General features: G+C 41.7%; 3 protein-coding genes across 3 annotated transcripts; 1 reads left to right on the forward strand and 2 right to left on the reverse strand.

Moving 5' to 3' along the window:
• Window positions 1-27340: 27340 nt before the first annotated feature.
• On the reverse strand, window positions 27341-29102 carry LOC115750806. Its single transcript, XM_030688363.2, has 4 exons — window positions 28765-29102; window positions 28373-28488; window positions 27790-28226; window positions 27341-27601 (listed from the first exon to the last, which is right to left on the reverse strand). Exons 1-4 carry the CDS (start codon window positions 29100-29102, stop codon window positions 27341-27343), a joined length of 1152 nt encoding a protein of 383 aa, XP_030544223.2.
• Window positions 29103-40999: 11897 nt separating this feature from the next.
• LOC115750787 (zinc finger protein 2-like) lies at window positions 41000-41683 on the forward strand. The gene has a single exon (XM_030688342.2). The coding sequence runs from the start codon at window positions 41080-41082 to the stop codon at window positions 41551-41553; it is 474 nt and encodes a 157-aa protein (XP_030544202.1). The 5' UTR covers window positions 41000-41079; the 3' UTR covers window positions 41554-41683.
• Window positions 41684-44873: 3190 nt separating this feature from the next.
• Window positions 44874-48497, reverse strand: LOC115750784 (putative receptor-like protein kinase At3g47110). The gene is made up of 2 exons (XM_048277511.1): window positions 45515-48497; window positions 44874-45345 (listed from the first exon to the last, which is right to left on the reverse strand). The coding sequence occupies exons 1-2, from the start codon at window positions 48495-48497 to the stop codon at window positions 45002-45004; spliced, it is 3327 nt and encodes a 1108-aa protein (XP_048133468.1). The 3' UTR covers window positions 44874-45001.
• Between the last annotated feature and the right edge of the window lie 12451 nt (window positions 48498-60948).

Consider the following 60948-nt stretch of genomic DNA (forward strand, 5'->3'; position numbering starts at 1 on the left):
GTATTTCCCGAGAGCAAAAAGAGGCTTGCTTGGAAAAATTGATTAGCTTGGGTGTCATAGGAAGAATGGAAAATGTCGCTTTCAAGGGAACCTACGTGGCGGTAAACATGCTTTGTCGAGGAGTTCGCAATGAAACCTACGAGGGGAGCTCTTTTGAAAATACCCTCGGGATATTTGATGAGCGTCAAAGATGGTCAAGAAATTGAAGAGATAGACGAATATGAAGTCCGTCTGGATAAGGCCCGCCGAGGCGACAGGAGATTTTTGCGAGAAAGCCCTAGAGAGGGGCGAAATAGTTGATAACCTGGGGGAAGATAGTGGTGGGTACAACTTTAAAGTGCTATATTCGGCGCCCCCGAGTTTCTTTGTTGACTCTGGAGATGTAGTCCCCGATGGGTGGGGTGGAATGGATGACCCCACAAGCGATGAATTTGTGGGAACGATCGATGAAGTTAAGGACCAAGCGGCTCCTCGGAATGAACAGGAGAATCGAGAGGTCGATATGCGACTTTCTAATCTGGAGACGCACATGCGTCATTTAACAACTATGGTAGCGGATTTATCGCAATCGACAACCAAAAGGAATACTATGGCGATAGAAGAAAGCATGCAGATTCTGGAGATACGGCGGACCATGGAGACACAGAATCGAAAGATCGCTCTACTTCAAGAGCAAGGAGATGACGTGTCGAGGAAAATGGATGAGTTGAAGGAGCTGATTACGCCACTTACTCAAGCAAGAAACGTCCCGCCTCAAGGTGTGAACCCGAGAGTGGTCTTCCGCACGAAGTATAATGGCGCTGGGTGTCCTCTGGCGCATGTCTCATACTATCTTCGCCAAATGGTTGGCCACCAAGAAGATGACGAAACAGCGATTCGGAACTTTGGACAAAGTTTAACGGGCCTCGCGCTGGTATGGTTTCAATCAATCGATCTAGGACCGGGTCCCGAGTGGGAGGATTTATCGAACACTTCATACGACACTTTGAAGCTGGAATCGGAGGTTATTTCACTAAGGCTAATCTGTTGAATATCCGGAAAGGTGAAGATGAGAGTTTTGAGCTCTTTGCAAGAAGGTGGAAGAAACACGCCGTGATGGTGCAACCGCCGTTGTCGGAGAGAGAAATGCTGGAGTTTGTACTAAAGTCACTTCCGGCGGAATACTTTGATCGCATGTATGCATACACGTACTCATCGTTCCAACATTTGGTGGAGATTGGCATGAGGATTGAAGGGATCATCCCGAGAGTCGAAAAGAAAGGCGAGGGATTTCGATGAAGGAAATGCCACGCTGGTAAGGCCGAGTCTAGAACATAACCACGATGACGTTCATGAGGATGGGATGATTGGGATGATAGATGCCCCAATTCGTTTCGTGATTGATTTGAACAAAGTTGATAGGCTGGGAGTTAGAAGCTTCTAGTTCGAGAAAAACCATCAACATCCGAATCACTACCGAGAAAAGATCATACCGGTGAGGATTAAATTACCCTTTGTGGAAGAGTACAACTCAAGGGCGGTTCATTGGGATTATGGAACGGGCGAGATTGACGCCATAATGAGATCCGGAAGATGTTATCCCCCCGAGAGAAGTGGATTCTCGAAAAGAGAATCCCAAGCTGCGGAAGAGGTTGAGAAGTTGCAATCGGTCGTGAGGACCAGTGAATATGATGTCGTTGACCAACTGCGGAAGATGCCCCCATGATTTCCTTCTTGGATCTCTTCAAAAATTCTGAAAAGCACAAAGACGCCCTTTTGAAGGTCCTTGGATGAGGTGCATGTTCCGAGACAATTAACGAAGTGCAATTGGGAGACTTTGTGGGTGCTATCCTTCGAAGGACCGGATATCCTTCTCGGACGAAGACTTCCCGAAAGAAGGGCGAGTCCACAACAAAGCCCTTTACATAGCTGTGAGGTGTCACGGAAAGGAGGTTCCTCACGTCTTGATTGATAATGGTTCCGCTTTCGACTCTGTGTCCACTAAGCACTTTGAGAAGCTTGGGGATCAATGAAGATTTTGTGAAGACATCCAAGGCCACCATCCGATCATTTGATGGAGTCTCCAAGAATGTTGTGGGAGAGATTGATTTGGACATTGACATTGGACCGGTAACTTTCTCTATACCGTTCCAAGTGTTGGATATTCAAGCGCCTTCACCCCGCTCCCGGGAAGACCGTGGATTCATGTGTCCGGAGCGGTACCTTCCTCTCTGCATCAAAAGTTAAAATTTGTGGTCAAGGGTCGGTTGATCACCGTCCATGGCGAGACGGGACATCGAGCGACTTTAAAAGGGATGGTCCCTTACATTGAACCCTCAAAAGAGGAGGAGCTGAGTTATCACACCTTTGACATTGTATCTGTCATGCATGTGTCACCAAATGCAAAGGTGGCTATACCGGAGCTTTCGAGACCCGCAACTATGGCGGGAAAAGTGCTACTCTCGAATGGATTTATTCCGGGTCTTTGGATTAGGGAAATATGGTCGGGGAATTCGTAACCCTTTGAATTTGGGCTCAAATGACCACAAGGTTGGTCGCGGGTTATAGCGGAATAGCGGAAAATAACATAGGTCGAGGCCGAGGTCGAAACAATCGTTATGGAGACCGTGGACGCCGTGGACGCCAAGGTGGCCGTTTCATAGGTACCGATGTATGGAAAGCTAGAGGAAAAATGCTCCTAAACCCTTTATTCGAGGTATTCTCTAAGGGAGGCAAATGGCTGGAAGATGAAGACATCTACGAGGATGCAGAGCCGGACTTATTCAACCCGTTCCTGGATAATCGGGTGAACGTGATAATTGAGTGGCTGGACGATGATTTCCCCACCCCCGAGTAAAAGGCTCTTTCGAACTTTATCTTTTAATGCATTTTGATTACTGCATTTGCTTTAAAGCTTTTTGATGTTTTAGCACCTTTGGGTCACATCTTTGTGATCCGGGAAGTGCAATCTTGTATTGTTCTTAGTTGCATTTATTAATGAAAAACATTTCAAATTTGATTACGAGACATGTGGAGCAACGGATTGGTCCGATGATGACAATTGATTCTACCATGAAACTTGAGGCCCGATCCGCCATATGATCTAGGATTTTAAACGGCTTTTGAGAACCGGGATGTCCGGAAGATCGTGGACTAGTTCTCCTTTCCTTATCTAAGAAAATTGAAATTTGAAAAATGTTTTCATGATAGGAATCATGCATCCTTCAACTTTATCATCTTTGAATACTAACCTTTCATGGTGCATTTCGGGCATGTCATCCCACCCATACATAACAGGTTAATATGTGACTCATATCAGCTCGATGACTATGCATGCGAAGTTGATATAGACGAGGTTGATGTGAGCGATATCAAGAAAGAATGGGATTGTTTCGAAGAATCTAAGCCCCCTATTTCTGAAGAACCTATCACTATTAATTTGGGAGATTACGATTGCGTCAAGGAAGTGAAAATAGGAGGACACCGTCCGCAGCAGATATTTTAAGAATGACGGTGTTACTCAAGGAATATCAAGATATCTTCGCCCGGTCGTATCTTGACATGCCGGGTCTAGATCGTGAGATTGTGGAGCATGCTTTGCCCACAGATCCTTCTTGCACACCGAGTAAATCAATCACCCGGAAGAATGAATCCCGAGCGGCGGATAAAATCAAGGAAGAGGTGATGAAGCTCCTTAAAGTTGGATTTATCGAGGCTGTCCCATATCTTTGATTGGGTCGCCAATATCGTACCGGTTAAGAAGAAGGATGGGAGAATTAGAATATGCGTGGATTATCGGGACTTGAACAAAGCTAGTCCCAAGGATGATTTTCCCCTACCGCACATTGATGTGCTCGTTGACTGATCTTGCGGGTTTTGAATTGTTCTCCTTTATGGATGGATTCTCGGGATATAATCGGATCATCTTTGAAGGAAAAAGATAAGATCAAGACCTCATTCACTACACAATGGGGAACTTTTTGTTACAAGGTGATGCCATTTGGGTTGAAAAATGCAGGTGCAACATATCGGAGGGCTATGGTGACCCTTTTTCATGATATGATACATAAGGAGATCGAGGTCTATGTGGATGATATGATTGCCAAGTCCAAGCCTGGAGAAGACCATGTTAAAGTGCTGAAGAAGTTATTTGATCGATTGAGAAAGTATAAGCTCAAGTTGAATCCTGCGAAATGCGTATTTGGCGCAAGATCCGGAAAGCTGCTAGGGTTTGTGGTGAGCAGCCGTGGTATTGAAATTGACCCTTCCAAGATTAAAGCCATATGGGAAATAGGAACTCCCATTCTTGTTAAAGAAGTAAGGGGTTTCTTGGGAAGATTGAATTATATATCAGATTCATATCCCAACTATCGAAACGGCAAAACCCTTCTTCAAGTTGCTAAAGAAAGGTACAAAGGAGAAATGGGATGCGGAATGCCAACAAGCATTTGAGAAGATCAAGGAATATCTGGTACAACCTCCGGTATTGGTACCTCCTATCCCCGACGTTCCTTTAACTCTATATCTTTGTTAATGATGAGTCCTTGGGAGCTTTACTTGCCCAAACTAACCCCAAGGATCGTAAAGAGCGGGCCATATATTATTTGAGCAAAAAGTTTACAACATCTGAAGTCAAATACCCAACAAGTGGAAAGGACTTGCGTAGCATTGGTTTGGGTCCTCCACAGATTGAGGCGATATACTTTGCATTATCATATAGAGCTGGTCACTGAAAATGATCCCATCAAATACCTTTTGGAGAAGCCAACATTGCTTTGGGAAAGATGGCTAAATGGCAAATACGCTTGCTGAGTTCGATATCAAAACCTCTCCCCAAAAATCTGTCAAGGGAAGAGCGATTGCTGATATGCTAGGCGAGAACCCTCCTAAGGAGGTTTCGAGCAAAACAAGGGAGGTCAAATCCTGAATATATCTGAAGACAAATGGACAATGTACTTCGACGGCGCAGTGAACCTCACTTTGGATCGTGCTTGGGGCGTTTTGATATCCCCCGAAGATCAACATTATCCGAGTTTCAGCCAAGTTGGTATTCCCCTGTACCAACAACATTTCCGAATATGAAGCCTGCATACTAGGATTACAATTGGCCATCTCATTAAAGGTGAAGAAGCTACTTGGTATATGGAGATTCCATGCTAATCATTTTACAAACTCAAGGGGAGTGGAAGACAAAGGATCCCAAGCTTATTCCTTATCATAAATACCTCGAAGAGCTGATCCAACACTTTGAGGAGATTACTTTCGAATATCGCCGAGAACTCGGAACCATTTTTGATGCTTTGGCCACATTATCAGCCATGTTACAAGTGCAAAATGGTCTTGAGATAGAACCGTTAAGGATTGACATCCTTGAGCAACCCGCATCTTGCATGGTCATTGAAGAAGAACCGATGAGGAACCGTGGTATCATGACATCAAGAATTACCTCTTCGAAGGGCGAATTCCCGCAGAACAGTCAACCGGGAAGATAAAAAGTACATAAGCAAGATGGCATCTAAATTTTTCCTCGGCGGACAGATCCTATACAAGAGATCCTTTGACTCAGTCCTGCTGAGGTGCGTGAATTCCAAAGAAGCAAATCTCATTATGAAAGAGATTCATGAAGGGGAATGTGGACCGCATATGAATGGCCACCTCCTCGCCAAGAAGATTATGAGACTCGGGTATTCTTGGTTGACTATCGAGTCGGATTGCAACCAGCATGTTAGATCCTGTCATCAATGCCGGGTATACGGCGACAGGATAAATGCGCCGCCAACCGAGCTACATCAAATGTCGAGCCATGGCCATTCTGCATGTGGGGAATTGATATGATTGGCCCTATCAACCCAAAGGCCTCAAACGGACATCGCTTTATTTTGGTGGCTATTGACTACTTCACTAAATGGATTGAAGCCGACTCATATGCCAATGTCACGCTGCGAATAGTGTGGCTAAGTTCATCAAGCGAGATATCATCTCAAGATATGGAGTGCCAAGAGCCATCATTACGGACAATGGCTCAAATTTGAACAACAAGGTTGTCGATCAACTATTGGAACAATTTAAGGTACGACACCTTAATTCTTCACCTTACCGCCCGCAAATGAATGGAGGCGTGGAAGCGGCAAACAAGAACATCAAGAAGATATTGGCCAAAACTGCTGAGAAATATCGAGATTGGCACGAAAGATTGCCATATGCTCTCATGGCCTACCGAACTTCAATTCGTACTTCAACTCGGGGCAACTCCTTACTCTTTGGTATACGGTATGGAAGCGGTCCTACCGGTAGAGGTGGAAATCCCCTCTTTAAGGATTCTGTCTCAAGTAGGGCTCACGGAAGATGAATGGAGTCGACAGAGACACGAACAATTGAATTTGATTGACGAAAGCGATTAAGGGCTATCTGTCATGGTCAAAGTTATCGGGAAGAAAGTGGCCGGGGCTTTTAACAAGAAGGTTAAACCTAGAAGTTTTGAAGCGGGGATGCTAGTTGTGAAGAAAATGCTCCCAAACGCACAACACCCGGGAGGCAAATTCATGCCAAATTATGAAGGCCCCTATGTGATTCGGAAGGTCTTATCCGGGGGAGCTCTTATACTTGTAAACATGGATGGAGAAGAATTGGCAAGTCCAGTGAATTCGGATGCCGTGAAGAGATATTTTCCTTGAAATAAATTGAGCTTCGGAGCGGTTGATGAGCGAGATATGAGTCACATGAAAATTTTGCATTTGCATGACATCTGCATACATGCATTTGCATACGTTTGTATTTTGTAGGTGGACTGGGAATCATGAAGAGCTTTGCGAGCAACCGATCAAAACAGGGGAAGTTATACGTTACTTTGGATCACGGATTTTGAATATCTTGGACTAATTGTTTCCTTTTGTTCTTTACGAGGAAACAGGAGTCGACACCCGAAAGAGGAGACAGGAGTCAACATCCGAAGGAGACAAGAAGAAATCACTTCGGGATTTGAAAATTTGAATATCTTGGACTGATTGTTTCCTTTTGTTTTTACGGGAGACAGGAGTCAACGTCCGAAGGAGACGAGAAGAAATAGCTCGGAACTTAAAATTTTGAATACCTTGAACTCGATTGTTTCCTTTTGTTTTTACGGGGGACGAAGCCAATATTTGAAGAAGACAGGTTTGAGGTTCTCTTTCTTTACAAAGAATTTTCATACGCCGTCGTGCTTAAAATTGAAAAAACTTGGAATTATAGAGCCACAAGGCCCTTTCAAAGAAATATTCCTTACAAATTACGAAACATCTTTTGAATATTATCTTTGATGAGAACATTTGGCAAACGATGAATTTTGATGAAAACGCCTGCGAGTTTCTATAAAAGGGCATGCTTTGAAAGCTTTTCAAAAGAATGATCCTTCAAATGAAAAGAGGCAAACTTTGTCCTTAAACACGTCCACGACACACTTGAGTGATGAGTGAGAGTGATGGAGCGAAAGAGCTTAATTTTGGGACGTAGGGATCATTCGCGGTGATTACATGGATTAAAATGATGAAAGGCATTTCCATTTCAAAATTATCCATACACATTTGTATCCCTTGATAACCACTCGAGCCGAAAGGGAGAATTTTATGAATATAACCCTGTCAAGAACCACCCCACAATGGGGCATATTTGGAGGTTCATTGGATGATTCCTTGGAGAAAAGGTCGGGTAAGACTTTATTGTACTGACTGCATCAATCTTTTTGTGATTAGCTTCGGGTGATTTCGGCAAAGACTTGGAACACCTCAAAGTGAAGAAAAGCATTTCATCTCTATATCCCAAACACTTACCCTTTGAAAAGCCAATTTGAGCCTTTGAATATTCATTTCTAAACCCTTGTTGGTGATCACCCCCCACACTGGGGCAAAGCAAAGAAATTACCAGCAATGAGTCAAAAAGCATGATCGGAAGAATTTTGATACTTGGTCTCAAAAGAACCGGTCGGTGCGAAAATGATGAAGAATGAAAGGGGCTAGAAAAAGCAAAGTGCCTGGTAAAAGCAAGGCCAAAGCCCATGAAAAGAGCATCCCGAAAAGGGGCAAATCCTAAAGAGAAATCATTAAGATGAAAAGAGGAAAATCCTCAAAATCAATTGGAAAAAGAATGATCATGAATCTTCGCAAAAGGCAAATGAAAGTTGGAGAAATGTCAAGGTGATCACCAAAGTTCACCCTCTTTTGAAAATATGGCCGTTCTTAAAGAGCCCACCTTAAACCAAGATACAACCTGTCACCAAAACTTTTCTGATCTAAGAGGTGTTTCAGGTCGATGCAAGAAATCATACCGGAAGCTACCGCTTAAAGGGGTAAGTACAATCCTGTCTTATCATGACTTCGGGGTTCTTGACTTGTAGACCCGAAGAAACTATTGTTGATCAAAATTCATTTCTAAACTTCAAAATGAATATCCTTTGAAAAGCCTTTGACCTGGCCTCGAATTACGGTCCCTTTTAAAATGCCTTCTACGATTAGTCGGATTGTATGAATCTCGAATGATCCCGAAACCTCGAGGTTAGGTTTCCTGTGAGCAGATTTGAATTTTAAGAAAAAGCCTTTCCAAAACGGTGAGAAGCCCTCTTGGATGAAGGAAAATCCTTTTGAAAATTTTTTTTAAAACAACCTTTTTGAAGAACACTCGGGATGTGTCATTCAAAATCCATCCTCGATGGAGATTTGAAATTGTGATTGGACACATTTCCCTCACAAATACACTTTGAAAATTTGTCTAGAATTCTTAAATTTCTCCCAAGAACTTAAAGTTGTCATATTAATCATGTTTGATTGAACTTTCTGCAGGTTCCCTGGTGACCCCAAATCCTCGGAAAAGTTGCATTTTAAGATTTGATTAACTTGGATTTTCTGCGGGTCTTCTGGAGTCCCCGGGTCCTCGGATCCGCTTATTTGAAAATTTGAAATAGGGTTTGAGCTCTGTAGGTACACTAGTCAACCTAGGTCCTCGGATGGCACCCTCTCGGACGGTTAGTAGTTGGAGAGACGAAAACCGATCTGCTTATTTGAAAATTTGAAATAGGGTTTGAGCTCGTAGGTACACTAGTCAACCTAGGTCCTCGGATGGCACCCTCTCGGACGGTTAGTAGTTGGAGAGACGAAAACCGATCTGCTTATTTGAAAATTTGAAATAGGGTTTGAGCTCGTAGGCACACTAGTCAACCTAGGTCCTCAGATGGCACCCTCTCGGACGGTTAGTAGCTGGAGAGACGAAAACCGATCTGCTTATTTGAAAATTTGAAATAGGGTTTGAGCTCCGTAGGTACACTAGTCAACCTAGGTCCTCGGATGGCACCCTCTCGGACGGTTAGTAGTTGGAGAGACGAAAACCGATCTCGCTTATTTGAAAATTTGAAATAGGGTTTGAGCTCGTAGGTACACTAGTCAACCTAGGTCCTCGGATGGCACCCTCTCGGACGGTTAGTAGTTGGAGAGACGAAAACCGATCTGCCTTTTAGATGGTGAGTCCCCGCATGGAGGATAGCCAATCTTTTTAAATAGGTGAAACCCCTTTGTTACAAGGGTGAACCTCCCCCTCGGACGGTTAGTAGCTGGAGAGACGAAAGCCGATCTGCTTTTTAGATGGTGAGTCCCCGCATGGAGGATAGCCAATCTTTTAAATAGGTGAAACCCCTTTGTTACAAGGGTGAACCTCCCCTTTCAGACGGTTAGTAGCTGGAGAGACGAAAGCCGATCTGCTTTTTAGATGGTGAGTCCCCGCATGGAGGATAGCCAATCTTTTAAATAGGTGAAACCCCTTTGTTACAAGGGTGAACCTCCCCTTTCAGACGGTTAGTAGTTGGAGAGACGAAAGCCGATCTGCTTTTTAGATGGTGAATCCCCGCATGGAGGATAGCCAATCTCTTTTAAATAGGTGAAACCCCTTTGTTACAAGGGTGAACCTCCCCCTCAGACGGTTAGTAGTTGGAGAGACGAAAGCCGATCTGCTTTTTAGATGGTGAGTCCCCGCATGGAGGATAGCCAATCTTTTTAAATAGGTGAAACCCCTTTGTTACAAGGGTGAACCTCCCCTTTCGGACGGTGAGTAGCTGGAGAGACGAAAGCCGATCTGCCCCCTTTTTAAATGATGAATCCCTAGTGGATAGTCAAACCCATTTTAAATAGGTGAAACCCCTTTGTTACAAGGGTGAACCTCCCCTTTCGGACGGTGAGTAGCTGGAGAGACGAAAGCCGATCTGCCCCCTTTTTAAATGATGAATCCCTAGTGGATAGTCAAACCCATTTTAAATAGGTGAAACCCCTTTGTTACAAGGGTGAACCTTCCTTCCAAATCTTCAAATCACCACTCGACACCGGACGGACCGACCATTGCAAAATCGCGCCAAACCGTCCACAGGTAATTCCATACACCGAATCTTTCAACCTCGGATCGACAAATCTCAAACCATAGACAGGTGAGCTACGGGTAAGTCTCTCTCTTCTCATTTCTCTTTCACATGAAATGAGCATAAATTGGAAATAATTCCCCACGGAGTTAGAGCTTAAACTGCAAAGGTAAAGCAATTTGATGTCAAGACTTATTTTCTTTAGATTTTTCCCCAGCAGAGTCGACAAAAGATCCAGGTGTCACCTTGTCTTTGAAAGCAACCTCTAACCGAGATTACTTTCAAAGAGGGGCAACTGTTGACACCCGAATTTTTTTAGTCGGTTTTCCTTTAGTTTTATTTTCCAAAATTCATTAAAAATTCACAAAAAAAAATAATAAAAATTATAAAATCAACATTGGAAGCCTTGGCCAAGCTTAAGGAACCAATTTGGAACAAAAAATAATTTTTCATATTTTTCACTTTTTTTTAATATTTTCGGAAAATAAGAAAATACTTGAAAAATCATAAAAAATACTTTTCGAGGTCACAAAAATACAGAAAAATGTCCAATATTTCTCTTTTAATTCCCTTTCTATATTGATCTCAAGAAAAATTGAAAATTGAGTTCAATTTTAGGTGTTTCTTCACAATGCCTAAGGTTGAATTTGCACAAAAAATACCAATTGAGTCTTTTTATTTGTAATTTTTGCACATTTTAAGTCTAGACATTCAATTGTGGTCCCTTTGAACTTCAATTTGATCAATTGCACCCTAAATTGCGCGAATTGCACAAATTAGGCAAAATCCCCAAATTATTTGCAATTAAGTCCCTCAACTTTGCAATTTTTGAAATTACTTTCAATTGAGCAATTTTCTATACACAATTGGATCACCCCTGGGGTTTTAACACATTCTGAATCTATTGGCATAGGTCTCATAGTCCAATTTTATCAATTAGACGTCCAATTGAGTTTTTCCCCAATTTGCCGATTTAGAAAAATTTGGGGTTTTCATATAAATTGATGGGAAATTTTGGGCAAAAACACATTTCTAGATAATATCTAGGCCCCTGAGTCCAATTTTGAGGTTTAATTGCAAAAATTCCCAGCCAAATTTGTTTAATTTTGAAAATTGCGTGAAGTTTACCGTCTGAACCGGTTCGGACCGGTCTGACCGCCGGTCGGACCGGCTGGACCGGTCCGGAATAGTGCATCGTCTTCCTCGGAACACCCGCGCACATGAACAGTACCTGGATGAATTTCAATGAACAAATTGGCCATGCAATCGATGATAATTGTGTCAATTAACCCGGGCGTTTTGTTCCTCAGGTAAATATGCGTCGATTAAGCCAAACTCCGAGGACAATGGCCGCCGGAAGAGCTCCGGCGAGCCGGTCAAAGCTGCGGCAACGTGAAAAAGTCAACAATCTGCAAACCCAGCTCAATTCGCGTGCAATTGGCGTTGCCGGATTGCCAAACGGAGCTGGACGGAATCCTATTCCGTTCCGGTCTCCGTCCAACTCACTTCGCACGCTTGGGCACGTGCGAAGTGAGTCGGTGAATCATCACCGTGCGCGCCCAAAATTCAAAATGCGAGTATAAATAGCAAAGGGAGAATTCTAGAAGGGGGGGGATGATTCGCTCGCACAACCAACGAAAAAGAGAGAGAAAGAGAGAGCGAGTAGTGAGAGAAGTGCTAGAGAGCCTCACCGTAGCTCGCCGGAGCTTGTTCTGCAAATCGGTTGTCCGGCCAATCCAGGCCACTCCAAGCCGTGAAACCACTTCCCGGAGCTCGCCTGAAGATCAAGGAAGCGATCGCTTCACCCGAATCGCCTTGAGACATCCAGAATCGGTAAGTCGACTTCAAAAGCTTCATTACGCACATCTATGGCATCACACTCACACCTGCACGATTATTGAAATTAGCATGTGCGTTTCCATCCTTGAACCTCTCTGACCATGATCGCATCCTTTTTCTGCATTGATTTCGCCCGAGTCACCTGAATCAAACCTCCAACATTCCGCGGTTCGGCCGATCTTCGGCCGGCAAATCTGGCAACTCCGGGCTCGATCGGAGCCTGAGGTGAGTATCCTCAACTCGATTTATGGATGTATGAAGCTTGGATTTGATTGTTATGCTCTGTATTTCGCGATTGATATTCGGAATGCCGTGATTGTGCGTAGCTCGATTCCTATGATTTAGCCGTTGAAATTGTTTGATCTTAGAGTATGTTAATCTGGATGTAAAAACAAGTAGATTGGCGTTGGTTTGAGGTTGATCGGCCGAGGTTTCACCGTTGGATCTCGCCGGGAAACCTCGGCCGTTCGTCGCGTCGTCGAGAGGTTGAAGACGACGATGCTTACGTGTCGGGTCAACAAGTCGGCGTCCTAGGTGTCGTTCGGTGATAGGTCCAGTTCATGCTGAGGTGGCTTGGTCGTTGGCGCGAATGGTCCCGATCGGCTTTGATCCAACGGTGGGGAAAATTAGATAGGTTTAATTTCGGGCCGTTGGATCCATTTTTTTTTTGGTGTTTTTTAGATATTTTGTATATAAGATAGAAATAAAAAATGAAGAAACGTCGTCGTCTAGGTCATTAAGAAGGCGACGTCGTTCGGAGTAAAGGGGCCAAATGCGTCGTCGTTTTGTTCTTCGTATGGAATGGATGGCCGAGATTGAGTCCAGTTTAGATCCCGGCCGTCCGTACTCATAGTTGATTCGGCGTCGTTTTAGCAGAGACAGAACGAACGGCTGAGATTAGATCTAGGTTAGATCGTGGCCGTCCGTGCTTTTAATTGGTACTACGTCGTTTTAGTCTGAGTAGGACGAACGGCTTAGATTAGATTTTAGTTCGGATCGTGGCCGTTTATTTCAATACCCGGCGGCGTCGTTTTTGAGTACGAAGGCTAGAACGTCGCCGTTTTGTCCGGAGAAGGAGTCGACGGCTGAGATTGATCCAGGAGTTGATCTCGACCGTCCGTTCTATTTTAGTATATTCGAATATTAGGAATAGATATTAGAAAATCGAAAATAAATAGAAAATGCATATGCGGTGTCGTTTTGGTGTTGTAGGCGGGTTTGTGAGCGGTCGGACCGGGTTGACCGGTCGTTGACCGGGTTGACCCGGCCCGCTTTATTAATAAAAAATAATAAAAAATAAAAAGAAATTTCCAAAAAAATCCAAAAAAAATTGTAAAAATACTTAGAAAATTCATAAAAATTCCCGGATTTTCATAAAAAATTTTCTAAAATTTGTAGATCGATTCGGGACTCATAAAGTCTGGATCGAAAATTTTTGAGACTTCGAGGGTCGATTAATTTCGATCCGGAAAATTTCCAATATTTTTTAAAAATAAATAAAAATTCCAAAAAATAGAAAAAATTAGAAAAATTCAAGAAAATCACAAAAAATGAGAAATGGCCACATTCAACTGGCCAAATCGAAATTTTGTGATTTTCGGGTCCCGAACCCCAAAAAATGACCATTCTACCCTTCCGGGCCATTCGCCCCAAATTTTTACCAAATCACCCCGATACCCAAAATTGATTTTTGTGTGGGCCGATAGGGCCATTTTAGACATATCAAACCTTGATTGATTGATTTGATTGCTTGTAATGATTTTGATTGTGCATTATTTTTTCTTGATTGTGATTGATTAGGATAGAAAAATCCCATCTGTATGAATACTTAGATTTTTTAGGACCTACCTCATCTTATATCGCATCCGCATGAAATCTTAGGTTAGAAAAACAATCAACATCGGTAACCGAAAGGGCGTCAAATATGAAACTTGGCGTAACCAAATCCCCGGACCCAAAATCTCTGGTTTTCGCGGAACCGAACGGTTTCTCCCGACCGCTCGGTAAGGTTTTCCGATCGTACCTTCCAATAAATCGATCGGTGGCGACTCCAAATTGCATGTACATCTCGCACATGCCACCCGACCACACAAGGTCAATTTCGATATTTGAAAAATTTTACCCAACATCGCGATTCGAGTAATGGGTCTTGGGAGAGACTCGCGATCCCCCATATATATGCCTATAAAAGGAGGGGATCGGCTCGTTAGCCCTATTCCACCCCCGGGGAATGAGGAAATTTCCGGGAGGGTCGCGACACATTTCAAAAATTTTTTTAAAAAGAAAACATTGGGTTAAACTCAATGAATGTAATGCATCCGAACTTATGCTTGTTAGGCTATGAACTAGGCCAAGAAAGAATGAAATATAATTCACGAAATCATTGGTGAAGTTTGAAACTTCTATGAATCAAGAATTTCTTTGTGAATTATAATTTGCACCAATCAAATTACACCCCCGCAATTTTGTTGATCAATGCGATTTTGCGCTAATAGGCCATGCGCATGCCTGGTTTGTTCTTAAGTGCTCTAGAGATTTTAGCTAAAATTTCTCATATGGGCGGCCCCACTACACACTTATATAAGTAATTCCATCAATTATATTCTGCAGTTAAATACACCACCAATAATGGTTATGAAATTCATTAAGAGCTTAGCTCAACCTCTTTTTCATTGCGGTCTTGCACTATTCTCATGTTAGGATGGATGACAGTTTTAATAGCACATTACCAAGTTAACATGTAACTTGTTATTCCCCATATGAACCTAATTCATGGGATGGCTAATCACATAGGTTGGGTTACCATTACTATTGATATTCTTCAACCGGCTTAAGTCACATTCCCTTCGATGCGTAAAAAATTAATTTTCTCTCCACGGGTTTAGTTAGAGGATTGACCAAATTCTCTTCTGACTTTACATAATTGATGGACATAATTCCATCTTTAAGCAGCTACTTTACCACGTCATATCTCAACCGAATGTGTCTATTTTTACCATTGAAATTCTTATTATTTGTAATGGCTAATGCAGCTTGGCAATCACAATGCATAGGACAGATAGTGTTGGTTTCATTACCAATGAAATATCTGTTAAGAGATTTCTTAACCACTCGGCTTCATTGCCTGCCGGTTCTAGAGCTATACACTCTGACTCCATGGTGGATTTAGCAAATATTATTTGCTTGGCTGATTTCCAAATTACAGCTCCTCCACCAAGGGTGAACACATATCCTCTAGTGAATTTTGTCTCATCTGAATACAAAATCCATTTCACATCACTATATCCTTCTAATATGGTGGGAAATCTACTATATAAAATACCATAATTTATAGTTCCTCTAAGATATTTCATTACTTTGCTCAAGGTAGTCCAATGATCACTATTGGAATTTTTGTGTATCTACTTAGTTTACACACATCATAAGCTATATCAAGTCGAGCGTAGTTCATTAAATGCATCATACTCCCAATAATCCGAGCATACTCAGACTGAGCCACACTATCTCCTTTATTTTTTGCTAATTGAATATTGGCATCATAAGCAGTGCCCACAGTGTGACATCAAAGTGTCCATATTTTTTAAGTAACCTCTCTATGTAATGCTCTTGAGTAAGCATTAGGCCACCATCACTTCTTATGACTTTAGCACCCAAAATAACATTAACTTTTGCCAAGTCCTTCATATCAAATTTAGAAGTCAAGAAACACTTTATTTCATTCACAACTTCAATGAGTGTACCAAAAATAAGCATGTCACGTCTCGACTCTCGAACACGCAACATCCCTATCAAATCACTACAGTTCATGAAGGATAACATCCCAGGTACGTTATCGACCCAAACATTTTATCTTTTATCATGCAAACAGAAACTACAACTCCCATAAAAAATATCAAACATGGATAGAAAAGCAGGAAAGCAATACGATCATTCAACCAAAAGATAATTTTCAATTCATTAATACAAATAGATAATTGTTAACCCTACGGAGCTACCAGCCTATACAACCCCATTCTTCGGGGTGGCTCTTTAAGACCAACAAACAGATACTGTGGTCGGGAAGGGTTAATTTCTCATCTACTCCCAAAAGAGGAGCTACGTCACCCTAGGCCCGAGCATCAACGGGGCTCTCAAAAAGGGGATTGCCATATGCCTAGGATAAAGAGTCCCGGCTAGAAGAGGGTGTAGTCATGGAAGACTCGAACTCTATGTTGAACTCGGGGTTCGCTACCTCCCATCAAGTGTATCTAAATCCATCCAATCCTTGGCGGGGATGTGAGGGGCCTGGTTAGGTGGTCCCTCAAATCCACGAAGCGGGCTGAAAAGCTAGTCCTCCTCACGAAAGAACCAGGCTTTGAAGAGGTGCCCCACTAAGTGAGGCAACCCCTCATCCATCCAAACTATCGTGACGTGGTGCTCCCGGACATGCTCCGTGCCCATGATCGGATAGTGGATGATATAAAAGACTAATTGGTAAGGACGTCGAAGCGGAATGTCTCTCCATTACCTGGGACCCGAAAGTGTTAAACAATTGAGTGAGAATAATCTCGGTGAGTTAACGCATAAGCCCGGCTAGGACGTTGATTCACTCACAGCATTCTATCAACCAAACACATAATTACGGGGTATACATCAATCACATGCAAGCTTATTAGCCTTCAGCCATACATAATGTAATGCTCGACTTGACCTAATAGTCATCGGACATCGAACCGGCATGACATCACATCAACTTGCATGCATATGGTACCACACAAAGTCCATTTATTAACGGATGACCCACGCGGCGGGCGTGGTCGGCTCACGCGACTGGTGTGGCCTAACACTACAACCGGCGGTTTCTATTGGCATGACCAAGCATCGTCCCTTACTTCCGGCAACGAAGACCGAAAGCCATGTATCCGGTGCAACTAGCACGGCATGGGAGACAGGCATTCTTGTAAAGAGTGTCGGTCCATCACAAGCCGAGACCGGCATTCGACAATCAGCCAATTCTTATCTTTGCAATTAGGCGAATGCTCATATAGTCGTGCTCAAAGACTCGCCCCAAAGCCAGCTTCATGCTAAAACATGCGGTTTGATTCCATGCGTGATCATATGAATGTACAGGTTATCCACCGGACTTTACATCTTATACGGGGTGACTGACACTCATAAATTCACCCGGAACACTCAGCAACTAACGAATGCATCAAATCAAGCAATTGGTCATAACGATTAATTAAACATATTTAATTAATCCGACTGTAATTATTAATTCGGATTTCATAAAGTCGGGCCATACAAAACCAATCCAACAGACAATCAATTGTTTACTCGACTTTGACCTATCGTTCACGCACGATTAAACAACTACGATCAATCAATCAATTCGGACTAACCTCAACTAGTCACAGTCCATCTAGCTAATTAGTTTGACTTATTTAATCGTGGCCATTTCACCTAAACTGAGTTTCTAACTAAACCGACCACATTCAATCTACCTAAATTCCCTATTAGACTAATTAAAATATCCCTAAATGTAATTAGCATCATCACCAAGGGTTAGGGGCTAACCCACACTAGACAACGACGGCGACGATGATGGAATTCGGTATTGACCGGCGTAGGACGGCGATAGCGATGGAACTTGGGGGCACTCGGGTCCGATGGCACGAACCCGAGCAGCAAGCGGGACACGGGTGTAGCGGTTCACGGGCAGCAGCTCCCGATGGGGTTTCGGCAGCTAGAAGGGAGACCGCGGGGCTTACGGGACAACGGGTGAAACGGAGAAGGTGGGCGAGGGTGGTGCTGTGGCATCGGGGCTAGCTTACGAGTGATTGGCGTCGGGCGAGCAGAGGGGGAAGGGATAGTGTCGGGAGTAGCGATCAGTTGGTGAGGGCGAGGGAGCTCGGACCGAGGTAATGAGCGACTGGGTGATAGCACCGACAGTTAGGGGGTGGTTGGTGGCAGCTTGGACAAGTGGTGTGAGGTGGAGATGGCCTCTAGTAGCTTCAGAAATGCAAGCGGGAGGGTGAGTGAGGTAAGGTCGCGGTTGGTTTGTGGGCTTGGGAGCGGCCGAGCTTCGACGTGGAAACCGAACGACACGGCGATGAGGGGAGAGGTGGTGCCTGACGTGGTTAGTCGGGGCAACAAGAGGAGATGAGGGCATCGGGTGGTGATGATGCAATCGACCAAAACCCGAAGAAGAAGAAGAAGAAAAAGAAGAAGAAGGCAGCAGAGGAGGGGGGAAGGCGTCGACTACGTGAGAGAGATAAGATTTCACAAGTTGACTATTTGGGAAAACGGTGATTGATGGGTAGATAGTGAAGTGATGTTTGTGGGGCCCACGTGTCAACTCAAATTCGAATATTTTTATCACAAGTGCATAAAGGTGGGGGTAAAATGGTAATTTGACATTTCGATCTTGGCTGGACATTTGGATCAATCGACAAAAGGTATTTTGGTCTTTTCACAACTCGAGCTCGGTCGGGGTTAGGTTCGGGTGTGCGGTTCTCGAAGCCACTAAGTGACGACCGAACAACAAAGCCTAATATATTTTGACCGATGTCTTATAAAATGTTCAACCATTGTTACTTAAGTCCTCAAAATTCAATTTTATACAACAAACTGGAATTCACAGTTGGACTTAAACCGAGTTCACTTATCTTACAAACGTCGAAATTCTAGGGCGTCACAACTCTCCCCGCATTAGGAAATTTCGTTCCCGAAATTAAACTACACTTAGAACTCTTCAAAAAGAAAGGATAACTACGCCTCATAAACTCTTCACTTTCCCATGTAGTTCCTTCGGTGCTATGGTGCTGCCAAATCAACTTAACCAACGAAATTATCTTGTTCCGAAGCACTTGCTCCCTTTTGTCCATGATCTTCGGTGGCGCTCCATGTACACTGCTCGCTCATCCAACTCAATCTCCTTATAACTTATCACATGAGTGGGGTCCGGCTTGTACTTCCTTGATATCGACACGTGGAAAATATTATGCACCTGGGCAAGTCTTGGCGACGCAAGACGATACGCAAGATTTCCAATCTACTCCAAAATCTCACACGCTCCTACATATCTCGAACTCAACTTTCCTTTCTTACTAAAATATGATGTCCCTTTTATAGGTGACACATTCAACATGATCGCCCATCTAAACTCCAAAGGCCTATGCCTCCTATCGGCATAGCTTTTCTAGCGATTCTGGGCAGTCCTCGGTCTACCTTTGATAATCTTGATAGCTTCCATAGACTATTGCACCAATTCAAGACCGGTGATCCTCCATTCGTCCACTTCATCCCAACACAATGGCGTTCTACAAGATCTGCCATACAATGCTTTAAACGGTGCCATTTTAATGCTCTCCTAGTAGCTATTATTGTAGGCAAACTTGACCGGATGCAACTGTTCTTCCCAACTTCCCTTGAAATCTAAAACACGGGCTCGCAACATATCCTTTAGCGTCTCAATCGTCCTTTTAGATCGGCCATCTGTTTGCGGATGATAAGCTATCTTGAATTATAGCTTTGTCCCCAAAGCAGCCTATATATTATTCCAAAACGTGGCGGTGAACTTGGGATTACGATCCAAGGTGATCGTCACTAGCACTCCATGCAGCCTCATGATATGCCTCACACACGGTTACGTATATCTGTCCAAAGCGAAGTCCTTTCTTACGGGAATGAAGTGCGCTGACTTCGTTAATCTGTCTACCACAACCCAATTGAATCATGACCTCTCTGACTTCTTGGTAATCCCATCATGAAGTTCATCATGATATGTTCCCACTTCCACTCTAGGATCTCCAACGGCTGAAGTAATCCACTAGGCTTATAATGCTGCGCCTTGATCTGCCGACAAGTCAAATACTTGGCTACATGCTTAGCTATATCCGCCTTCATACTATTCCACTAGTAGTGCATACATCTTCGTGCTACCCGAATGAATACTGTAATCGCTACGGTACGTTTCAAACAAGATTTCCTCCCTTAGACCTTCGTCGGCAAGAACATATGAGTGTCCTCGAAACCTAAGTATTCCATCCTCGGCTACCTAAAAGTCCACCCTTCTCTTAGTTGAGCCCTCTTGAAGGATCTTCCGAATGGTGGGTCCGACAACCGCCTAGCCTTTACCTTAGCATGCACTTCCGGCTTAATCCTTAACGTAGGCATCGGGCTCGATAGGTGGCTAAGCTGGAACTTAAAGCCCGAACCCTAACTTCCTCCAAAAGACGCTACTCTTGAACTATCATCTGAGTTGTTGCCAATTTTTGACTCAAGACATTTGCAACCTTATTTGCATTACTTGGATGGTACGGGATCTCGGAGTTATAATCCTTTAGCAGCTCCATCCAATGACGTTGCCTCATGTTCAACTCCTTTTGAGAGAACAGGTACTTCAAATTCTAGTGATCGATATACACTTGGAATCTTTCTCCAGCTAGATAGTGCCTCTTGATCTTCAACGCAAAAACTATCACAGCGAACTCTAGATCGTGCGTCGGGAAATTTAACTCATGCGGCATCAAGCGACAAGATGCATAAGCTACCACTGTGACAACCTAAAATTTAGGGCCAATTCAAGCTTAGGGTTCGAACCAATTATTGATAGTAGCTAAGGATCAAGATAGGCCACCAAAGAAAGAAATTTCCTTCGATATAGATTATGGCTTAGTATATTGATCGGCTATGCTTTTGATTGATGGTCGATTGTGTGGCGACCTTAAATCAAGCATGAAATGATTGTGATTGATCTCGTTTGGCTGTGGAACGACCATAGGATCACCTTGCGATCGACCAGGGAATCGATCCGTGGAAAGATTTGCAAGTTAGCATTGAATGACATCTAAAGCGGCCATGGATTCAATGAAGGTCGGTTCATACTTGTCACGCTCCGCACCCTTCAGCATGTCAACATCCTACGCGGTTGTTAAGTTGTGACGCCTCGGGACACGTCACCGACCCATTTAAAATTTTATCTTTTAATTAAGTGCATGCAGAACATGCTCCTTTCCTAGACAACATTTAAAAGACAGTATTGATAGAACATCAAGCAGTCAAATCAATCAACATCAGCAAAACAACCCTTTTATTTATTTATCTCGTTAACCCCGTGAAATACGTATATACACGCCCTACCTCGGGGCCACTTCCTACAACCATAAAAAAAAATACTAGGTTTAGATTAGGGTTAATGCTACTCCGTGCTAACTTAAAAAGGGATCTACGTCCACTTCCAGCTTTCCACGCCTAAGGGCCCGAAAAATGGTTAACAACAATGGGTGAGATATAAAATCTTCGTGAGTCAACGCCTAAGTCCGAGTAGGGCGCCGATTTGATTAGGGTGGTCTAAATATACAGGTCAATGTCGATAACAGTTCAATAGCGTACGACTCTTGCAACACTATAGCTATCACATGATCCGGTGTAACTCAACAATTAACCATTAATCACATGTCGCCTTATTCCGCCTTAGCTCAAATATTATACAGTACTCAATATGGCATTCAACCACACGCAAATCAAGGCTCCCAACCGGAACATTGATCACAACTTTCATGCTAAATATGCAATAAATAAATTGCACGTGATCAAACATTCAGTAAATCAATTGCACATGATCATCTACACACAATTCAATCACCATCCTTGAAAGTTGCCAATCGGTTTATTACATAAGCCAATTTATATGGCTATTCCCAATAACGACATTATAATTCAAGCATAGAACAATCATTGACGAGTATTAAAACTACACAATAATAGTAGTAAAATAATAAATCGATAGCTTATCGTTCAAACCTCGACAGTTTACCGTCAAAATCTCGATAGCTTATCGTCAAAACCTCGATAGTTTATCGCCCAAAATCTCGATAGCTTATCGTTAAAACCTCTATAGCTTATCGCCCAAAACTTCGATAGCTTATTGTTAAAACCTAGATAGCTTATTGTCAAAATCTCGATAACTTATCATCTAAAACCTCGATAACTTATCGACCAAGGTTAACTAACCCAACCATGGTTTACAAAAAGAAACTATGGTTAACGAAAAGTAACTACAGTTAACTAAAAGTAATTAAGGTTAACGAAAAGTAACTATAGTTAACTAAAAGTAACTACGGTTACTTTAACTAACCAGGGTTGACAAACCCGACCGCATCCAACTAACCCAACTATAATCAATTAACTTAACTAAACCATCATTAAATAAACTAACCAACCATTAATAAAAACTTGTCTATCCCTAAACATAATTAACGACTTAATCGGAGATTGGGAGTTAACTCACAAATAATGGCCGGCGATGACGAATGAACGACGGCAATAACTCAAGCGTAACAACGGCGATCCTCGACGCTTTTGGCCTTTCAGCTCGGTATCGTAGTCGGTAGCTTGAGCTTGGGGGGTGGCATGTGGCTTGACAATGACAACCCGCGTCGGCATGGCAAAGAACGACGAATGACGGAACTTGAATTGATGCCGAACAAACTGTATCTCCACCGATCAGCCTCTATTATGCTCAGATCCATGAAATTTCATCAACTTTCTGGATAATCAACCCTCATATCCAAATAGCCCTTGATCTTACGATCATGTAGGAGAAAATGGAGCTCAATTCGCCCTTCGAACGAGCTCAAACGAGCGATTTCTTCTCGGGCGTGCACAAAAATCTGAGAAGACGGGTTCTCGGGCATGGGGGAATTTTGGGAGGCACAGCAGCAATTTGGCTCGGCTCGGGAAGCGGTGGTTCCACGAGGCGACGAAGGACGGCAGAGCGACGACCGGTGGTGAGGAACGGCTAGCGAGGAAGGCGGATGGAAGAGGAAAAAATGGTGATAGTGTTTAAGCAAAAATAGAGGAAGAGAGGGGGAGGAGAAAGAGAGAAAGAGAAGAGAGAGAGAGTAATGTGAGATGAATTAATGGGGGTGGGGCCCATGGGTCAAATCTCCATTAATTTTTTTGTCCTATAGGAATAATATCCAGGGGGAAAACAGTAATTTGGACCACCGGGGGTAAATTAATCTATTGGTATTAAAACTGATGGCATTATTGAAAATCTCACAACTAGGGTTCGGTCGGGGCTAGGCTCAAGTGCATAGGGTCTCGGTACTACGATCCGACGGCTTGATTACCCGAGCTTGACTTTCACTAACCAATATCTTAGGACATTCCAATTATTATCTCTTAAATCTCAAAAATCTCATTTTATTCACCAAACCGAAATTCATGGCTAAAATCCATCGAATTTATTTTTCTTACGAACTTCGAAATTTCGAGATGTCATACTATTAGTACCTCGTACTAGCCATGCATTAGCCAAGGATTGATCACCCTGGGCTGTGTGACCTGTTGCTCCAAGCCTACGAATCGAGATGAACCAATTCCGTATCAATTTGAATTGGTCATGAGATGTGAACTCGATAGTGTTCGATTACACTATCGGTGTATGAACGGGTGATTCCGACCCTAAATTGAGATAAATTGGGTGGCTCTTGACCCGACAAGCAACGAGACACAATCTTGAGCGTACTAAGCTACAAGCATGGCTACGTCTTTTGATGTGCTTGGCCATAAGCCGACTTGTTCGGCAAGAAAAGTTAGACCGACCTTTAACTTGTTTAGGCGCTTAAAGTAGAGGATTCACTTAGATTTCCTGACAGATTGTCAAGTAGCGTTTGCAAATGCTAGAGCAGTAAATTAGAAACCAGTTATTAGACGATCCTACCATTTAAATAGAATGCCCAAATTGCCATTAGTGTTAGCTATCATTGGCATCGATAGAATAAGAAAGGAAGTTGAGGGACCCTCTCGGTTGGGACGACACCAAGAGATACCAAGAATTACACATTTAAGTCTCTATTTTCTTTAAGCGCAAAACGAAATAAAAGAAGGTAAACTTCTATGTGTAGTAGGCATGTAAGTTAGGGAAAAAGATGAGATTTTAAAATAGAAATATGTCATCATTAGGGCCTAAATATGATAGGATTATAGGATAGCTAAATGGACTAGTTAAAAATAAGACATGTGGCATCTAGAATATTCTCAAGTAAGCTAAATAAAATAAATTAAATAATTGGCTTGGAGAGCAAGCTAGCGCATAAATACGAAATTGGCTTAAAAAACAAGTCGGAATAGAAGAAAATAAAAATAAGACACGACACATGGAAAGTGAATAAGACGTATCCGACTTGGAGAACAAGTCAAACATATAAGACAAGAAAAAATAAAAATATAATCTAATTTTTGGCTTGAGAAATAAGAAAAGTAATCTAGTATAAATAAAAATAAAAATGTCTAATTCTTGACTTGAAGAACAAGAAAAATAGCCTAGGATTTTAGGTTATCCTAGAATAGCTATGTGGCAATTTCTAATGGTATCTCTAGAATATTCTAAGCCAATTATTAATTTAAAAAAGAAAAAAGAATTTATTAGTAGAACCCACCACGCGCAAGGCGTAGGTGGTGAGTCGAGCTCGTGCGTCGCCGGATCTCTCCACGGATCGTGAGTTCGAATCTCCCATCCGTGTTCCGTGGACTTAAGTGGGGGGCCCTTGCTAGTAGGCTGCGGGGCCAGGGCCCCTCCAGGTATTGACGCTGTGTGTTTCTGAACGGGTGAAACCTTAATACAACCGGTGGATTCTGGATTATAAAAAAAAAGAATTTATTAGTAGACTTAAATAACAAATACAAAAGTAAAAATAATGTAAAATGCCCTGGAATACACGTGTAAGAGGGAAAAGGGCATTAAAAGAATTTATCTTGTTTTAAATAGCACAAGAAAAATGGGAGAATTAATAAAACTTGGGGAGCATGACAAGATTTCTAAAATTAATAAAACTTGATGAGCAAGTCAAGACTTCTAGAAATGGTAAAGCTTGGAGAGCAAGATAAGGCTTCTAGAAAAATGCCTTACAAGCATGTATAAAACCCTAGTCTACCATAGAGTAATCATAAGAAAAATAAATGCTTAAGGCTAAGTGGCAAATTTTAAATAAATGAAGAGCAATGATTGTCTTAGTTGCCTAGAGTGTAGAGGGTACATAATCAAATCTAGGAATATAGCTTCATATAGTAGCTAGGTGGAATATGTAAATGCTTGAAACATAGACTAGATAATTAATGATTCCAATTAAATAGAAAATGTGGCAAGTTAGTTAAATGACAAGTGTAATACTAGGTTCTAAAACCTAAGGACCTAGTACTCAATGGGCAAACTCTTAGTAAAAATTAGAAAAGCTAATGATTAAAGAAGAAAATGACAAAACCAAGACACCCAAGCTTCTCATGATTAAACTTGATCATTAAGTAAGTAAATAAATAAAATAAATGAAAAATAGCACTATAAAAGGAACCACAAGACAACTTTACCTCACTTTGGCCCCTCAAATTTTCGGCACTCTCTCCCCTCTCCCTCTCTCACGCCATCTCTCTCTCACTCTCTCATCCCTCTCGGCCATTTGCATGCCACACTCACCCGCCACAAACCACCATCACCGAACCATCTCCAAAGTCACCACGCCACGCACACCTCAAGCCGACCCCTTCTTTTGTTCTTACGTTTATCTACTTGAAGTAAGTGATATCTAATCCTTATCTAGGACGTAAAGCTTTTGCTTCTCTAATGCTTGCTTGAAAAGTTATATGTGATGCATACTCTCCTTGATCTCGCTATCTTTGGTGGTGAGATTATACAATACGATATGATATGTTATATGCCTCACTAAAATGGTGAGAGGGCCTTTAAACATGTACAATATGAAAAGAAAAGTGGAGACATCATGCAAATATGAAATGGAATCGGAAACGATTCATAAATGATATGATTTTTTGCATTATGAATTGTACAGTCAGCTTATTTCCTTTGTTTGGCTTAGACATTCGCTTATTGAAATTGTCGTATCTCATTCTTTATTTTTCAGATTTATAGGTAATGGCTAATTCGCCACCATCTCGTTTTGATATTATTATGTCCGCAGAAGTTTCTTGTGTCGATGTTGTGGTTATGGAATACGAAGTAACCCTTAGGCGCTACGTGACTACCGCATGGGTGGACGAGCGTTTGCCCGACTATGTACCCCGTAAGTATATTGCATGGTATCTTATTTCTAATGACAACCTCATAGGACCATTTTCCGATGCCGCGAGTCCACCGGGTTTTCCGGATGAAGGATTGCCACATACAGATTGAAAAGGCATAGAAAAAAAATGGAGTCTTTTGATGAGGGAGTAGCAATATGAAGATGGATGGAGAGTACCCCAGGCAACCGGGTAGTTTGGAGGAATTTTTGGAAGCCCGTATGTAACTTTTTGGGGCATCTTGCTATCCCGAAGTAGAATTCCTCGATGGAGCCATGTTATGATGCATATATATATATTGTAAATTGACATAGTTTGATGTAAATGATATGAATAGATGAAGCGTATTTTTATTAATAATTGTTCCTTAGGGTATCATAAATAATCGAAAGCTTAACATGTAATCGCTTCCGCGTGCAATTCGTTAACAAGATTAAAACTAGTTAAGGGTCATTTATGAGGACGGTGTTCCTGGAACACCATATGTCCTCCCCCGCAACATCACGACTTTACGATCCTCATACGGTCTCAATTTTAAACGGTGAAAAGCCGTAGTGCTCTTGAAGGTATTCAAGGGACCGAGAGCCCTAAAGGAGCTTAAGCTTCCTATTATGGGCACAAGGGTCGGGTCGAGGACGTCACAACCACCCTTCCATGCTGCATCAAAACACAGTCCAAACCTCTAAAAGACGCGTCACTATAGATCTCGAATCCTTCGGGACCGGATGGAATCGTCAACACAGGAGTTGTAGTTAGCTTACGCTTAAGCTCTTGAAAACTACGCTCGCACTTATCTGTCCATTCAAACTTCACATCCTTCTTCAATAGCTTCGTTAAAGGAGAGGCTATGGCAGAGAATCTTTCTACAAAACGCCCATAATAGCCTACCAGGCCTAAGAAACTCCAAACCTTAGTTCTTGTCGTAGGCCTCGGCCAATCCATGATCGCTTCAATCTTCGTCGGATCCACCGCAATCCCTTCACCGGAAATCACGTGGCCTAAGAATGACACACAAGTTAGCCAAAACTCGCACTTGCTAAGCTTTGCATATGACTAATGCTCCTTCAAGGTTCCTAAAACTACCCTTAGATGCTACTCGTGATCCTCCATACTCCTCGAGTACACCAAGATGTCGTCTATGAATATGATAACAAACCGATCCAAGAACTCCTTGAATACCCTGTTCGTCAAATCCATAAAAGTAGCAGGAGCATTTGTCAAACCACATGGCATCACTATGAACTCATAATGTTCACAATGCATCCTGAATGCCGTTTTCGGTATATCCTCTTTCTTAATCCTCAACCGATAGCATCCCGTCCGTAGATCGATCTCAAAAAATACCGAAGCTTCCTGCAGTTAATCAAATAAATCATCTATCCTCGGCAGTAGATACTTATTCTTGATCGTCACTTGATTCAATTGCTTAAAATGTATGCACATCCTCAATGACCTATCCTTCTTAATAAACAACACGGGTGCTCCCCATGGCGAATTGCTGTGGTGGTTAAATCTTTATCTAATAACTCATGCATTTGCACCTTTAGCTCTGACAACGCCATCCTATACGACGCCTTAGAGATCAATTCCGTCCTAGGGGCCAACTCTACTACGAACTCTATTTCTCTTTCCGACGGCAATCTAGGCAACTTTTGAGGAAAGACATCGGGGAACTCATACACTACTACTATGTCCTCAATCCTCGATTCCTCAATTGACATATCCACTATAGTTGCCAAATCCCCTTGGCATCCACTTTCCATCAGACGCATTGCTTCCATCGATGAAACCAACAAGATCGAGATTCCACCTCGGTCTCCAACAAACTCAAAACTAACCCCATCCAATGGATTAAACTGAACATCCCTACGATAGCAATCCACTATGGCTTTTTGCTTAGTCAGCCAATCCATCCCTATAATCACGTCAAAATTGTACATTTCCAGCACAATCAAATCGATCCTACCCTTGTGACCATCTATAACCAGTTTACAATCAAGACAACATACTACAACGACTACACTATCCTTTAAGGGCGTAGAAATCTTAAAAACAACATCCAAAGCATCAAACTCAATCCAGCCAACTCAACAAATCTATCAACCACAAACGAATGCGTAGCACCTAGGTCAAACAAGGCATAAGCTACTTGGTCATGCAAGAGGATCGTATCGATAACGGTCGGCGAATCCTTCGTCTCTTCCCGGGTGACGGCAAATAGCCTTCCTTGAGCTGGTAGCCTGTTATGGAGATTTTACAGCGTGGCTCCTCTCAACAGTCCTCCATATCGCGGCGGTGTTGGTCCGCTTTGCGGCCTTTACGGGAAGTCTCTAACTTGGTGGTCGAACCGACCACATCCAAAACATGCTCCGCCCCTAAATGGGCAAGGGTTAGGCCCATGCTTCCAACGACATAGGTGACACGTCCTATCCTGGCTGAATGCAGGCTTGCTAATCCCTCATCTCCTACTAGGTGGGATGTGATGCCTTCCATTGGACATCGGCCTCTTTCCTTACCGAATGGCTCTTCTACTCAAAGGCATGAATTGTGATCTAGATGCGGCAACCCTTTTTGCAAAGTCCCGTTCCACCATTTGGGTCCTCTCATAAAGATCGTTAAAGTCCTTCAGATTAAACGGCACTAGTATGCTCCCGATCTCGGGCTTCGATCCGTCCCTAAATTTCTTTGCCCTATCCATAAGGTCTTCCACCATCCTCAGCACGTATTTCGATAGCTTAGCGAACTTGGTCTCGTCGGTTGGTCTTGGCACATGTGAAGGAACTCGGCCATCTTCTGTTCCCTCGTGGTATTCGAGAAGTGCTTGCCATTGAATGCTTCCACAAATGCACCGCATGTCGAAACGATGCCCTCCGAGAAGATCCTACCCTTGGAGGCTCTCCACCAAGTACTTGCATTCCCCTGCAGTTGAAAGACGACCGGAGTGACCATATCTTTATCCGAACACCTCAGCGGGGAGAACACTTTCTCTAATTCCCCGATCCACTAGGTGGCAGCCTCGGGATCTCCACTTCCAACAAACCTAGGCGGCTTCGGCTTCAAGAACTGTTCCACCAACTTTTGCGCTTGGCGTCCTTCGTTCTCGTTCCCAGCTAACGGGTTTCCCTACGGGGCTTAAGCGGCAGTAGCCTAGTTCCTCATCTAATGCTCTATCAAATCTCCTAGCACTATCAACGCTTGCAAGATCCCATCTATCCTTGGATCCTCCCTAGCAGGCCTACCACGAGGTATCCTTCCACCGCGGTCGCCCATTATACATGCATTGTACGGGAGTCCTACTCATTCCAAGCAACCGGTGATAAGAAGGCAACTTAACAACTTGAAACATAACAACAATCACACACACAAAACTTACGACCCTACAAACTATCCCGAATCCCATTGCTCCTTATCACTCCAGGCCAATGATCAAATGGATTAGGCTAACCTTGCTTTGATACCACCTTGGGCGGGGATGTCACGTCCCGACTCTCGAGCACGCAACATCCCTACCAAATCGCCACAAGTTATGAAAAAAAATGTCCCAGGCACGTTATCGTCCCAAACATTTTATCTTTTATTATGCAAGCGGAAATGTACAACTCTCGGACAAAATATTAAATGGGGATAGAAAAGCAGGAAAGCAACAGAGTCATTTAACCAAAAGACATTTTTCAATTCATTAATACGAATAGATGATTGTTAACCCTACAAATTTACCAGCATATACAACCACATTCTTCAGGGCTGCTCTCTAAGACCAATAAATAGATATCGTGGTAAGGAATGGTTAATCTCTCATCTACTCCCGAAAGAGGGGCTATGTCACCCTCGACCCGAGCATCAACAGTGCTCTCAAAAAGGGGATCGCTACACGTCTAGGATAAAGAGTCTTGGCCAAAAGAGGGTGCGGCCATGGAGGGCTCGCAATCCATGTCGAAATCGGGGTCGACTACTTCTCCGTCGGGTGTATCTAAATCCATCGAATCCCAAGCGGGATGTGAGGGGTCGGGTTAGGTGGCCCCTCAAATCCACGAAGCTAGCCGAAAAACTGGTCCTCATCATGAAAGAACCAGGCTTTGAAGAGATGTGCCACTAAGTAAAGCAACCCTCGTCCACCCGGACTATCGTTACGTGGTGCTTCCGGACATGCTCCATGCCCACGATCGGATAGTGGATGATATAAAAAGAATGATCGGTAGGGACGTCGGATTGGACATGTCTCCCCACTACTTGGGACCCGAAAGTGTTAAACAACAGAGTGAAAATAATCTCGGTGAGTCAATGCCTAAGCCCGGTTAGGGCATTGATTCGTTCGGAGCATTTTATCAACCAAACGCAGAATCACAAAGCATACGTCAATCATATGCAAGCTTACCAGCCTTCAGCCATACATAATACAATGCTCGACTTATTGGAAGCAACTCTATTAGAGCATTGGAAGCAAAGCAACCCGTAAATGTGGCATCCACTTCTTTCCAGCCAACACGCTTACTCTAGAACCGAATTTGGAAGGCCAATATCCCCCCAAAGATTAGAATATTCCTATGGAGCTTCTGGCAGAACGCATTACCTACGAGGGATAATCTATTCAGGCGCCAGATTATCCCCCAACCCCTTTGTCCTATGTGTAATTAGCACAATGAAGACACAGGACACTTATTTCTCCACTACTCATGGACGAAGAACATATGGCTAAACCAGGAAGTCCCCGACTCTTGCAGATCTCAAATAGCTTACGCATAGAGGTGTGGCTTCAATCAATTGCAGAAAACCCAACCATCTTACCCTCCCTCGAACAGATCGGAGTCATCCTCTAGTGCATTTGGAAAGTTAGGAACAATTCAATTTTCAAAGATAAAGTTCCAAGAATCGAAGCCCTAATTGATGAACCAGAACGACTAAATTGTGAAAACCTAAATCTTCATCACAATCCAAAGATTCAAAGCACACAGAACATCCCCGTTGGTGGGTGGTAATGCCCACAACATAAACAAAGAGGAAACCACCGATCACTTCATGAACCTTATCTACTTCTTGCCGATCAACACATAATTCCATGTCCCTTGGGATGTCAAGATACTAGGGAACACACCCCATTAAAGAAATCCAATCGACCCGCCTTGTGCAGCAAAAGGAATAAGTGTTCCATACCCTTGAATTGATTCCAATGTTGACTTAAAAAAACATAAACTGGAGATCGGCAAGTTCACAGCAAGAAGCAGGTTTTTTTGGCGGTACGTGTGTTGTCTGTGATTGAGGAACAGTAAGCGCCGTAATCGCAGCTGACCTCCATTAATCATTAATGCAGATTTTTAATCAAGCTTCTTAATCAAGATGGTTTTGTTAACGAGCCTGTGCAATGATAGGTACAATATTGTAACAACTTACAAAAAATAATAATATTTGTCTGCCAATCTGCTGTTCCAAACTTGACGGCACATGTGCTTTGGTTCAGACATCTTGGATGTTCTAATGCTTAGCCATTAAATAATACCCACCGACAATGAGACGAGAGAATCACTACAAACTGCAGGCTTTTGTGGTTTGTCGGGAGAAGTTAATTTGCAGATAGACCTCAGCGCTCGTTTAAGTGTCACGGATCTTTTCTTCGATCAATTGAGTGCCGCATTGGGGAAAACTCGATCACTTCTGTGTCTCCTATGACATATACCAGCTATTCGCCCTGTTTGATTTTTTTCTTTTTCTTTTTTTAACACTAAGTCCGACCTAGCACTTTTAATTATAAAAGTCGATTCATCGGAGGAAAAAACGGATCTCTCTCGGTCCGTCTTTATCATCCTTAGCCCTACGGCTCTGGTGCGCTCGGCAATTTCGCCTGAACTGTCACAAGACAACCATCGGATCGAAGAAAACTGATGCCGACTTGACGTGCAAGACACAACAAGTGGAACACAAGCTCTTTTACTTCGATCTGACGTAGAATCCTCACGGCCGCTGCCTCAAGAACTCCGAGAAGATGTCAGCCACGTGGTCCACCATTGTCATGCCCTTCTCGGGCATCTCTTAGTTCCTGGATCTCATCAATTACAACGTAAATTTTAACGATAAAGAGATATTTATGGAACCTTCTGCGGCTCTTGCCCTTCATTGCAAATTTCAGCAATCTAACTTTGCCCCTATTCATTGGCTGTTGGGTTAGGGTTTAAACAACGCCACGAATTTAGCCACCAATTTGTTAATTTGGCGCAAACAAAACTTATAAATGACATCTCTAGTATTGATTTTGCTGACTTCACTTTGCTAACGAATCACGTGGGACGATTTATATTAAAATATCATTATATGGGATTTTTTTACTGCACAAATCATCGATGAAACTAAAATTATTGATTTTCTTTTTGCAGAAGTGACATTCAATTGATCAAAAAGAAAATTGCAGCACAAAATAAATGCCAAACGAAAGTTATGATATTTGTAATAACATTATCCCCTTTTTAAATTATATCAAAGGCTAATACTACAAAAAATCTCACTTTGATACACATGTGATCAATTTACCCTAAACTCAATTTTTTATCATCAAAAATCAAAACTGGTACATCTATGACAAATTTACCCCTGTTATAAACATATTAATTATATGTGGATGCTTCACCTTTCACCATTACCTCTTCCAATGTATGTTACAAATACATTGATGTATATTGATGTACATTGATATGGATTGATGTTGCACCTTTCACATCCCATGAGCGGTTTTTCCTCTCCCAATGTAATATACCCTCTAGCCTATAAATAGAGGCTTTTGTAAACTTGTTGAGGGATGAAAAAGAGTTAACATTTGCTCCCTACTTCTCTCTTATCTCTTCTCTCATATTTCAAGTTGGTGTTATGTTTATGAGTTGATTCCAAAGATCGCCGTTTACTTTTACAACACGTTATCAGCACGAACCGGTTAGAATCTTGGATATCACTCGAGGTAACACATCTTTACCTCTTCATTATATAACATCTCTACATTTTCTTTTTAAATATGTCAAACATTACCAAGAGAGAGTTTGCAACGTTAGATATTACCGGAAGTAATTATCTAACATGGGTTTTTGATGTCAAGATACACTTAACATCATTAGATCTTAGTCGATCTATTCTCCCAGAATCTAATTATACCCCGGCCCAGAAGGCTAAGGCTCTTATCTTCATTCGCCACCATTTACATGAAGATTTAAAGGCTGAGTATTTGACCGAGGAGGACCCTGCAATTCTATGGCAATCCCTGAAGGATCGCTTTGATCATCAACAAGAAGTGGTCCTTCCTCATGCCAGGTTTCAATGGATCAATTTACGCTTTCGGGACTTTAAGTTCGTAGTAGAATATAATTCTGCTATTCACCGAATTGTATCACAATTAAGACTACGTGGCCAGCAGATCACGGAGATTGAAATGTTGGAAAAAACATTATCTACCTTCCATGCCAATAACCTTGTACTCCAGCAGCAGTATAGGGCAAAGAATTATTCAAAGCATTCAGAATTAATTTCTGCACTACTTGTAGCAGAAAAGCACAACCAGTTGTTGATGCAAAATCATAATTCTCGTCCTACTGGATCTGCACTTGTGCCTGAAGCACATGTCGCACGTCATAAAAACAAGAGTCATTGGCATTGGAAGGGCAAAGGGCGTAACTTGAAAAATCAGCCTTATAAGAGCCGAGATAGAGGTTCACAAGGACCTAAACGTGGTCCACAAAGAAAAGAAGGTCCAGAAGTACCTAACCAGGTTGGTGCCAATGTTTGTCATAGATGTGGTTCTACAGGCCATTGGTCTCGCACTTGTCGCACCTCAAAGCACCTGGTTGACCTCTATCAAAGGGAACAAGATGAGAGAAAAATGGAAGCCAATGTTGCAACCAAGCCCTTTATGGAGGATAAAAAATCATCTCTTGACAATACATCTTTTGATATTGATCATTTTTTGGATTTAGATTAAGCAATATATATAAGTTTATGTTTACTCACATGTATTCTCTTAATTTTTGAATAATATTCACGTTTAATATTATAATTTCATTTCTTATTCTTTTATGTTAGTCATCAATGATGCTGAGCAATTATCTCGAGGAGAACAATGGTATTCTTTGTCTTGTAGACAGTGGTACTACACATACTATCCTCCAGCAGAGGAAGTTCTTTGAGGCATTAAAAAAATGCGAAGGGAATATTACCACTATTTCAGGCGATAGTAATATAATTACAGGCTCCGGAAGAGCTCGTATAATATTACCAATGGGCACAGAAATTTTTATTAATGATGCTTTATTTTGCCCACGGTCTAAAAGGAACCTACTTAGCTTTAAAGATATTCATTCCAATGGGTTTCACGTTGAAACCGAGACCGAAGGTGGTAAAGAATACTTGTATCTAACTCGGATGAGTGGATACAGAAAACAAATTATGGAAAAGTTACCATCATTCTCCTCCGGGTTATATTATACTTACATAAATGTGAGTAATAAACATGTTGCGATGAACCCGAAGTTCACAAACCCGGAAGGTTTTCAATCATGGCATGACCGTTGTGGGTCACCCAGGGTCGAATATGATGCGCCGAATATTAACTCATTCAATTGGACATTCATTAACAAATCGTGGGCTCCCTTCACCCACCGATTATGTATGCGATGCGTGCGCTGAGGGCAAATTAATTGTACGGCCGTCTCTTACTAAAGTAAAGGTGGAATCTCCTATATTTTTGCATAGAATTCAAGGAGATATCTGTGGGCCTATCCACCCCGCATGTGGACCTTTCGGGTACTTCATAGTCCCGATTGATGCTTCAACGCGATGGACATACGTTGACCTGTTGTCAACACGTAATATGGCTTTCGCAAAATTACTCACTCAGCTAATTAAATTGCGTGCACAATTCCCCGATTACTCGATCCGGAAGATCCGATTAGATAATGCTGGTGAATTTACGTCTAAAGCCTTTAATGACTATTGCATGGCTATTGGGATAGACGTGGAGCATCCTGTGCCACATACTCATACTCAGAATGGCTTAGCGGAATCTTTAATCAAACGCCTGAAAATGATTGCTAGACCGTTGCTGTTGAGAGCTAAATTACCCTTTAGTTTATGGGGACATGCGATATTGCACGCTGCATCATTGATAAGAATTCGACCCACTGCATATCATGAATACTCCCCGATTCAACTTGTACGTGGATGTGAACCCGATGTTTCCCATCTGCGAATATTTGGTTGTGCCGTATATGTTCCTATACCACCTCCACAGCGTTCCAAAATGGGGCCTCAACGTCGACTTGGTATTTATGTGGGATATGAATCTCCATCTATTATAAAATACTTGGAGCCCTAGACGGGCGACTTGTTTTCTGCCCGGTTCGCCGATTGTATATTTGATGAGGCACATTTCCCGACATTAGGGGGAGAAAGCCCGAAGCTTAAAGAATGCCGTGAAATTTCCTGGAAGGAAGATCAATTGAATTATCTTGATCCACGTACAAGCATGACTGAACTTGAAGTTCAGAAGATTATTAACTTGCAACATTTAGCAAGTAAACCGCCAGATGCATTTACTGATCATAAAGGGGTGACTAAGTCCCATATTCCTGCAGAAAACGCACCACCTAGAGTGGAGATCCCCTTGGGACCAAAAATGTCTGATGAGCCTAGTCAACGCCGGAAGCGTGGACGACCCACGTGGGCTAAAGACATAAATCCGCGGAAAAGAAAAAACATTCGGTCACCCAATGCGCCTCCCGCAAAGGAAAGCAATCCCGGTGAAATTAGTGCAGCTGCCCCAAATAACAATTCCGGGAATACGGAACGGCCAAATCCTATTGATTTGGGAAACTATGAGGATTTGGTTGATGTTAATATAGAGGTTGCAGTAAATTATATGAACACGGGAGTGAGATATGATAGAATTACAACTGTCGTCGATGACTCATTTGCCTCCTTAGTAGCGCCGACTGTCTCAAAAGATAATCTGAATCCGTAACCAAAATCCATTCTTGAATGCCAGAAGCGTTCGGATTGGAATACATGGAAGGAGGCAATTAAGGCAGAACTAGACTCGCTTAATAAACGTTGTGTTTTTAGACCTATTGTCCGAACACCCAAAGATGTTATCCCCGTTGGATACAAATGGGTGTTTGTAAGAAAATACAATGAAAAGAATGAGGTGGTAAGATATAAAGCGAGACTAGTTGCCCAAGGGTTTTCGCAGAGACCCGGTATAGACTTTGATGTCACTTATTCTCCCGTAATGGATAATATTACGTTCCGTTATTTGATCAGCATGGCAGTAAGTATGAATCTAGATATGCACTTAATGGATGTTGTGACTGCATATTTATATGGGTCACTTGACACCGATATATATATATGAAAGTCCCCGAAGGATTTTCGATTCCCCGGATGGGAAAGAATGAAAATCGCAACATGTACCGTATCAAATTGCAAAGATCATTATATGGTCTTAAACAATCGGGTCGTATGTGGTACAATCGGCTAAGTGATTACCTCCTGAAGCGGGGATATGTAAATAATGTAATATATCCGTGTGTGTTCATAAAAAGGTCATCAAATGGCTTTGCCATCATATCCGTATATGTGGATGACCTGAATATAATTGGAACCCCAAAAGAGCTCGAAGAAGCTCGTTCTTGCCTAAAGAAGGAATTTGAAATGAAAGACTTGGGTCAAACCAAGTATTGTCTTGGCTCGTAGATCGAGCACCTCCCGGAAGGAGTTTTATTGCACCAGTCTAATTATACAAAAAGGATATTGGAGACATTTTACATGGATAAATCTCATCCTCTTAGCACACCAATGTTGGTACGTTCACTTAAAGTGGACAAGGACCCATTTAGGCCTAAAGAGGAAAACGAGGATAGGTTAGGACCTGAAGTTCCTTACCTTAGCGCCATAAGAGCATTGTTATATCTTGCAAATTGCACCGGACCCGATATTGCATTTGCAGTAAATGTTCTAGCTAGACACAGTGCCAATCCAACCCGAAGACATTGGAATGGCGTTAAACATATCCTACGTTACCTTCAAGGAACTGTTGATCTTGGTTTATTTTACCAAAGAAACAAAGATTTAACATTGGTGGGATATTCAGATTCGGATGCTAGCTATATGTCCGATCCTCATAATGCCAAGTCACAGACTGGTTATGTGTTCCTCTGTGGAGGTACGACAGTTTCATGGAAGTCGGTAAAACAAAGTGTAGTTGCTACTTCCTCAAATCATTCTGAGATTATTGCATTATTTGAAACCGCTAAAGAATGTGTTTGGTTAAGAACTTTGATACACCACATTCAAGATTCATGTGGCTTGTCCTCAGTTCATGATGCCCCCACTATACTTTTTGAGGATAATGCGGCTTGCATTGCACAAGTGCATGATGGATTTGTCAAAAGTGATAGAACTAAACATATTTCACCTAAGTTATTTTATCCACATGAGCTTCAAGAAAAAGGTGAAATAGATATTCATCAAATTCGCTCTAGTGACAATCTTGCAGATTTGTTCACTAAATCCCTACCTACTTCCACATTTGAAAAACTTGTATATGGAATAGGGATGCGTCGACTTAGGCGACTACTTCAATCAGGGGGAGCGAATTAACCATCCTCGAAGGATGGAACCCGGAAGGTTTATGGCTGTACTCTTTTTCCCTTTGTAAGTTTTTTTCCCATAGGGTTTTTACTTGCCAAAGGTTTTTAATGAGGCAGCCTACGTGCAATGACTATTACAATGAGGGGGAGTATTATACACACTGTACTCTTTTTCCCTTCGCCGAGTTTTTTGTCCCACTGGGTTTTTCTTGGCAAGGTTTTTAATGAGGCAGTTTAAACAGTGTATAATAAAAATGGTGAACATCCAAGGGGGAGTGTTATAAACATATTAATTATATGTGGATGCTTCACCTTTCACCATTACCTCTTCCAATGTATGTTACAAATACATTGATGTATATTGATGTACATTGATATGGATTGATGTTGCACCTTTCACATCCCATGAGCGGTTTTTCCTCTCCCAATATAATATACCCTCTAGCCTATAAATAGAGGCTTTTGTAAACTTGTTGAGGGATGAAAAAGAGTTAACATTTGCTCCCTACTTCTCTCTTATCTCTTCTCTCATATTTCAAGTTGGTGTTATGTTTATGAGTTGATTCCAAAGATCGCCGTTTACTTTTACAACAACCCCAAACTAATTTGTGGGTCACCAAAATCCCAAACTAATATGGATTTCCATATGGACTTACCTTGCCAATTGACTTATTGCCATTTATCATCTAGCTCGATAATTTTACGGTAAAATTTGACGAAAGCTAGTGGATGATACCATGAGTGTACCAGTTAGGGTTTGGTAACCTAGAAATTAGTTTGGGGTAAATTGATCATAAGTATAATAATTTGGGATTTTTGATAACCCAAAAAATATTTGAGGTAAATTTATCACAGGTAAATCGGTTTGAATTTTTTCATGACCTTATATCATCTACTTATCAACAAATAAGGTAACATATATGTCTTACTCAAAAACACATTATGTGTAGTAAAACAATGTGGAAATTACCGAATCTTGCAATTCAAATCTAACGCGAGAAAAATAAATGATCGGAGAAATTAACGAGGAACGAGAACTTCATAGATTTATGTGATTCGGTCTAAATGTTGATACCTACTCCTTTGGGAGAGCCGGTTGCCAAGAAATTCCCTATGAATCTGCTGAATAAAGACTTTATAATTGCTTAATCGCTCAAAGAAAAACTTGCAAGTGTTATTTCTAAATCTCTCATAGATAACTTATTCAGAATACTCACAAAGGGAAAACCTTAACATTTTTATAATTTGCTCAATTGTGAAATAATTGAGTAGAATTTTGCTTTTATATATTCTTACGTGACTTGCTGACTCAAACTAGGAATCCAATTCCAACGTGGAAAGTGTTTGAATTATTTCTTCCTTATTCGGACACCAAACCACCATTTATATTCGAATTTTGAATTGCTCCTTAGGTCAGATTATTTTCATGGGCTCAAACTCGAGATGCGATTTGACAATTTTCTATATTAGCTCAGCCTTCATTCCAAAGTCATAGCTCTCATCATCCATGATGGCTGTCCCAAATTCTCGATAGGTACTCAACCATCACGGACATCTATCAAGCCGAAGCCGAGCTCATATTTGTCTAGAGAAATAAGCTTCTTTAAGGTTCTATCATCTTCTAATAGGCATAAGTATACTATCGGTGCTATAACTTTTGTATGGTGGTCACTTGATCGCCACAACTTTCAAAACATTCACTTAAGTGCCATAAATTTCAAAAATTGTTCACTCAAGTGCCATCGCTAACGTGGATACCGGAAAGCTGATGTGGCAAGCGGGAAAGCTAACGTGGCATGCCGGAAAAGTTGACGTGAACGCCAGAAAAGTTGACGTAGCACTTAAATGAACGAATTTTGAAAGTTATGGCACTCAAGTAAATGCTTTTTGAAAGTTATGGTACTCAACTAAACGTTTTGAAAGTTATGACACTCAAGTGAACGCCATACACAAGTTATGACACTCACGGTGTACTTATCCCTCTCCTAATACGTTGTATCTAACACAGAAATTTCGATCACCAATAACCACAATTCTCCAATATAAATCTGATTTTAACCGATCACTCCACACCATCAACCAAGTCATTTTAACCACATCACCTCTTCAGATCCTTTCTTTTCACAATGTTTTCTACCTCAGTCGTCAATGAAATCGTGATATCCCTTAATAACCCCTTTCAACTCACGGCATACCTGATAGAATGAAAGGTACAACCACTCAGAAACCGGACATCTTCCAAGTTCCCTATGTGACCCTGATTCGTAAACCCAATTTTCGCTGCACAATCTCAATTGCATCCTCTGAAACATAGCCCAACGTCTGTTGTCCCCAACAAAGTCAGGAGAATTCACTTCACGTTATTTACAATTTTTACTTGAACTAGGTATACATTCTCTTGGTTGCAAGTGAAAGATGAAGTGTCGATGGGTAAATTGCCTTGATGGTCATCTGTCGTTCCTGTAACTTTTGAAGTAGATCATGGTGTTCCTATTTTTTTCACCTAAGTGTTACTGAACTTTGATTTTATCTTCCATGCAGTCACTCTCTCCGAGGTCCGACTTACGACTCACTAGAAATTCTAATCTATAAGCTCAAGAAATTTGGCCAAATGGGGTCGACAAATTAGTCATCCGAAAAGCATACTCTTAAACTCAGAGACATAAATCAACACAGTCTGCCCCTAAGATTCCAAGAAGCAGGCAGACACAATTATTTATCCTATAAAACACGGAGGCGATGTTGGGGGATTCTCCTTCAGACCATAGCAAAATGGTCTCTTATCATGTCGTGCGTCTGGGCTAGGTCAAGATTGTTTCTCTTGTCCACGCCACTTTGCTTGTCAGAGGCAAATCTGGCAAAAGTATAGATAATTTCATAGCCTAGAACACGAAACATCTATGAATGGGTTAAACTAGATGGTTATATAGCTGTGTAGAGAGAGAGAGACAGAGAGCACCACAAACTTTTTTGTGGACCGACAGGGGATTCGAATGCTGCCATTAATGAAGGCGACAAAACCTTCGATTCCCCACTGATCTCTCCCTCTCTTTGTCTCTCTCTTTCACACTCTCTCAGTCAAACTCAATGTTTTCGACTCTTGTATCAATCAGTGACTGAAGCAATAGTGAATCATCTTCCCCAATATAATGCAGCACATACCCTCTTCTTCGCATCACCACTCTTACCCATCTCTCTCTCTCTCTCTCTCTCTCAATGGATTATGACTATCAAACAAACACTTCCCTTCATCTCAGCTTGCCGAACAACCAGCCCAATCTGGATCTTCTCCTCGACCCGTCGTCCTCCTCCTCCTCGTCGCCCCGTAGCCCATCCGAAGTGGCCCGGATGTTCTCGTGCAACTTCTGCCAGAGGAAGTTCTACAGCTCGCAGGCGCTTGGCGGTCACCAGAACGCGCACAAGCTCGAGCGCACCCTTGCCAAGAAAAGCAGATCGGAGCTGAGCTCGGCCGTCAAGGCCCATGCGACGGCGGGGCGCTCACCATCGGGATCCAGTCATGCCGTTCGTGTCCGTCAGCGCCACCATGAGCTCGCGGGTGGCTTTCTCGGAGACGCGGGCTACGGAGGGATGCGAGAGATGGCGAGGTACGGGTCGGCTCCGAAAGGGTATCGTCCAGAGAACCCGCATCAGGAAGAGTTTTGTCAGCTTGATTTGTCCTTAAGGCTCTGAATCGATTATTTCGAAAAGAACCTAAAGAAACAAAGATTAGCATTCAACTCTCGAGTCTTGTTATTAGTTATATATTACTTTGCTGATAGCTTTTCGCTTCTTCGGATTGAAGAACAAGTTAGAGTTGAAGTAAAACGTTTCAAAGCTGATCAATGGAAGGAATTGCCTTTCTCCTTTTTCCCTTTGGTTTTCTTCCATTTTAGAATCTGTCCCGGGACAACCACCTTGCCACACGGGTTCGTCCGGAAAATTACTAAAAAAGTCATAAATCTATTATAATTGTGCTAATTCATTACTAAATTTTTCGCATTTGTGTTAATTCAGTCCTTCCAGCAAGATTTGGTGGGCTGGTGCAAACCTGGATTGCGATCAGCCCGGACAAATTTTGATAATATTTTGAATTTTCTATATTTATATATATATTTTATTTTTTATACTTTTTCTTCATTTTTGGCTTAGGACCGGCGAGGGCACGCGATGGGAACGATGGAGCCTATGAATACGTAAGATTCTATTTGAAAAATGAAGCCCTCGCCAAATTCTGAAAAAATAAAAAGTAAAGAAAATAAATAAATAAAATAATTATAAAAAATAATTAAAATAATTAAAAATTGCCACGTCGGTATCGGTCGTGCCACGTTAGAGGCGGTCAGCCAAAGTTGGCCGGAAGGATTTAATTGGCATAAGTACAAAAAGTTTAGGATTTAATTGGCAAAAAATAGATTTAGAACCTTTACAAAAAAAAGAAAACAAAAAAATAGATTTAGAATTTTTTAATTGGTCCAATTATAGATTTAGAATTGAATTTGCATAATTGCAATAAATTTAAGATTTTTTCGGTAATTTTTCCTGTGTTGAACGGTCCATGTGCTCAAGGTCGCTGACTTTACTTAATGGAAAGTAATAGATGATAATTGAATGCTTTTATTGGAACTCATATGCGCAAGCCATTGCTACATGAATCGGGTGTACGCACTTTTTGTTCATTGAGGCTATTAAAGGACTCGTCCAGTTGAAAAGCATAAATAAACAAGGACTTTATGTACGCAATCCACCTAATAATTTCTGTGAACCAGCCATACATCAAATTTCGAGTATATACGTAAAAGCTACACAAAAGTTTTGCCCACATTGGCAGCCAGGAGGTGGGGCCATCACCAAATTATTTCCGATATAACATTTTTATTTTGTAAATACACACATGATTGCTGAGACGTAAGCTAATAAAGTCTGATTACTTATTGGAATATCATAGTGTTACGATCCGATTTCTCCTGTGTCCTCGTAAGCTATAGAGTGAAGTTTTGTGACAAGATGTGAAGAGTACATGATGCAAAAGGAATGAAACAACTGATTTACTGGAGTGCCGTTAGGATGCTGTGCTAGGAGTCCTGGAGTGGAACGAATGCCATCTTAGAGGATATCTAAAGACGGTGTTGGCTCCCATACACAAATTGATTGGGAGCTGATGCGGCTCTCCCGATGAGATTATGGCGGGCCGAAACCAGTTGTTGTTATGTAGTGTGATTTATGTGTCTCGCTCGAGGGATTGGCTACCCGTGTTTAATTAAGCGTGGTACAATTTGGTGTGAGGGATGTGCTTCACTACACTGTATTGGTGATCGATAGAAGGAAGGGTGACCTAGTATTCTCGGCTCATTAGGTGTCGCACGGGCTTGTCCTTGGCCATGAAACTGTTAGCCCGTAACAATAGCGACGAACACAGATTAGGTACGGAACGCAATCGCATTCTAAACCTTTCATTAGTTGAAATGAAAATTTAGAATTACTTCCGAAAAGTCTATTAGGTCATTTTGAAGAGAAATACTACAAATACACGATTGCAACAATGGAGAAGTGGCCAATGACGCAAAGTACCCGCCAAGTGCTTAACCTCAAGATCTGACTAAGGATATAAATTAAGACTAATAAAGCTCAAAGCATAAGCCACGTCACAGGTCTCGTCAAACCCAAAGGTAAAAAGCTGAGTAGGCGTGAGACTACCCAATTTTAAGCCAACGAACATCTAACACGTGACAGATATTCGAAGCAAAGTTGTCAAAGATCAAGGAGAATGGACCATTTGCTTGCCTGTGGAAAATGATTTTCACGGAGCTCATCAAGGCGGACAGTGGGTTCGTACACACGCGTTGTTAATTATGTACATAAGAATTTAACCAAGCAATGTCATATCGAAAACTCTTTCGATCCGACCCAAACTCGATCCGATTCACCCATTTTACACCTTTACGAAATAGCAACATGGAGATGTTTTCCCTTCCTTGTGCATTATCGAACCCACGGACCTACTTATTTTAATTTTTGCAGGCCATTTGATCTCTAAGTGATGAGTTAATTTTCAGATAACATTTAGAATTTCATCATTGACTTAAGAAAAGATTGGTGGGCTACTCCCAGAACAATTTAAGCATTCGAATGATTGTAGCTCACGTCAACCTACGAAAGGGAAGATTAGGCCAAAGATATGGGATGGAGTTTTTCTTTTCTTTTCATCAATTGAATTTTACTTGTCATCTTGATTTTTAATTTCGAAACTGACATTCCCGGGCCGGCCCGTCAGCCCGCCTAGTAAAGCATAAAGACAACTGTTGGTCAAAGGAGCAAGAAGATGCTAATGACCAATCAAAAATGACATCTTCATGACATCCATCTTGGTTTGAAGGCAGAAAATAGGGTGTTACATGGTGAACATAGCCAAACCCACAAGCCAGTAAATCCTTTTATTTTGATCAGTTTCCTTTTATATAATCACTGATCGGTTGTTGGAACTCAATTCGATCCATAGAATAAGGCTCAATAAATTCAAATGAAATATATATCCAAAGCAGCTTCCCAGCCTTGAAAATCATAATTTAAGGTGAGTTGATCGCTTGTTTTGCTTGCAAAAATGAATGAATGAAAGAATATAATGTTATTGATGAAAATGTTCAGGCATAGACTGTTGTTGTTGATGCAAACATTTCCATTTGACTACTTCTTTTAAGCGCTACACATAATAAACCTGCTCTAGTTCCTTTTTTTGGTCAGAGTTACCACCTTTTACACTTTTCTAAGTGCAATACATTTCGAATCAACAAGAGTCATGCGGAACCATAGAGAAAACTTACATCTAATATGCTCACATGACCAATTTGCTTGTGACATTATCAGTTCAGTCCTTACGAGCTGATATATTAGAATTTCGGAAACCTGAAGAGATTGAAAAACACATCAAGAATCACAAAAAGAGCAGGTATTAAATTTTCCAAAGTTGGATGAAATTTCATTGCGGGGAGATGTTGTGTCTTCAACCGTTTTCTTCTCGTTCAGAAAGCTCACAAGAAGATTTTATAGACATCTATGCACAAAGCCATTGCAACGAAATTACCGCGTACGGACAAAGCTGATGCCATGGTCGAATTTTATGAACTGGTCCGTACCTTATTTTCTAGTTAAGCGATAACTGGATCTTGTTGAGCTGAACCATGACAGTTTCCATGTCCATTCTTTCCTCAGGCAAGTCCTTTGAACATTCTAACCCCAACTCTAGAATCGATAAGACTATGCTCTCGAGTTTCCAAGGCGTCGGATTTGCATGGTTCGTGCTAAGGAGGTCGCTATCCACGATGTCAAGCACTCGGTCTGGAATTGCTGCACCTACCCATTGCCTCAACCTCATAGCCGCATCGAATATTTCATCGGTTGGCTTCTTCCCAGTAATCACCTCCAACAACAATATGCCGAAGCTGTAAACATCTCCTTTTGTCGAGACTTTTCCTTCCAAACCGTACTCCGAAAGGGTCATAGATTGCGAAATAAGAACATCAAGGATTGATCTTTTTCTTTTTTGGGACATAAGTAATAAGATCGAGAGGCAAACAAATGTTAATATATCTCAATTAAATTGTACCATTATATCGGCAATCAAAGGCTTGGATTAGTCAAAATTCGACGAATGTACCTGGAGCGATGTAACCAATCGTGCCGAGAGTTCGGGTTTGTGTTTCCAGCTTGTTCTCAGCCAAAATCTTCGCGATTCCAAAGTCGCAGACTTGTGCGATCAGGTCCTCATTTAGAAGAACATTGCTAGGCTTCAGATCGCAGTGCACAACTGGTTCCGGTTGGCCATGGTGGAGATAATCAAGCGCCGCAGAGACGTCGACCATTATCTTCACTCGCTGGTGGAGACCCAAGTTGTAGTTGTTGGAGTAAAGCCACTTCTCCAAGCTCCCATTGGGCACATATTGCAGCACCAGCGCCCTCATATCGGCGTTTGTGCAGGTGGTGATCACTTTGACTAGATTCCAGTGTCGGATCTTGCGGAAAACCTCGCATTCTGCATCGAAACTTTTCAGGGCGCCTTCAATATGGAGATTCAGTACTTTGACCGCAACGTCTGCCCCGTTGGCTAGAGTCCCTTTGTATACAGAGCTAAAGCTTCCTACTCCGAGCAAATTGCTTTCGCTGAAGTTGTTAGTACCCAAGCAAAGCTCCTGATATGATATCGTCGGGTGGTCAATTCCAGGCGGGTTCTCCACCGAAACTGCAGGTTTTTTACCAGTGTTCTGACGCTTTCTAAAAAAGCAAATGACAGAGACTAAAAGAATAGCTGATACTATTGGCAACATAATGTATAGTAACCGGAGCCGCTTATCCCTTGATGATTTCTTTCCGTTTACGTGGCAAGGTGGGACTTGAAAGGTTGCATTTCCACAAAGTGCTTCATTTCCAATGAAAGAGAGAGCCGAAAAATTTCCAAAGGGACCTCCATTAGGAATCTTTCCTGATAGCTTATTAAAGGACAAGTTCAATTGTTGCAGATATGTAAGTCCTTCCATGGACTCCGGTATGGCGTCTGATAACTCATTGTAGGAGAGATCGAGGAAATCCAATCCTTTGAGGTCGCCAATCGATTGTGGTATGGATCCTTGAAACAGGTTCCTCGAAAAGTTGAGAGAAGAAAGGCTCTTCAACTCCTGGATGGAACTCGGAATGGCGCGGGTAAGTCGGTTCCAAGAAAGATCGATGCTTTGTATAGCTGTCATTTTCCCCATGTCAAGTGGTAGTCCTCCATTGAAAGAATTGAGTGACAGATTGAGGAAGATTAGTTGTTGAAGGCTCCACAGACTTACCGGTATAACTGATGTCATGTTATTCGAACTTACAAGAAACTTTTGAAGGCTGCTCAGGTTTCCAATGCAATTCGGGATCGATCCCGATATCCTATTTTGCCGGAGCAGCAACTCTCCTAAATTTGCCAAGTTGCATATCTCGTCGGGGATCGGTCCTTCGAGATGGTTGTTATCAAGATGCAGCCTTTGCAGGCTTTCTAGTCCTCCGATTGATGATGGGATGTTGCCGTCCAGATCATTATCACTCAACTGTAGGAAAGTCAAGTTCTTCAAGAAACCCATTTGGGTGGGAATGTGACCTCTTATTTGACAACTGGGAGCGAATAGAATTTGTAGGGAACTCGAGAAGTTTTTGATAGATTCTGGTATGGAGCCGCCAAGCGGATTTTCTTCCAGAACCAAGGTTTGCAGTGTTTGGCAATTAGATAAAGCAGAAAGAAAACCCAGCTCTGAACCATAAGTCTCACCTGTTAGCTGATTTGACTGAACGGCGAAGTGTCTGAGGTTCTTCAAGTTGCCCAAACTCATGGGTATCGGTCCACTGAGTTGATTGATCCCGGCATCGAAAATGATTAGGTTTGAAAAATTTGAGAAATACTGCGGGATGTTGCCGCTAAAGCCATTGTTTGCCAGATAGAGTTTTTCCAATTTCGGAAGGCTTAGTTCGCTACTTGAGGGAAGGCTTCCGGAGAGGGAATTGTCCATCAAAGAAAGCAGTTGTAGCGAAGAAACGTTAAAAACCTCTTGAGGCATTTCACCCGTTAGCAGATTATCCTGAAGGCTCATTTCATTCAGATTGACCAACTTGCCAATCTCACTTGGAATGTTACCTCCGATGCTGTTATGTTCTGTGTACAGCAAGTGCAAGCTTGACATGTTACCGATGGCTCGAGGAATTGTGCCGGTCAAGTTGTTAGTACCAAGATAGAGCTCCTGCAGCTTTTGCAAGCTGTCTATGCCTCGAGGAATGCTTCCCTGAAAACGATTGAAGGACAATGACAATACGAGAAGCTCTTCGCATTGGGTTAGCGTCTCTGGTAGCAGGCCACTGAATTGGTTATAAGACAGCAAAAGCCTCTGAATGGTAGGCCAACGATAGCAAAGATCGGAGGGAAGACTTCCAGAGAGATCATTATACATCAACATGACACTCGTGAGCGATCTATTGAAAAGTGCCGGAGGAATCGAACCTGTAAGATTGTTCATGACCAAACCAATGACCTGCAATGTGGATATGTTGCCCAGGAAGCTCGGAATTTGACCCCGTAAGGGGTTGTGGCCAAGAAACAGTTGTTGCAACTCAGGGAAGGTGCCAAATTCTCTTGGTATGCCACCTGTTAGCTGGTTCCATGCGAGTGACATCACTTCAAGATTTTGGCACTGGACTAAGTTAGGAGGAATGTTTCCTTCAAACTGGTTCGATTGGAGTATGAGTTCTTTCAGGCGGTGTAAATGACCAATCTCTATCGGAATTGTGCCGTAGAAACTGTTGTTGCGAAGATCAAGAGAAGCCAGGAAAGAGAGATTGCCCAAGTAAGGAGACAGTCTTCCCTGGAGACCCATGTAGGAGAGGTCCAATGCCACGACTCTCTGCCTGCGGTTGCTGCAGACGACGCCAAACCATTCGCAGGAGTTTGCTTCCACGGTCCAATTGCCACCTTTGACCATGTTCATCGGGTCGACTTTGATCGCAGATTTGAAGTGGAGGAGAGCATCTTGATCAGTGAAGTTGCTGGAACAAATGGCGGGCTGAGACATCAACAGGAAAGCTAACAGAAGATCGAGAAATGCTAAAAACATGAACTTCTCCATGATGAACAGAGTCACTCTTGATTGCATCAATGGACACTTCGCTAGTTAGGACGCGTTCTTAGTATTCATACCAAAACCTACCGTATGACTGTCCCAGAATGGTGTCTCTGCGGAAAAAGACAGCAGGTTGCTTTCCAATTCGAACGACATGACAAACTACATGATCCAGAACTGAACGGCATTATACTGTAATGGGATGATCATTGACTTTTGGGGATGATCCTACCGCACAATCAAACAATCATGCGTAACTCCGTAGATGGCCCGTTCTTTATGTTTACGCGCACCCACACGCGTTTATTTTCTCTGTGAAGGTCCCATGAACTTTTGACTAAAGCTCCGAGGCACGGATTTGATTGTGTCAACAAGGAAGAATTGTTGTGCAATCTTTCCAACTACTAAGAGTTATTTCTTTTTTTTTAAAACATATTTTAGAAATTAGGATAAGAATAGCATGAGTGCCATAATTTTCGTACCGCGCTTACTTGAGTGCCGTAACTTTTTTTTTTCGCTTACATAAGTGGCACATTGAAGTAAAATCGATCATTTGGGTGCAATTTCTGGCAAATCTCCCTACATGAATTTTTCACTTAATTTTCCATTCCAACATGGAATTGAAAAAAATAAAATAAAAATACAAAAATTATCCACGTTAGCGCCGGCGGTATCACGTATGTCGATCGGCATCCACGTCGCATTTTTCCAGCAAGGCAAATTGCCGGTCACGCTTAAGTGATCAATTTTTCAAATTTGTAACGCTTAAGTGAGCAAGTTATTTCAACCAAAAAGAAAAAAAAAAGTGAGCAAGTTATGGCACTCTTACTCTTCTTATCCCGAAAAGTTGTGGTATAATCTATAAGTTGCTGTCTTGAAAGCGCCCATATATTTTTGTTGTTCTAGGAAGCTGGATTTCTCTTTTGGTCATCATACCAAATCTCTAAGCAGAACTATATCCACGGCTTTGTATTCATTGTCCTGCCCTTGCGAATGATCCCAACTTATTTTCCAATCTTCAATGATTTGGCCCCAAAAAAAAAAAAAAATCCAGAAGGCTATGCAAGAGATGAAGTACTATTCTGTTCCAAGCCATGTGTATAACACGTGCAATATTTTAAAACCAATGCGGCTAGGCGCAAAATCATAACATTCCGTGCCTAATAATATGATTTTTTTTTCACTATAGGTTAATTGTAACAAGTGCTTTTTCTACAAGTGCAGGTCAATATAAAAAGAAGTATTGTGAAAAAGATGACCGGTGATTTATTTTTATTTTCAAATAGCTTTTTGGTAATTTGTCAATATTTTTTTTAATGAAATCACCAATTTTCTTTGATAGTTTGCAAATTACCAATATATTGTATTGTCTTACAAATTTTAATTGCATAACGCTTTAAATTTACTAAAAATTACCTTAAATTACCGACTTAAATTAGAGCGACTTGCTAACTTTTGTCCGACTAAGTTCCCAGCTAGTTTTAGAGTACCAACATCTAATTATTTCCTTTAACATACCAACTTTTCAATTGACCTAGCAACTTTTATTTGTCTTGATTAATAACCCTTTAAATGTACATACTGTTTTTAAGGATTACTGAACTAAAACCTTTTTCCAATTAAGTTTGGGATAAGAACAAGAAGAGTGCGATAACTTTCATACGCTGCTCACTGAAATGCCATAACTTTTTTTTTTGCTTACTTAAGTTCCACATCGGAGTAAAATCGATAATTTTTTAGTGCCATTTTTGGAAAATCATTGTACTTGGATTTTTTTTATTTAATTCTCCATTCCAACGTAAAATTTAAAAATAAAAATAAAGAAAAATATTTAAAAATTTACATAAGTTGTCTAAGTTAGTGCCGGCGGTGCCATGTAAGAAAACGGGCGTCCATGATAGATTTTCTGGCTAGACAAATCGTCGATGACACTTAAGTAATCCACTATTTAAATTTGTGGCAATTAAGTGAGAGAAAAAAAAAGTTATGGCACTCAAGTGACCGCCATAATTGCACTCCTGCTGTCCTTTTCTCCCTAGAAATTTATACACAACACAAGATGTATTACTACCCTCATTTCATAAAGTTTTGGAAGGGAAAGAAAATGGTTACATTGAGGGGAAAAGAACACTATAAGTATCATAACTTTTGTACAGTGCTTATTTGTGTTGACACCTAAATTTTGGCCATCCTTTTTAGTCATTAACCTTTGCATAAAAATTAGGGATTAACTTTAGTCCTTACAAAAAATAATTAAATCGTCTTGCATATAGTTTGCACTTAGTTCATTTTATTTTATTCTATTTTTATAGCATGCATGTAGTTGCATTCGATCGACGATGAACGAGATAAAACATATTGGACCAAAAAAGTGGGCGGAGAAAGAGGAAGTGGGCAGAGAAGTTGTTACACAAGGGGATTTGATCGGATTTGTCGGTTTGCAAAGAGATCATGCGGAACCAGAATTGACATTTTTTTTAAAAAAAAGATCTGGAAGTTGGAACGAAAATATTGGAGCGGATCTATTCAGTAAGGTCAGAATATTTTGAAACCAAAAAGATACAATCGTCATCTTGGCTTTTCTTTTAGGGTGCCCTATGCCTATAAATAGGATACCTTAGCACACGTTAAAGAGAGAGAGGGGGCGGGGGGTTGGGGGGGGGGGGGGGGCGGCGCTGGCTTTGACAGTGTTATCGTGCAGAAAAGAGAGGGAGTTTCGTCCAGCTAGAGAAAGGGGATAAGTGCAGAGAGAGGGAGTCGTCCAGTGAGGTCCACGAAGAAAAAGTGAGAGCTTGATGAGGGAAAAAGTGCAGAGACGGAGGAGAGGACCACTTCGTTCAACGAGGTGAAGTGCGAAAAGTTTCTCCTCAAAGTGAGAAGTCTGAGAGAAGTCAAAAAGAAAGGAGAGAAAAGAAAAAGTCAAACAAGAAAGGGAGCTCTGTTAGGTTGAAAAGAAAAAATGAGCTCTTGGAACATGCGCGAGTAAAAATACATGAGCTTGACAGAGGGAGGTCTACATTCATTCAGAAAATTCACAGAAAAACACACGTCCTTGCTGTTTTGCTGCGGTCCTTTGGTTAAAAAACTTGCTGTTCGGTGAATTCTCGGTGACAAAAACACTTTTGTTTCCTTCCCCTTACCGCCGAAAGTCTGATGCAGCTACAAACCGAATGCAAGTGATTATCTGGCCGATCAGTCCAAGGATTTCGTCTACAAGATCGTCCGAGTTCGGTCTCAAATAAAAAAAAGCAACTTTGTGAGATTAGGTAAATCTTATACCTTTTCGTCATTTGAATATTTGCTTGTCGATTGTACGTTATTTTGCATATCAGATAAAAATCGTTTACTAACTTGCCATGCTTGAGGACATATTGCATACCATGTGGAGTTTGTTTGGATGATTAGGACATTTTGGAGACTACTTCACGTTTTTTCTTTTTATCTTTTATTTTTTAAAATTTTGTCCAGAAAGTTGTCTAAAAAAAGAGAGGGCTAAAGTATTGTGGCAATGTTTCAAGAAGAATCGGGTGAGGTGTTATTCGCCATTTTGGAAATATTGTGTATTTAGAGTTGAATATGTTTGAGTATCTTGATATATCTCTCGCCAAAAACAAAAGATTGCCACAGTTTTGAAACTTCAAGGATTCTTGCACAATTTGAAAATTATGATTTGATTGGGATATTCTTGGGGTTTTGGTGATAGTCAGTTAATTCAAAAAAAAAAAATTTCTGCTGAATATATTCAAGATACTCAGGATATCAAGGAAAATCTTTCAAAATGTAATCGATTAGGAATCTTTTCTTAATCCGCAACTTGCCACACAAGCAAGGATTTGAGTTCAATCTTAATCGTAGGATTACGAATTAAAGATTGACTCAAATATTCACGAAATGTTTTCAAAAATCGGTTGAGATATCCACTTTCTTGATTGATTTGATTGGCATAATATCTTTAGAATGAATATTCTCTTGCGTGATATTTAAAATTCTAAAAGATATTGCATTACATTTTGGATAAATTTGCATCCTTAAATTAAAATCATGTAGATATTTGCACGTTTAGTTCAATTTTAGAATAAGTTAATTTAGATTTGCATTTTAGGATAGAATCAGCATATTTGAGTAGATTTTCATGTCTAAAATAATTTATCTTTAATATGTTGGGGATTAGGCAAACTTAAACCCTAAAATAAGTAAGATAATTATCTTTAGGCATATTTTTATTTAGGGTCATTCATTAATCCGAAAATACAAAAATAAAATAAAATAAGCTTTATATGTCATTTGCATGCTAGGTTTAGATCATATAGAATTTGCATGTTTAGGTCTTCAATTAATTCGTAAGACATGTAGTCAATTTAATTAGACCGTAACATCATTTGTACATTAGTTTCATTTAATTACATGTCATCTAGGTTAGTCAATTAAATTAATTTCATATGCATGCTTAGGTTTTCCTTGCATTTAATTTAATTCCTTTGGATCTTAGATTAAATTCATGCATTACATATAAGTTAGTCTTTATCCCACTAAAAAGCAAAAATTCAAAAGTGAAACAATTTGTCTTGGCGTATGCTTCCTGCAATTACCTTGACTTCTGGATGTTCAATTAATTGATTGTGCGATCGCATGATAACCTGTGTTAGTGACTTAGGTTAAAATCAATTAATGTTGCCTGACAAAAATTTTTCATGAAATAAAATGGTACCGAAAGTGCATTAGAGTAATCTAGCGTAATCAAGTCCCCGGACTTAGAATCTACGATCCGTAGAAGTAATTTAGTTCTCCCGCTAATTTACTTAGATTTCTAATAGACCTACCAAAAACGATTAGTGGCGACTCCAATTCAAATATCTTTGCATGTTAAGTTGCGATTTGGTATGGACTTGGGAGAGTCCGAGTTAGGTTAGTCGAATAATTGACCCGATAATCTATTAGCCTAGAAACCTGATTTTTAGGTCGCGACAGCTTGGCGACTCCACTGGGAAGCGACCCTTGATTCTTTCGAAATAAAATTGATTAATTAATCACTTTAGTTTTCGGAAGAATTAAAAGGAACCTTAGTGGACTTAGGCCGATAATTTCATGAAAAATTGCATTTTTGTTTGCCAATTGGACTCCGGGTAAGTTCTTAACCTTGTGTTAGATGGTTTTGGAGATGGGAGATATAAGGGGTGGAGCGTGTGGCTAACCCCTTTGTTTTGCAGGATTGGAGTTTGGAATTTTTGTGATTACTTCTTGCAATTTTTAAAGCTGTGTTTGCATATTATTTGTTGCACGTGATTAATTGCTTTAGTACTACACCACCCAATAACCCGTGGTTGGACCCGAGCCACTAGTTTTAGGATGGTATTGAGATTGGTTCTAGCGTTCACCGTGGGATCATGGTTGAAAGTTAGTCCAAATTCAATCCCGAATCTTTTTCCAAAAATGAGTTTCCAAAATTAGAACTCATGCTCGGTAGGATTACCGAAGTAGGAGTTATAATTTTTAACTAGAGAAGCCGAAGTGAAATGACCCGGCTAATCCTGGTTACATCGTAGGATTACAATTAATCTTGATTATGTGCGCGAGATTGACGCCTTGCCGCAAGTCTTTCGCTTCAATTTGTCAACCTCTAGGATAGATAGAATAAGGTTAACTCACAAATCATGTGCATGTCCATGTGATTATTTATCTTCCCATCCTATGATAAAGTATGCTCCTGAACTTTATCTTGTTTTATATTATTTTGGATCGGTCCATGATGTTTAGATTTGTAGCACGTGATCTATAGACAATGGGGCATTCGGATCTCCGTTTCGTGTACGTTCCGAAGGCCGAGTTGAAGCAGATGTGGAGTCATTTGAAGACCGATGCACAGAATTACGTCCTTAGCCATATGGGTAATATGTTGCCACTTTTGGACATCGGATTACAAACCAGGGTTATGCAAGTACTTGCATATTTTTGGTGCCCGGATATCGCTACCTTTATTCTGGGTAAGCACGAGCTCACTCCGGCTTTGGAAGAATATAGCATTGCCATTGGAAAACCTTTAGACAGTGATTCAATTCATCCTTGTGTGGGAATTGATCCGGTTCTCTTTCTTGCTGAATTTTTGAAAGTTAGCGAGAATAAAATGAGAAAAATTTTGAAAGAAAAATGTCAAATGTGTCCTTTCTCATTTCTCATTGAGCGTTTTCATGAAAGCAATTCATACTTGCGATGTAGGATTTTCATTCTAGCTTTCTTTGGGCTTGTGATTTTTCCACTTCAAAAGAATTTCATCAATCCATCCATGGCTTGGATAGTTACGCAAATTTGTAGTGGAATGAATTTCATTAATGCTATCATAGTTGAAACTTTCATATCCCCGACTCGTTTCATAAAAAAGGAAGATAAGACATTCCATGCTTCACCTGAACTTTTGTAAATGTGGTTTTTCTCTCATTATGTTGAGTTTGGTTCTAAGATGATTATACCTCGAATAAGTGAAGATGAAAATCCAATTGCAAAATTTCAAGAACTGCAAAGAGATTTTAAAGGATTGTCTCATTCTCAATGGATTGATTTACTTAAAGATCCGAGTCCTAAGGTTTTCTTATGGCAAGCTATATGGTTCCGAGTCTCTGAGGCCTGTTTATATCACGGTAAGCGGAAGCCCATACCCTTGTTGGGTATTACGGGTGTAACGAGATATCATCCTCTTCGCGTGGTATGGCAATATGGGGTTTTGCGGGACATTCCACCACCACTGGGGCCTGATGCTTTTTAAGTCCAATTCGTTGCAGTTGAAAAATATGCAACCAAGCTCGGACATATCGATCAAGTTTGGCTCGAGTCCAAAACTCACCAACTATTGCTACCCGAAGCGGAGCTCGAGGGAAAGGAAAGGCTTTATCACGCTAAAGCTCGGTATATCCAGCGCCATTTCATACCAACCCATATGCTCCCGAAGTTCCCATTGATGCCCGTGAAGCCCACTCGTGAAGCCGAGATCGAGGCCCATGAGAAGAACGTACAAAAGGCTAAGAAGCAAATGGAGACCTTAGCTAAGGAAAATGCACGACTTCGGAAAGAATTGGAGGCCCGTTCGTCTATAGATCGTGTCCTCACAAAGAAGAGAAAAATGACTTGATTGCCATGTTTAGGAGTCATTGTTTTGTTCTTAGTTAGTTTCATCTTAGTTGTAATTATGTTTCATGATTTTCCGGGCTTTTCTTGTAATAAAGGTTACTGTTCGGAATGACCTTCTAGTCTTCCATAAATGTTATTGATTTATTTCATCATCAATTCGACTTTAAGTTCATAAACGTGACCTTTTTTTTAATCACTTTTCGAATTGATATGAATTTTCTCGTGAGGATGGACGAAATTGGAAATTTCCTGATTTAGTCCTTTATTTCGTTTTGGGGTTTAGAGGATGTCATGGACCAACTCCCTATTTTTACTTGTTATATTCATTTCGATCAATTTTTTTTTTCAGGTAATTTACTACGGATCCTCCACATTCTTATAACACCCGATCGGTGACAAAGAGAAGGATGGGCAATCAGGTTGAGATTGCGGCCATGATCGATGAAAAGCTGAAAGAACACATGAATGCAACGAATGAACATATGGCGGTTACCACGTCTAAGATGATGAATGATTTCATGGCCAAGCAGCAGCAAGTCAATGTTGGCTCTCAGGCCGAGATTCCACCTCCAACCCGTCAAGGTCGTCGCCCCGACAAGGCTCATGCAGTGGATACCGACCCAACTTTTCACTTGGATGATGTCATTTTGACCGATACTAGTATATCTCCGGCAACCCATGTTCATCATCCACCCTTAAATGATGAGAATGTCAAGTTCTTTGGCAAAGCTCGACCGAGGTTGTGAGAAGTGGAGGGGACTCAAAGTGTACCGCCTGTTGATCCGTCCATTTTCGCCCGGGTTCAAGTGCCTGAAAAATTCAAGATGCCGACTTTTGATAAGTATGATGGCACCTCAAACCCAATTCAATACATCGAGATGTACCAGGGGCACATGAGCAGATATATGTCTAATGAACCTCTAATGATCCAAACTTTCCAAGCAAGTTTGAAGGATGCCGCGATGAGGTGGTATACTAACCATCAAATTAACCGGAAGGACTCGTGGGAAGATGTGGCGAACCTTTTCGTCAAGCATTTTAAGTTCAATCTCGATGTCACCATTACACGGGAAGATCCGAAGAGAGCTGAGCAAAAGAAAGGCGAAACTCTAAAGAAGTATGCTACTCGTTAGAGGAATATGGCGGGACAGATTATGCATGAGCCATCGGAGCGAGATTTGATGAAGATATTTGTATCAACTCTCCCGCATGCAGTCCATTCACGCATGCCGATTATAGTGGTCTGGACTTTTAGTGAGCTCATTTCCATGGGAGAGGAAATTGAGTCCAGCCTCAAGAAGGGGTGGTACGGTAAGTCGGGTGCATCTAGTAAGAGATTTTCCGGTAAGAAGGAGAAGGAGTCCGTCCCCGAAGTCAACATGACTTATGCACAGAAGGCACCAGCTCAAGCCTCGAAGTTACAATTCACTACCCAGCAGCTGACCTCTTATGGGCAACAAGGCCAGCAGAACCCACACCAAGAACGCAAACCTCGCCAGTTTACTCCACTTCCCGGGACATTATCTTAGGTGCTGGCGGTAATGAGGAAGAAGAACTTGCTGAGTTCTGAGCCACAAAGATCTAACGCTGCCAGCTATGCGAGGTATTATCCATCAAAGAAATGCGATTACCACAGAGGTGAGGTAGGACATTCAACAGATGATTGTTAAGTGCTTAAACATCGAATATAGGATCTACTTAAGATCGTAGTATTTGTATTCCATCCAACCAGTAAGCCTAATGTCCAGAACAATCCACTCCCCGATCATTTGGGAAGTGTAAATGTAGTCCTTAGCCAGGGGCGAAGCGTGTTATAGGCTTCAAGATTCCTTTTAATGATATGTTCAATGCTTTAGTTCGGGCTGGCTATTTTTCGACTAGTGAGATGGTATCACTTCATGAGGTAGAAAAGAGGGTAGATGAGTTGATTAGAGATAGGATGATCGGAATGACTGATGAGTTTGGAGTCGTGGCCACTATATCTCAGGTCATCATTGACTGGGACGAAGAATTGGCGATAATGACTAAAGATCAAGTTAAGTTGGACCCCGAGTTAGCTGATATGCCTCCCCTCAAAGATGCTTCTGATGATGACCTTGGAATTGTTATAGCTGATGTTTTAGAGGAGTTGGTGCTAGCGTCGCCTCAACCTTATCCTTATGAGAATGATAAGATGGTTCCCTGGTCATATGACATTGATTTGATAACAAGGTCGGGGCGTGCTTATGCTAATAATCAACCGGCCAAACCAGATTCTGAGAAAGAGGCGAAAGAATTCCTGGACGTGATTAAGGCTAGCGAATATAGTGTGGTCGATTAGTTGAGGAAGCTGCCCGCACAAGTTTCATTATTGGAACTCCTCCAAACATCCGAGAAACATCGAGGTGCCCCGATGAAGGTTTTGAGCGAAATCCATGTGCCCGAGACGATCGAGGAAGATAAGTTGGAGGGCTTTGTAGGGGCAATTCTTCTTAAGGATCATGTACCTTTTTCTGATGAGGAGATTCCGATCGAGGGATGGGGTCACAACAAAGCACTTCACATTTCGGTGAAATACAAAGAAACTCATATGGCTAGGGTACTCGTAGATAATTGATCGGTTCTGAATATATGTCCATTAGCTACTCTTAAGCGGCCGGGAATTGATCCATCCACCATGCAAGCCGCCAAGACTTCAGCCCGAGCCTTCGACGGGGTTAAAAAGGAAGTGATGGGACAGATTAACCTAGAACTACAAATCGGACCTTACGATATTCTTTTTTAGGTGATGGATATCCCTTATGCTTTCAATTTTTTGTTGGGTCGGCCATGGATCCACAACGCAGGCGTGATGCCCTCTAGCTTGCACCAGAAAATCAAGTTTGTAGTCGAAGCAAAGCTGGTTACGGTTTTTGGGGAGGAGGATCACCGAATCTTCAATGCAACATCTGTCTCTTATATAGAGCCCGATCATGTAGAGGAGGATAGCTATCATTCATTCGAGATAGTTCATGTCATTCAAGCTTCTCCCGACACGTCTTTGCCCTTTCCCGAGGTTTCTAACGTAGCTGTCATGGTGGCGAAAGTCATGGTAGGTAATGACATTGAGCCAGGCAAGGGTCTTGGGAAAGAAGGTCAAGGCATTTGCGTGCCAATTGAGACGAAGGGACAATCTCACACAGCTGGTTTAGGATACCATAGGTCGAGAAGCCATGGACGAGGCCGTGGTCATCGTGGAGGCCGAGGAGGAGCAGGTCGAAGTCCTTTACCACCGCCTATCAATCATACCTTTCGCTCAATCTGGAGTAGTAGGGGGTTCGAGCCGTTAGAACCAAGTCCAACCGAGGATGATCTCGGGCTCATCTTTCCCGAATGGCCCCGTGCAATGACTTGTCCGCCTAAGAAGAAGTGTAAAGCAATTCTGGTCACCTTGTTCGATGATTCTCAAGACTATCGGTCGTCAAGTGTCTTCAAGAAGCCCGAATCGAAAGCCGTGGGAGCGGACACTAGTGATGGCATACCCTTCCTTCTTGGTTGTTTTGCTGGAATTTCCATCAACGCAATTCTTGGAGGACCACCGGAGGGAATGGGGGCCGGCCCTCAAGAGTAATTTCTGCATTTTCCCCTGCGTGGGAATTTTTATTGCTTTCTAGGATTTCCTTTTCCTGTTATGCTTTAGGATTTTTTATCCAATAAGATGTAATTAATCGATTCAATATCAATAAAATTACATAAGTTTTTATTACGGTTTTGGAATCTTGTTGAGGCACACCAAACTAGCCCGATGACGATAACCAACAATTGAATCAAACTGTCGTCCATATTAAGAACTGAGGGCTGGGCTTCTTCAAGACTTCTTGTTCCACGGTCTTCGAAAATAAAATTCTTTAAACAAGATAAACGATTTTTGAAGCTCATACTTGTTTAAACCCTGTTTGTTTTTCCGATCCCACCACTTTATGTTTCGGGGGCAAACACGAGGAGGGAAATGCGGTGGATCCAGATATATGCCATGTCGACGATTTGGACGATCTCCAAGAATCCGATCTTGATGTTGAAGAAATAAGACTGAATTTTGACAAGCACGAGACGGCCAAACCTTTGACAGGAGAAGAGATTGTCTCAATTAACCTTGGTAATGCAGAAAACCCCGGAGAAGTTAAGATCGGGGCACACCTTCCCGATGATATGGTTGAGCGTCGGACTAAACTCTTGAAGGATTACCAGGATATCTTCACTTGGTCCTACACGGATATGCCTGGTCTCGATCAATCGATCGTCAAACACTGTCTACCGACCGATCCTTCGGCTGAACTCGTGAAGCAAAGAACACGGAGCACTAAGCCAGAGTTGGCACGGAAGATCAAAGAAGAGGTTATGAAGCTTCTCGATGTGGGATTTATTGAGACTACCAATACTCCGATTGGATTGCTAACATTGTCCCGGTATTAAAGAAAGATGGTCGGGTTCGGGTTTGTGTTGACTATCGAGGCTTGAACAAAGTTAGTTCTAAGGATAATTTCCCACTTCCGCACATTGATGTGCTTGTGGATAGCACAGCCGGGTTCGAGCTATTTTTATTCATGGATGGCTTTTCGGGGTATAACCAAATCCTTATGAATGTGAACGATAAATTGAAGATCGTATTCACCACCCCGTGGAGGATATTCCATTATAAGGTAATGCCCTTTGGCCTTAAAAATGCGGGTGCAACCTACCAACGAGCCATGGTCACATCGTTCCATGATATGATGCACAATGAGATTGAGGTTTATGTCGATGACATGATCGCAAAAACTAGACGTGGAGAAGATCACGTCAAGACCTTGACAAAGTTGTTCGACGGACTCCGGAAGTTCGGGTTACGCCTCAACCCAGCCAAGTGCGTCTTTGGTGCCAGCTTAAGAAAAATGCTTGGGTTCATTGTCAACAACAAAGGTATTGAGATTGACCCTTCAAAAGTGAAAGCCATTTGCGAAATAAAATCTCCCTCTTCAGCGAAGGAAGTTCGAACCCCGATGGGCGGATCGAACTATATAGCTCAATTCATTTCCCAGTTATCCGAGACGGCCAAGCCTTTCTTTAAACTTATCAAGAAGAATGCGCTGGTTAGATGGGATGAGGAGTGCGAACATGCATTCAACAAGCTTAAACAATACTTGATGAATCCGTCGGTGCTTGTTCCACCGACTCCAGAGCAACCTCCGATCCTCTAACTTATGATTCATAGCGAGTCTCTAGGTGCCATGCTTGCTCAAAAAAGTGAAGATGACGGAAAAGAGTGTGTGATTTATTATTTGAGCAAGAAGTTCACCGCATCCGAAATGAACTATTCTAAAGTAGAAAGAATATGCGTAGC

Source organism: Rhodamnia argentea, chromosome 4 (assembly GCF_020921035.1).
Source record: "Rhodamnia argentea isolate NSW1041297 chromosome 4, ASM2092103v1, whole genome shotgun sequence".
Taxonomy (NCBI): domain Eukaryota; kingdom Viridiplantae; phylum Streptophyta; class Magnoliopsida; order Myrtales; family Myrtaceae; genus Rhodamnia; species Rhodamnia argentea.

Excerpts from the sequence above, each read along its gene's own strand:
- LOC115750806 (XM_030688363.2), bottom strand. The coding sequence starts at position 29,102 with ATGCGGTGCATTTGTGGAAGCATTCAATGGCAAGCACTTCTCGAATAC. Across the intron at positions 28,489-28,764 it reads TTGAGTAGAAGAGCCATTCG|GCTACCAGCTCAAGGAAGGC; the intron begins GTAAGGAAAGAG and ends TCTCCATAACAG. Across the intron at positions 28,227-28,372 it reads TTATGCCTTGTTTGACCTAG|ATGGTCACAAGGGTAGGATC; the intron begins GTGCTACGCATT and ends AACTGGTTATAG.
- LOC115750787 (XM_030688342.2), top strand. The coding sequence starts at position 41,080 with ATGGATTATGACTATCAAACAAACACTTCCCTTCATCTCAGCTTGCCG.
- LOC115750784 (XM_048277511.1), bottom strand. The coding sequence starts at position 48,497 with ATGGAGAAGTTCATGTTTTTAGCATTTCTCGATCTTCTGTTAGCTTTC. Across the intron at positions 45,346-45,514 it reads GATTGGTTACATCGCTCCAG|AGTACGGTTTGGAAGGAAAA; the intron begins GTACATTCGTCG and ends TGACCCTTTCGG.